This window comes from Anoplopoma fimbria, chromosome 1, assembly GCF_027596085.1.
Source record: "Anoplopoma fimbria isolate UVic2021 breed Golden Eagle Sablefish chromosome 1, Afim_UVic_2022, whole genome shotgun sequence".
Taxonomy (NCBI): domain Eukaryota; kingdom Metazoa; phylum Chordata; class Actinopteri; order Perciformes; family Anoplopomatidae; genus Anoplopoma; species Anoplopoma fimbria.
Window position 1 is genome coordinate 28,096,668 of NC_072449.1, and position 72,089 is coordinate 28,168,756.

Below are 72,089 nucleotides of genomic sequence, written 5' to 3' on the forward strand. Positions count from 1 at the left end.
CAGATGTTGTTTAGAGGAAGGCAGGTCGCTCCACGCAGGAGACACGCTGGAGTGTGGCGCCATCTGTCTGTCACAGCTGCTTATCTCCCTTTATTGAAAGGATTTTCTGCTGGCGACAGATACGATGAGATTTATGGATTTTCTATCAACCTAAAGAGCTTTGAATGCCAATGTTCTGTACAGACTCGCATTATTATTCAAATAGTACTTTTAGCATGCCAACAGATTATAGCCACCAATAGTTTCCTACATAGTTATAGAGTAGTTGTGGCAAAGCTGAAAAGCCACTGAACAGATCATAAAGTTCATCATGAAACTCAGTGCTGGACCTATTTAATGGAAGGCATTCACAGTACTTCAGTGAAGTACTGTGAATTTGCAAATAAAAGCACAATTTCAGCAGATTCTCAAACATTTTCTTCTGCTGAGTTCAGGGAGAAAGGCAGTTATTTATTAAAAGGACAAATTTGTATCAAAGCATTAATCTGAACCTATTATCAGCAACTTCCTTTCACAATCAAGTCTATTGCCAAATATACTCATCACTTTACATTCAGAAAATATGTATAATATCTGTCCACAGAACCGATTTTTTTGAGTTTAATGAGTGCAAACTCCCATCAAAATCTTTAAATCAGTAGAAAATAACAGATCGGGAAATTGTACACTTTCCTATTGTTGCACAATTCAGAAGCTGCAGTCGGGAGTTTACAACACCGAGTTCTAGTTCCATTCCTTCTGGATGAAATCACTGCTCCATCAAGGCACGGGCAGAAAACGCTGGAAGCTTTGCAGGACAAAAACACAAACAGGTTTCTTTATTTTTTTGGAGTTTATTTTGAAACATGTGTTCTCCAATATATGTGACTCAGATCCTTTAAAAAAAAAAAAAAAAAAAAAACTAAAACATGACATTACACTCTGTCTTTAGATCTCTGGTTTTCTGAACATGCTGCCCAAACCAGGGACGCTGCGGGCCTTGGTGTGTCTGATTCTGCACACGGACACAGTGTGTGAGCATGATCCCATCAAACCTTTACCCCGACCTGACAAGACACTGGCAGAGAACGCAGAAGTTCCCCCTCATAGGGGCTCAGAGGCTGCGGCTGCGTACGTTCTGTGTGTTTAAAACCGTCACTCTCCATGTTGAAACAAGAGGAACGTTGGCCCTAAAAGATGTTGGGATGAATCAACCGCACAATTGATTCAGAATGTGTTCTTTTTTTTTTTGACTGCAATGTCCTCGCCACAGCCATCCCTGCATTATGCCATCGATCAACGCGCTGGAGTAAGCTAGTGGTATAATGGCTCCCATGAGGCCAAAAATAACGTAACTAAACGACAAAGCGAATATGGGGCTAGTCATCCTCAGTTTTGCTTTTCTTCTTCTTTTTCTTCTTCCTCCCCGAGCCCTCCCCGACGTCGCTGTACGAAGGGTCTACCGGTTCACATTTCACCTCCATCTTTTCCACCTTCACGCTCACGCTGGGCTCCACGCCCTCCTCCACCTCCTCTCTCTCCCTGTCCTTCTTCTTCTTCTTCTTTTTCCTCCTCTCCTCCGAAGCATCGCCCTCCTGAAAGGGGAGCTCCATCGTCACTTCCTCTTGAATTTCCGCCACAGGTTCCTTTTTCACCTTCACCTCCGCCTCCTCTACTCGCTCCATCTTTATCCGCTTCTCTTTCTTCTTCTTCTTCCTTTTTGTGCCTTCCTCCTCCTGCCACGTTTCCTCCACGAACCGCTTGACGACCAGCGGGCGGAGGGTCGCCGACGAGGGCCCCAAGGCGGCCCCGTCCACCTCGCTTTCTGCCACACAGGTCAACGTAGGGGTCTTGCTGCCGAACGGGTGGAACCGCTGCTTCAGCCCCGGCGGTATGGAGGGCGGCAGGGCTGCGGGGATGACCTGCGGGGCCTGGTTGGCGCCGCTGTCCCCGTAGCTCTCACACACGTTCAGCAGGCCCGAAAAAGCAGGGCCGAAAACCACGCCGCCCGAGGACCGCTTGTCGCTGGTGAGCAGGTGGAGCTCGGAGGTGCCATGGGGGGACGCCAGGATACTGTAGATCTGATGGCCGCTCCCAGTCTTGGATCCGCCTGGAGTCGTGGGAACTTTCAGGGTCTGGAGACCCGAGAGGGGCACCTTGATGCTGCTGAAGCTGGGTGGAGGGAGGGAGGGAGGGAGGGAGGGAGACAAGGTCAGGCGTCATACAAGGTTCACACCAAACTACTTCATTTTCTTAAAAGGGAGCTATCAGAAGCTTCAGAAAACTAAACACAGTGAATTTACCTTTAGCATACATTTTGCTTGAATGTGGAACAAATTGCCAGAGACGACATGACTACTTTCAAGTCCAAACTACCCATTTACTATTGTTTTTAATTCATTTTCCTTTTAATCAATTGCATTTGTTAGTTTGTTTTATTGTTTTTATTTGGTGTGCTTTTTCTTGCTTCCTTTTATTGTTTTTCATTTCAGTTGTATCTTGTGTAATCTGTAATGCACTTTGGGTATGAAATGTGCAACATAAATAAAATTGCCTTTCCGTTAGCATGGAGCCCATCTCCAGCTCCACCTGGTGGCACCAGCAGACACAAGCTGCCCCCACTGTGAGGTACTACATGCTGAGTCTGACTTACCTCTAATGCTGCCACGTGAATTGCTAAAGAGATCATTTAAAATGAATCATAGGCATTTATTTGCTTCTTCAGTGGAGTGTCTGTCCTGTTGCACATGGATCGTGGTTATATCTGGACTGTGGCCCTGCCTGACATCCACTGCTGCTACTATTGTTATCACTATTAGTCACATTTCTATAACTGCTACTACAACTGCTTTTATTATTATGATTATTCTAATTTGATCCACTGCTGCTGTTATTATATCAGTCATTTCTATTGTTATTTTTGCCATTATTGGTGCTTCTACTGCTATAACTCCTCTCATATGTATCATTTCTATCATATGAATTGACTATGTTCTTTTATTATGTCGTTCATTCTGGACACATTACATCTGTTGTACATCTGGCCATCCCAGAAGATGGATCTTTCCTCTGCTGCTTTTCCATGGTTTCTTCCTTTTTCCCGCGTTAGAGGTTTTTTGGGGGGTGGGGAGTTTTGGCAATACAAATGAATCAAATTTAAAATAAAATGCTATTACAGCCGTACTTGGTCTGGTATGACCAGCCCCTTATGATGGCTAACGTTAGTCAACAATCAACAAACTTTAAAGGTGACTTGTGCCAATACTAGGCTTTGTTTTAGCAGTTACAATTGTTTTGTCCTCTCAACTTTTTAATGAATTTGTCGCAGCCTCAACACTGGGAGAACAAAAGCAGTGATCCACATGTGATTTCTTTGATTTGAATCTTTGCTATGACACCAGAACAGGTTTATCATTCTGCAGAGAGACTCTTTGGAAGCAGTGAAGTGTGTGAGGTTGTACCCACCATTCTGGGTTAAAGCTGGCAGGAGCTTTAATGAGCCACAACTCATTGCTGTTGCTCTTCAGACTCTCTGTGAGAGTGCTGCTGCAGGGCTTATGGCTGAAAGGCACAAATTCAGCAGGACACTGGTACGTGGTGGTCTTCTTAGCTGTGGGTCCAAACAGCACACATTCATCATGTCATGAAGTTTGAATATTACACGGAGAGACATCTATCGTTGGCTTGAATATTAGAAGACAGACCATTTCAGAGCATTACTTTGAGTCTGAGCTACTGCTGTACTTAAATAGATCTAGACTTTAAATACACGACTTTTAGAGTAAATATAGATGCATCAAAACCAGCATGCCACAGTTGTTTACATTGTATATCTGGGTAAAACTGCCAACCAACACCACCCATTCACCCAAGATTTAGGTCATCTTTTTCCAGAGCAACATGATTGGGATGTTGGAAATTCCAGGTTTCAGATGTTCCCAGTGGCAACAAAGTTAAAGCTAAAATAAGCAACGTTACTAATATCCCACATGTGGATCACCACCCAAATCTGGCCTCCTAATCTATTATATTCACTTATTATATTCGTATTAGTCTGTTGCAATTATTGTTTTCGTAGTAATCTGCCTCTGCACTATACTTTTGCTCTGGTTTATGCTTTAAGATGCTTGTTTAAGAAAGGAGATGCACTGATGACTTCTGGTGACTAGTAGTTCTCTTGAATACCTATGTTGAATACACTTCCTGTAAGTCGCTTTGGATAAAAGCGTCTAAATGCTAATGTATGTAATGTAATGTACTGTAATGTAATGTAATGTAATGTAATGTAATCTTTGTGCAAAAAGAAAAATGCGTGAGAACTTACCTGTTTCTTTTTGCTTTACAGGTGATTCTGTTGCATGGACGTCCTCTTCATCCTCGCTTGATGAAGAGGATATCTGCCCAGGCATTGTTATGTTGACAAATAACCACAACCCGCTGGGATTAGACGTGTTCTAGCTCTAACGCATGGCTCTCCGGACGCACATGTGTTGACACCGAATGAACTCTGACCTCAGCTTCCTTCACTTCCGGGTCAATTGTAGTTGTAGTTCCAACACCAGGCACCAAACACTGAGCCTTCCTCCTAGCATTTACTGCATTCATATTAGTTTATTGCATTTATTGCATTTATTGCATTCGTATTAGTTTATTGCATTTATTGCATTCATATTAGTTTGTTGCATTTATTGCATTCGTATTAGTTTATTGCACTTATTGCATTCGTATTAGTTTGTTGCATTTATTGTATTCGTATTAGTTTATTGCATTTATTGCATTCATATTAGTTTATTGCATTTATTGCATTCATATTAGTTTGTTGCATTTATTGTATTCATATTAGTTTGTTGCACTTATTGAATTCGTATTAGTTTGCACTTATTGCATTCATATTAGTTTATTGCATTTATTGCATTCGTATTAGTTTGTTGCATTTATTGCATTCGTATTAGTTTGTTGCATTTATTGCATTCATATTAGTTTATTGCATTTATTGTATTCATTTATTGTATTCATTTATTGCACTTATTGTATTCATATTAGTTTATTGCATTTATTGCATTCATATTAGTTTGTTGCATTTATTGCATTCGTATTAGTTTGTTGCATTTATTGCATTCATATTAGTTTGTTGCATTTATTGCATTCGTATTAGTTTATTGCATTTATTGTATTCATATTAGTTTATTGCATTTATTGTATTCATATTAGTTTGTTGCATTTATTGCATTCGTATTAGTTTATTGCATTTATTGTATTCGTATTAGTTTGTTGCATTTATTGCATTCGTATTAGTTTATTGCATTTATTGCATTCATATTAGTTTGTTGCACTTATTGCATTCGTATTAGTTTATTGCATTTATTGCATTCATATTAGTTTATTGCATTTATTGCATTCGTATTAGTTTATTGCACTTATTGCATTCATATTAGTTTGTTGCATTTATTGCATTCGTATTAGTTTATTGCATTTTGTATTCATATTAGTTTGTTGCATTTATTGCATTCATATTAGTTTGTTGCATTTATTGTATTCATATTAGTTTGTTGCATTTATTGCATTCGTATTAGTTTATTGCACTTATTGCATTCGTATTAGTTTACTGCACTTATTGCATTCGTATTAGTTTGTTGCAATTATTGCAATTGCATTCGTAGTAATTTGCCTCTGCACTATACTTTTGCTCTGGTTTTTGTTGCATGCTTTAAGATGCTTGTTTAAGAAATAGGAGATGCAATGATTCTATGACTAGTAGTTAATGTAATGTAATATATGTATGAATAATAGTAATGTAATATAATGTAATATAATATAATATAATGCTAATGAATGTAATGTAATGTAATGTAATGTAATGTAATGTAATGTAATATAATGTAATGTAATGTAATATAATATAATATAATAATGTAATGTAATGTAATGTAATATAATGTAATGTAATGTAATGTAATGTAATGTAATGTAATATAATATAATATAATGTAATGTAATGTAATGTAATATAATATAATGTAATGTAATGTAATATAATGTAATGTAGTGTAATGTAATATAATATAATGTAATGTAATATAATATAATGTAATGAATATAATGTAAACAATGTAATATAATAGTAATGTAATATAATTGTAATGTAATGTAATATAATGTAATGTAATATAATATAATATAATATAATATAATGTAATGTAATATAATTAATATAATATAATATAATATAATTTTAATTAATGTAATATAATATAATGTAATGTAATGTAATATAATATAATGTAATGTAATATAATATAATATAATATAATTAATGTAATATAATATAATATAATGTAATGTAATGTAATATAATATAATATAATATAATGTAATGTAATGTAATGTAATATAATGTAATGTAATGTAATGTAATATAATATAATATAATATAATGTAATGTAATATAATATAATATAATATAATATAATGTAATGTAATATAATATAATGTAATATAATATAATATAATATAATATAATGTAATGTAATGTAATGTAATATAATGTAATGTAATGTAATGTAATATAATATAATATAATATAATATAATATAATGTAATGTAATGTAATGTAATATAATATAATATAATAATGTAATGTAATGTAATATAATATAATGTAATGTAATGTAATATAATATAATATAATATAATATAATGTAATATAATATAATATAATGTAATATAATATAATATAATATAATATAATGTAATGTAATATAATGTAATGTAATATAATATAATATAATATAATGTAATGTAATATAATATAATATAATATAATGTAATGTAATGTAATATAATATAATATAATATAATATAATATAATATAATATAATGTAATATAATATAATATAATATAATATAATATAATATAATATAATATAATATAATATAATATAATATAATATAATGTGAGTCTGGTTGCGTGGACTCAAACCCCCACAATGCACCTCGCATGATTACGTAACGTCCCACCGCCTCGTCTGGAGAGCGGTTGACAGCAGTCCGGAGGAGGCCGGAGTGGGTAAACAACACAAACATATGGAGAAAAAGCAGCTTAAAGAACCTGAATGTACTCTACGATGTGTGATATTACTCTAACGCGGGTTGGAGGCCGTTGAATCGGACACTTTAGAGCAACGACCAGGAGTGCACCTGTCCTAGCTTAGCCTAGCTAACGTGTGCTAGCTAGCTAGCTGGCCGGCCATGTCGTCCTCCCCCTCCTCTTCCTCCTCCTCCTCCTCCTCCTCCAGGCGCCAGTGGTGCTACCTGTGCGACCTGCCGAAGATGCCGTGGACTGTGGTGTGGGACTTCAGCGAGGTGGTCTGTCGTGGCTGTGTGAACTACGAGGGAGCCAATCAGATCGAGTTCCTGATCTCCAACGCCAGGCAGCTCAAACGAACCCACGGGATGCAGGACGGCACCGTGAGGTCACCTGGTCCTTCTCCCAATAAAGACGTCCCCAGGTTCGAAAGAGGGAGAGGGGAAAGCACCGTGTCGGCCATCCGAGTGCCACCCAATGGGCTGCAGCCTCAGGAGGTGAACCGTCAGAGTCCCAGTGGCAGCAGAAGACCCATGCTGGGAGCTGCCATCCCTCCCAGTTTGGTGACTCAAAGCATTGCAGGGATTCCTCATGGGCTACTTGCGAGCATGCCTGCGGGTTTGACTGCCAGGACAGCCCCCATGAGCAGCTCCATGATCTTCCCTGCTCCAGTGCTGGCCGAGATGAGCCGCAGACAGCAGCTGGGGATGGGGATAGGGATGATGGGGATGGGGATCGCCCCTTTCATCACTCCGGAGCTGGAACGAGAGCTCAGCTCGTCCCAGAACCAGGCCAAGATCCAGTCCCAGATCCACACAGCTGTGGCTGGCAGCAGCAACAGCAAGAGTGCAGGTCTGCCTTCTTCGTCCTCGAGCCTGGCTGGAGGTGTGAGCCAGACCAGTCCCAAGCCCGCCTCGTCTCCGGCCAGGCAGCCGCGGCCCCTTGCATCCAGGTCCGGAGGGGAGCCACTGGGATCCAGCATCTCGGCAGAGGCGGCCACCACAGCTGCGGCGTTGCCCCACAGTGGTGCCTCTGAGCTGGGATCAGCATCTGCCAGCAACGCCCATTCAACTGGCAACACTCTGTCCTGCACCTTGTGCCACGAGAGGCTGGAAGACACACACTTTGTTCAGTGTCCATCAGTGCCAGGGCATAGGTTAGTTTTGTTTAGCTATAGTTGTATCTTGTTATGGCAGCGCAGAAGGCTCATTTATGTTTCTTTGTTTTTGAGCAGACAAAATAAGAAATTTAAGACCTCATCGTATACCCAGGTCGTTTCTTAATTTTGATATTGTAAATACTGCAAAACATGATTAGTTACTTGAACAAATAGTTGATTATTACTGCAGTAATCATTAGTCGTTGGTATTCTTATAGTTTTGTTGTAGTAACCTCTTGTCCTCTCAACCTTCCCCAAACTTAGGTTCTGCTTCCCCTGCACCAGAGTGTACATTCAGGGCCGGCGGGGCGATGGGGAGGTGTACTGCCCCAGCGGAGAGCGCTGTCCGTTGGACATCTCTCCTAACAGTCCCCCCTGGGCCTTCATGCAGGGAGAGGTCTCCACCATTCTTGGCACCGCTGGAGCAGGAGCCGCATCAGCTGCCGCACCCGGAGCAGGGAACGGGAACGGGCCCGGAGCTGGTGCTGGTGCTGGTGCTGGTGCTGCGTCGGCGGCCGGGAGCGGAGCCGCCAGTGGGGACGTCACCGTCAAGAAAGAGAGAGAGACGTGATGATGGTTTACATGGAAACCAAACCAGGAACCAATACAGTACCAGGCAGGTTCTTTGGCTTTTACATAAGAGAACCTTAGTTTATGCCATTTGCATTTGCCATATTTTTGTCCGTCCTCTCTGACAACTGCCTCAGGCTCTAACTGTAGATGTTGGTGAATAGTTATGTGTTGAATATATATATATATATATCATTTTTATTTCAATTGAACTGGCATTTCCAATATTATTTTATCAATAAAAAAGTCCTGATTTATAGATTCCTCAAATTTAGCATAGTTTTTATTCATCATCCACTAGATTTGCCCAATCTAGGTCACACAGCTTTTGATATGGGGTTAGTTTGTGTTTTATATTTTGTGTTTGCTTTTTTTGTCACTCCAGAGTCGTATCGCGAACCAAAAGGAGACGTCTGCAAAGGAGCTCAGCGAGACCCAGAAGAGAAGCGACACGGTGACCCACAGTTCAGAAAACTTCCTTTGCAAAGGTCTCGACTCCAACAACTCACACCGTCAAATAATGTTAACATTTATCAGACCTAAAAAAGCCTTTTATGATGCACTGTGTGAGTCAGATAATCAGGGCCAATCAACAGCTGAGTGGCTACTTTTTGTAGCCAACTTTTTGAGTCGGGTAGGATCCTGCTCACATTAGCACTGCCAGCTAGCTACTGTTAGCAGCTGGAAATAATCAGACTCAAGCTAAAGTCTCACTTTTCTACAAAGAAAAACGTACCCCACCATTGCAATCATATGAAAGATGCCGTCATCACATATAAAAAAATATTCTCACCCCAACTTGAATATGCACCTTAATCAACAAACCGTGCCAACAGTACTACTGAAATGTCTCTTTTTCTCTAAAGGCCACCAGTGTATTAATATATCGTTGTCACTGGTTTTATTTGCTAAAGGTAGCTAGCATTGCTGCTTGTTAGCAGACCTCATTTAGTCGTGTTCATTGTTCCAAATGACCCTTCTCAAACTCACAGAAAGTAGCCACGGTTCAGTGTTTATTGTAGCAGTAAACTCAACATTGTTAAAGCACAAAAGCTTGTTTGGACACAAATGTCAAAATACTTCAGACGGTGGCAGTGGTTGTTTCATTTCTTCCTTGTTGATGAACAAACTGTTGCATGCAGAAGGAGGTCAGAAATCAGACTGTTATCAGACTAAATGCAGGCTGTTCTGAATCACAACAAGTTGCAGTGCCATTTCTTGGTCTAAATGAAATATTTAAGCCTTTGCTAATGCAATTTACATTCAAAACTGACAGTTATCATGACAAAGTGTACCTTAAATTTGAAATGCAAATGTATTTTTTAATTGTTTCATGACTGAATCTGTCTTTCGGTGCACAATCGAAAAAAATCTCCTTTTTAAAACTAAACATGCAAACCAACATGAAATATGGACATAATGCCAGTCATGACATTTCTATGTGTGTCCCTGCATTTGTTTTTTAATCAGCTTTAAATAAAGCTGACTCAGATTGTGTAGAAACGACCTTCTAAGCATTGACCAGATTGTGTTTAAGTGTATTTAAATGTTGCTTTCATACGAGATCCAGCCCAGCCTACGCTTTACCCCGAATGTATATGAAAATAAATCTATTGATAGGCCTAGGACTATATTTTATACTAGAATGTTAAATGGTATATACTGTATAGATCTATGATAGTATGTGCAATCCCTAGACATATCATATGCAACTGTTTTGAATATGTGATTTCAAACGTTTGTGTATCATTTTATAAACCTTTAGTTTTTGTAAAGTGAGAATCCACCTAAAATCAGAATGTTGTTTATTAATTACTGTCTCCCAAAAGTAGACACAAGACACCTTTATGGAATGGAAAGTATATGTAAAAGTATATTTTCTGTTCTGAAATCATCAGCGTTGCAGATGGTGAAATGAATCTCATAGATTCTAAACAAAACAACCTCACAGTCTGTTGAATTTGCTTTCCATTCATATCCATCGTTCCATTCATGTCAGTGGAACAAATGTGGATGAACATAAACTCTGTTCTTCTGATCAGATTTGTTTTGTCGCTTACAAAAGAGATTGCAAGGATTTAATGTTCCTAAATTGAACAATCCAACATTACAACCAATTAGTTTTTTTGGAGGATTCTCTCTTTATGTGCAGCAGGTAGGGCTGGGCGATAATTCAACATCTTGATTCATCATCTTTCAAAGGAATCATATCGTGATACGCCATCACTCCATCTTAATTCATAATAACAAGCACAAACTATCTCAAACTGCCAAGAAAATCTGATTATTTTTGCACTAAAGTTTTTCTTTAAATGAGAAAAATACTCCGTATTCAAGTATTTAATTCACACAGGAGTATCCAAATCTATGTGCTTAGTTCATATTGTTTATTTATTGAACCATCAGAAAACATGCTACATCGTGATATATATGTATATGTATATATAAGACTGATAGATTTTGATCGTGCCGCCCAGCCCTAGCAGCATGTACTCGTGAGTACAGAAGCACAGACAAACCAAAGGTAACTCTAAGCCCAAATTGATGTTCCTGGATGCAAATGTTTTATGGGAAAAATACATATATATATATATAATCTGGTTTTAACTGACTTTCTCCATCAAGCCGTTGCAGTTTACAGGCCCATGTGGTCTGCTGTACTGGGGGGATTTTATATAATTTATATAGTAGAAGTCTATAGTATGCAGCAAATACTTACATAGGCCTTCTATATTGAGAAAATATCCCACAGACCAGGTCTGTTGTAGAGAAATGTCTTTGAAGAAGTGGAATTTGGGTTTAAAATGCACTGACACATCATTCATCCCCCTCGTTAAGTGCCTTTTTAAAACGTCCGTCTGTGTGTCTGGTAACCTCAGGTCCAAGTAGGAGCGCAATGGCTTTTTTATTTTTTTTATTATTGCCCAGTCAATGATTCACCTGACTCCGTTCCCCCTCAGTCGCCAGCAGACGGCTCGTGCTTTCATCTGAAGCCTTTGTAAAGTCGGCCAGCCCGCTCATTGTCCTCCTCGCGTCGCCTCTTCTTTTCATCCAAGTGTTACCTTTTAGATCCGTCGGGTTTTTATTGCCGTGTTATGCACAAAATAGAAACCAGGAATAAATGGGTTGTAAGCATGTGCTTGTTCTTTTTCTGCTTCTTGAGTTTAACCAGTGAGATTAAATCTTGTTAAATACCTTTGTTTGTGAGCAAAACCATCAAATGTAACCAATCAGGACCTTTTGTCAGAATTGAAAAATGTGTCATGCCTCTCTGATTTCAGGTATTATAATGATGATTATATAATGTTTTTCTAGACCTCCATTCTGTGAATATTGCTTAATATATCCAGGGTAACATCTTGATATTTCTCATGCAGCTACATAAGGAGGATTGATTGTCTCATCTTTTTTTTTTGCCTGATATAACACATTGGTTGGCATCATGGCTACATGGACAGTTATCCCACATGGAGAGTTATCCCACAGGGCCAAAGCACAGATCCATTAAGGATATTTTAGTTCACACACAGAAATGATATTATTTGGCTGAGTCAGTTATTTTTAGAGAATAAATATATGGCATAAAATAATTCTGCACACTGTTAGGCTCTAAATGAATAGTTTATTTCTTTTTTTTTCTCCCATTAAAGCAGCGTTTAAATCTGTGAGAAAGATTAAAAAACAGGAATGTCTTGTAGAGGCATTAATCAACTCTATTCATAATCACCTGCTGGTCAGCAGACAGGAGGGACATTACATTACATTACAGTCATGTAGCAGACGCTTTTCTCCAAAGCGACTTACAGTCAGTAGTATGTTACATATCATTCACCCATTCACACACTGATGACAGGCTACCATCAAGGTGCCACCATCAGACTCTAACTAACATTCATCATCCAGTCCACACCGATGGCCTTCGGGAGCAACTTGGGGTTAAGTGTCTTGCCCAAGGACACATCGACTGCCGAAGCCGGGTATCGAACCACCGACCCTCTGATTGGAGAACTACCTTGCTCTCCACTACGCCAAAGCCGTTGTTTCTTCTTTGTAGGGACAAAGAAGAAACAAAAATTACATTAAATACCACAGAACCTGAAAAACACATGGTGGTGATTTGATTAGAAAGGAAAGTAAGCAAAACATTTGTGGTGGTGTGATATAGATGCAATCCCTCTGAATTCAAGGTCACTTATGTGGTGTGTATTCTCTCCCACACAGATTTGTATAGAAGTCTGTGCAGAATCAGTCTGTGAATGTAAAAGACACATCACATGACCTCCCTGTGCTGGTTTGCTGACCAGCAGGTGATTACAACTTCAGCTGATCTCCGCCTCTACAGGAAGTGTGTTCTCAGAGAGGATTCGGTGCCTCCCGTTTCTCTCCATCATCTCTGAGATGTTTCTGCGCCTTGATTGGAGTGCACCTGCGGTCAATTCAAATGATTGGACATGATTTGTAAAAGGCACAACTGTCTAAATAAGGAGCATGTACCTTCTAGTGTGTGGGATCTGTGATAATGATAATTATAATGATGCAAGAACATTTCATATCTTGCCAGCTTATCTGGTTCCATGATGTAACAAACAGTTAGATTTGACTTTTATCATATTTGGGTACTAAACGTATTGTGGAATAAAAAACGTTCATCATTCATTCAACATCATTTTTATGTTCAAACACTACTAGTGAAGGGACTAGTTTTGGACTCAGTTTAGCACAGTGTCACTAACAGAAAAGAACACAAACAAAAACCTGCCAGACTATGAAGAATGTGGGCGGCTGTGGCACATGAGGTAGAGCGCTTGTCCCGTAACCACAAGGTTGGTGGTTCAAACCCCTCTACCGGCAACATGCCGAGGTGTCCTTGAGCAAGACACCTAACCCCAAGTTGCTCCCCGGGCGCTTCATTGCAGCCCACTGCTCCTCCGGGATGGGTTAAATGCAGAGAAATAATTTCCCCATTGTGGGACTAATAAAGGATTGATTATTATTTGGGTACTAAACGTATTGTGGAATAAAAAACATTCATCATTCATTCAACATCATTTTTATGTTCAAACACTACTAGTGAAGGGACTTGCATTTGATTTAGTTTGCTTTATAGTTTTGGACAGTGTCACTAACAGAAAAGAACAAACAAAAACCTGCCAGACTATGAAGAACCAAACATTACATTACATTACATTACATTACATTACAGTCATTTAGCAGACGCTTTTATCCAAAGCGACTTACAGGAAGTGTATTCAACATAGGTATTCAAGAGAACTACTAGTCACCAGAAGTCATAAGTGCATCTCCTTTCTTAAACAAGCATCTTAAAGCATAAACCAGAGCAAAAGTATAGTGCAGAGGCAAATTACTACGAAAACAATAATTGCAACAGACTAATACGAATATAATAAGTGCTACAAACTACTACGAATAGGATAAGTGCAGTAAACAAATACAAATTCAATAAGTGCAGCGAACTGATACAAATACAGTAAGGGCAACAACTAATAAACAACAAACAAACCTGTTTACCTCTCTAGTGGCCACCAGGTGGCGCTGTTATGCTTTTGACCTCAGTCTGCCTGATATGCAGCTGGAAGGAAAGCGAGAAAGTGCTATCAAGCTGCTCATTTTCAATATGAAGAAGAAGGGTGGGGGGTTGATTATTCACTGTGCTCCTGGCCGGCTGATCTGCTGTTTCCTCCATTAGTGTGGGCTATTGTTGAATCAATTATAGAGGTGTTAATGGACGACGGAGGCCCATTGGGATGAGAGACAGCCTGCAGAGAGAGGAGATGGCCAAGTGTGTGTTTAGGGGCCTTCAAGGAGCATTAAAGCCATCCAGAGACGGGGTTGAAATACATAAACCTGGTTCAAACGAAATATCCTATTACCTATGGATTCAGTGGAAAAACGTGCAGTTGACATCCAAAATTCACCCATTCACCCAAGATTTAGGTCATCTTTTTCCAGAGCAACATGATTGGGATGTTGGAAATTCCAGGTTTCAGATGTTCCCAGTGGCAACAAAGTTAAAGCTAAAATAAGCAACGTTTCTAATATAAAAGCGTCTGCTAAATGACTGTAATGTAATGTAAATGTAATGTATCCCACATGTGGATCACCACCCAAATCTGGCCTCCTAATCTATTATATTCACTTATTATATTCGTATTAGTCTGTTGCAATTATTGTTTTCGTAGTAACTTGCCTCTGCACTATACTTTTGCTCTGGTTTATGCTTTAAGATGCTTGTTTAAGAAAGGAGATGCACTTATGACTTCTGGTGACTAGTAGTTCTCTTGAATACCTATGTTGAATACACTTCCTGTAAGTCGCTAAATGACTGTAATGTAATGTACTGTAGTTTATATATCCTTTATAGATATAGTGCAAACAAGAGACATAGTAGAAAAAATGTATTTTAAACAAGTAAGTAAGAAAAAAAATGTAACTAAGAGAAAAATCTTATAAATACAGAGAGAATAATTATAGTTATGGTATTGCACCCTGAGCCTTCCGCTTAGCACTTATTGTATTCCTATTAGTTTGTTTCTGTAATGGTAATGTATTATGTTGTTTAAGAATGTAATGCACTGATGACTTCTGTACTAGTAATGTAATGTAATGTAATACACTAATGTAATGTTTGGATGTAATGTATGTACTATAATGTAATGTAATGTAATGTAATGTAATGTAATGTAATGTAATGTAATGTAATGTAATGTAATGTAATGTATAATGTAATGTAATGTAATGTAATGTAATGTAATGTAATGTAATGTAATGTAATATAATGTAATGTAATGTAATGTAATGTAATGTAATGTAATGTAATGTAATGTAATGTAATATAATGTAATGTAATGTAATATAATATAATGTAATGTAATGTAATGTAATGTAATGTAATGTAATGTAATGTAATGTAATGTAATGTAATGTAATGTTATGTAATGTAATATTATGTAATAATAATGTAATGTAATGTAATGTAATGTAATGTAATGTAATGTAATGTAATGTAATATAATGTAATGTAATGTAATATAATGTAATGTAATATAATGTAATGTAATGTAATGTAATGTAATGTAATGTAATATAATGTAATGTAATGTAATGTAATATAATGTAATGTTATGTAATATTATGTAATGTAATGTAATGTAATGTAATCTGATTGTATTAAATTGAACCTGCACAGATTTAATAAAGCCCTCTGAGGCAAATTTGTAATTTGTGATTCTGGGCTCTACAAAATAAACTGAATTGAATTGAATTTTAATTATCATGATCACAAGTTGGAGGTCACAGTTTTAGTTGTGTTTTTTCCTCTATATATCTATAACTACAGTAGATATCACCTCTGCAGAGCTTAATTGCATCATTACAGACATTGAGGTGTTAAACTCTCTCCGCCTGTTAATCGACCCGACAGCGTTTTGCAAACAGGCGATAATCGAGTCTTAACAGGTGATGAGAGTCTGACTGCAACATGAGTTTATTATATATATATGTTTCTGATAAACATTAAGAAAAATCATCACTGTGATTGATTATTAAAGCAATATTATCATCAGTGGAAGGGTCAGTGAAGGCAACACAAACCATTCTATCACACCTTTACAGATATGAAATGGAAGCTGGATCTTTGTAGCTACTAAAACACTTGTATGCATCCTTTTCCTGTTATTCCTTATTTCCTCGGACTCTTTTCTCTCAGTCTTAATCCCTCCGACCTCCCGTGTGCGCATCGATTACATCTCCATTGACCCATTAGGGTGAAGCATTCACATCCACAGGCCTCCGTCTGCAGCGAGGAAGATGTGTATTCACCCCCAGACCAGAAACACAGACAATAAATACACATACTATACAACTACACAGACAATAAATACACATACTATACAACTACACAGACAATAAATACACATACTATACAACTACACAGACAATAAATACACATACTATACAACTACACAGACAATAAATACACATACTATACAACTACACAGACAATAAATACACATACTATACAACTACACAGACAATAAATACACATACTATACAACTACACAGACAATAAATACACATACTATACAACTACACAGACAATAAATACACATACTATACAACTACACAGACAATAAATACACATACTATACAACTACACAGACAATAAATACACATACTATACAACTACACAGACAATAAATACACATACTATACAACTACACAGACAATAAATACACATACTATACAACTACACAGACAATAAATACACATACTATACAACTACACAGACAATAAATACACATACTATACAACTACACAGACAATAAATACACATACTATACAACTACACAGACAATAAATACACATACTATACAACTACACAGACAATAAATACACATACTATACAACTACACAGACAATAAATACACATACTATACAACTACACAGACAATAAATACACATACTATACAATAAAATAAAAATAGAATAAAATACCTTTTATTGTGTTTCTCCCTGGCGTCGGACAGTGAATGCCTCTTTTGGAGCAGAATAAATCCTCTTCATTTAGGATTGAAACACCTGGTGTTGCAGTAAATGAGTTTAAAAAGAGTTTAACTGGTTGAATCAGTGAGGTGTGGTGGGACTGTAGTTTAGTTGGGAAGGGGGGCTTCTGATTAGGATCTCTGATGGTCTGATATTCTTCTTTTGATATTCAAATATTTAGTCAAATACTGTCGTGATTTTCATGACTATCAGAAAATAATATTTGACTACCAACAACACATCTGGATATGCTGGAGGCAGCTACAATAACTAAGCCGCAAAAGAATGTGTTAAAAGGTTCATATAGCTCCAGAGAAGTGATAGCCGAGGGAAGTAACGACTTTCACGCCTCTGGACACACACACACACACACACACACACACACACACACACACACACACACACACACACACACACACACACACACACACACACACACACACACACACACACACACACACACACACAGAGACAGACACACACACACACACACACACACACAGAGACACACACACACACACACACACACACACACACACACACACACACACACACACACACACACACACACACACACACACACACACACACACAGAGACACACACACACACACACACACACACACACACACACACACACACACACACACACACACACACACACAGAGACACACACACACACACACACACACACACACACACACACACACACACACACACACACACACACACACACACACAGAGACAGACACACACACACACACACACACACACACACACACACACACACACACACACACACACACACACACACACACACACACACACACACACTCATTCCCAACTCTAATAAACCATTTCGACATTTTTGTTGTTGTTTTTGTGTAAAAATGAAACATTCTGTTGATCAAGTGGTAAAGTTAAAACAATGTCGAATTACATTTTTACCCCAAAACGCTGCAGAATAAAATGTAAATTATTCAAAAACAAATGAATTTGTGTTTCAGTTCTATGACTCATTTATTCAAACATTTAACATTTAACATTCTACCATATTACCTCCAGCAGGACCTCTCATCACTGCTCAACCTTTATCATTCATAAAACATACATGAATCCACTCATCTGAAGGATCATGGACAGTGGTTGGTCCGGGAGGCCTCTGTGGGAGCCGCCGGCCAACATACAGCACACCAGGGGGCCACATCGGCCTCTTCTGCAGAGGGGCCCTTCCTGGTATTCAAATGTGAGGAGCTGGGCGGGACCCACCTCCACCTTATAAGAGGAGGACGTCCAGGTTCCCCGACTGTATCTCCACCTCCACCTCCACCTCCACCTCCACCTACCACAGGGCCAGAAGAGAACATCTGCTGAGCCAGAACAAGAATAAGGTTATGAAACAATGGATGACTGACAAATAAGATTTACTTTACTATTCCCTGGAGCAGCATCTTGTTTGCTTTTTGACTCTTCATATTTTCTTGACAAAAAAGGGAGACAACTTTCTGTTTTTTTTTTTCCCACAACAACAAAAAAACTGCAAAGGATTGTATATTTATTTTTGATCTTTTTTTTTTCAAACAATCTGCTCATAGATAAGTGTTTCTCCTCAAAAGACTTGTGTTGGGGATGTTGAGCTCCGTGAAGATGGAAGCACATGATCTACCAGAGTGGAATACTTTCTACAGCGAGAACAGCGAGGTAAAGACACACATAACACATAATAACACATAATAACACAATCAAAATGCATTTAAAAAAAAAAACCTATGTTGTAATCAGAGTTATAAGTTAAAAGGTTTTCTTGGCAGTGAAATATTGAAAAGGCAATTTTATTTGCGTCCGAAAAACCAGCTGTAATCCTGCTTTGATGATAAATTATAAAAGAATATTATATTTTAGATCCACTTATTTAGAAAAAAAAATGTAGGAGTAGCATTATAATTTAAATAACGTTCAGTATAATAAAGTAACATTGAGAATCAAAACGCACAATTAACAATTAACCATCAGGTGAAATATACCTTAAATAATACGAAAAAGTACCAAAACAATCCTGTAAAAATCCCAACAGTAACTTTAAATAACATGTAAAATAGTAATAATAATAATAATAATAATACACCGTGATTTAAGTCATTTATTGATATATAAATAGCATCCTACATATTCAGGTTAAAGTGATTTGCTCATCAATAGACTTTCTTCTTTTGTCCGCAGCCGGAGAAGTGTTGCAACGATTCAGGTGTAAATGAAACGAGACTTTTCTTTTTCTTTTTCTTTTTCTTTTTCTTTTCTCCCCCATCACTAATTCAATTAGAGGTAATTCCATCAGCAGCTTCAGTTCTCACCTCGGGCTGATGACATTAAAGAGTCTGATAATATTTAACCAGAGATCAGGCCTCCAACTACTTTAAACCTCTTGTGAAAATTTTTTTTTTTAGATTTAACCAAGAAAAAACAAATAACACGGAATTATTCCTCTTTAACAAAAAAAAAAAATAAAGAAAATAATGTAATTTAAAAAAAAAAAAAGTTGAGCTTAAATAGTGAAGATTTAGTTGACTTGTGTTTTCTCGTCTGGTCTGAACCGAGAGGCTCCATGACGCGCTTTAAACGCATTTTTCAGGTTGACATCGTCGTGTGAAATCCATGTCCTCTCACTGAGAGCCTCATTGTGCATTGATAAGGAGTCTCTTCTAGAGTCAAACCGCTTTACTTTCCCGTTCAGACATTCACTTTAAGCACCAAAATCACCACCAGTTTAGTACAAGAGAAGTTTATTTTATTTGTTTTCTAAATGTTAATATGTATTTATTATTGTTGCATGAAAGCCAACTGTGTGTTTGGTGAATAACCAGATGTTGTTCCTCTTTTCCTCCAGATGTATTCCTCCCCCAGCACCATGAACTCTGGTCTGGGCTCCATGGGCTCCATGGGCACCATCAACAGCTACATCAACCTGAACCCGGCCACCGCCTCCCTCGCGGGCATGAACATGGCGTACCCAAGCTCAAGCCTCAGCGGCTCCCCGCTGGCCTCCATGGGCTCCGGACCAGGCCACATGTCCCTCTCCCCGGTGACCTCGTCCCTCAGCTCGGGCCCCCTGACCCAGCTGGGCCCGGGCGCTCCGGGCTCCCTGGGCTCCCTGACTCACTACCAGAACATGGGCCAGTCCATGAGCCAGCTGGGGTACTCCTCCGCCGCGCCCCTGAGCCGCGCCGGGCCCAAGGAGATGCCCCCGAAGCCCTACCGGCGCTCCCTGACCCACGCCAAGCCGCCGTACTCCTACATCTCCCTCATCACCATGGCGATCCAGCAGAGCGGCAGCAAGATGCTCACCCTTAACGAGATCTACCAGTGGATCATGGAGCTGTTCCCTTACTACCGTGAGAACCAGCAGCGCTGGCAGAACTCCATCCGCCACTCGCTCTCCTTCAACGACTGCTTCGTGAAGGTGGCTCGCTCGCCGGACAAGCCGGGCAAAGGCTCCTACTGGACCCTGCACCCGCAGTCGGGCAACATGTTTGAGAATGGCTGCTACCTGAGGCGCCAGAAGCGCTTCAAGATCGAGGAGAAGCTTGCCAAGAAGGCGGGCAAGGGCCAGGAGGGGGCTCGGGGAAAGGGGGCCATGGTGGGGATCACCTGGTGGAGGACCACAGCCCACAGGGATCGGAGGGAGCAGACTCCGCCCACTCGGACAACTCCCACCCGGGCTCCTCTGACGACCAACCGCATCCCAGAAACTCCCTAGTTCCGCTGGACTGCCCTCCGCTGTCCTCCTCACACCTGCACAGCCCACCTGTCTCCCTGGCTCCGTCCTCCTCCGCCTCGTCCTCCCTGTCCCTCTCGGCCACCACCTCCTCCAGCCCGCTCCTCCACTCCCAGTCTTTAGGCGCCCACCTCCTGCCAAGCGCCATGCAGCAGCACATGGACCTACAGAGCGACGCCCTCAAGTCCCTGGACCCCCACTACAACTTCAACCACCCCTTCTCCATCACCAACCTCATGTCCAACGAGCAGAAGATGGACCTGAAGTCCTACCAGGACCAGGTGATGGCCTACAACAGCTACGCCAGCGGCTCTCCCGTGGGGGCCAAGCAGATCTACGACACTCAGGGGCCGGCCGTCATGGACTCAGGCGCTTACTACCAAACTCTGTACAGCCGCTCGGTGCTCAACGCCTCCTAATGTGGACACTCAACCCCCCCCACACACACACACACACTCACCTGTCTCTAGAGGCGAGCCAAGCTGGAGACTTCTTTTCCTCTTGCCCTTTTCTAAAATGGACACCCCAGCTCTCTTTATCTTCCTCTTTCTCTCTCTCTGGCTCAAGTCCAGGAGACCTTGGTAGAGACTCGCATCTAAAATGGCTGCCATGTTTGAGGGACCAAAGGACAGTTTTTTAGTTTTTGTTTTACACAAGGACGGAAAAAGTCTGGACGAAGACATCCGACTGGTGTGTGTGTGTGTCAATACAGGAGTCAGATTCTGTCTTGTTGAAATTGGCTTTGTACAAAATGTAAATAGACATAATGCGGGGAGGAAAAAAAAAAAGAATATTTGCATTTATTTATGAAGGGAATACATTTTAATATATCTTGTATAGCGCTCTGTTGACCAGTTACAACCCAAATGTGAGAGGGTTTTTTTCTGCTTGAAGCAGGTGTTACTGCAGTGGGAGACCTTTAATATTATCTTTTTGCGTTACAACATTTCACACCACGTCCATCGTTTCCATCAGATCAGGCATTCGTTGATGTACATGTAGCTGATGAAGTCTGTATTTGTTATTTTTGGTTGATATGAAGAAGAAAAGAAAAAAAGAAGCCATTTTGTCCTCGCTGGAGCTCAGAGGAAACTAAAGCAATCTTCTGTAGCCAAAAGGAACGGGGCAAAGCAACTGTGGTAAAAACTATATATATAAAAATTAAAAAACATGTTGTGTTTATGTTTTTGTTACAGGAGCATTAAAACCAGATGCTTTCTCGACAGACTGTCACATTTAGAATCAGAGATAGCCGGTGCGGCATGTGGGGGAGCTCAGTCAGTTACTAAACCAGGAGGAGGGGGAGGAGATGCACTACGGGAGGATTTACATACAGTACTTTGCACTATGGAGCTCCCGATGGCCAGGTGGGCTGATAGTGTGTGTGTTACAACAATACTTGGGAGCGCCCCCCCCAAACACCCCCTCGCAATGTCAATGCGTCGGCTCAATGGGATCAGTGTAACAATGTCACTGGGTGTCAAATGACCCACGCAGTGCCGAAAAAGTGCCTTTTTCTTTAAATGACTACTGATCTGATAGGAGATCAATGTATCGACGATCTATTGAAGGATTATTCAGAGGAGGACACAGAGGGTTCAGGTCACACGGTGTCCTTTTGTGGAGCATATTTTTAAGAGATATGTCTTTTATTTAAGTTGCTTTTTAAACTTTCAAAGTGTGCTGATATAATATATTGTTGTTGTTTTTTTGTCATTGTTGTTGTTTTCTGTTGGTTGTAAATTTGATTTAAATGATTCATGTTTCATTTTTCTTATTAAAAAGGCAAAAAATGAGGGGAGAAATGGCGCGTTTGTTTTTTCTTGTTTCGTCAGTGATAACGCAGGAAGTGTTTGTTGCCGGCGAGGACGATGCGGAAAGCTTCTTCGCCGATACACCCAGTAGTAACATCTGTGTTTTTTTCACAGGCTTAGTTTGTTTTTAAGTAGTACTATAGTAAGTCTTTACAAATACTGTAAAAAAAAAAAAAAAAAAAAAAAAAAAAAAAAAAAAATCCAACTGAAATCAAGGTTTTGACATTTCCTGTATTAAAATCTGATTATATTTTTTTTAATTATATTTTTTAAATTCTGACTTAATGCAAGGTTTCCTCATTTTCCAAACATATTTTGCAGCACATTTTTCTTTTTAAAGTAAAACAAATTCAGGTTCCTGGATCACATATAGCTTAATGCTGACGGGACCTTGATGACTCGTCGATCAATCAATCGCAACTCCCTTTTCTTCACCCGCGTGGCGAGGCGCTGCTTCAGGAATAGCAGCGTCTTGTTGAAACAGCTCCTGACCAAATGACTGTGGTGTGTGACATGTCGGACTGGTAGACTAAACACGGCCGGATCACACTGAGAGCCTCAAAGCAGACCTCTGCACATGCAGGGACCATAGGCTCCCGGGGGCGGCACACACACACACACACACAGCGAGACTGGACCCCTCCAAAAACGACTGACCTGCCTCTGAACCCTGGTTTAGAAAAACTATCAGAACATCAAAAGAACGAAAACAGAGTAGAAGCAGAATATCTTATTTCATTCTGCCTGATCGGACCAATCGGATCCTTTTCTGTCCATCCCAAACTGTAAACATACAAACATCCTGTACGTATCAGAGCAGTGTTTGTATGGAAACCTGCTGAAAAATGTCAAGAGATTAAGTCATTTTGATGCATATGAAAATATGTTGTGCACTTCTACAGTGGCATGCTAATGGCTCCGTCCCTTTCCAGCTGCAGGAAAAATAACAAGTTACTTTATTGATCTTGGTTCCTGCAGCTGCCGGTCCCTGGCCTCCCGCCCTGTCGCCATGCCTCGCATCTACCTGTCTGCCTGTCTGTCTGCCTGTCTGTCTGCCTGTCTGTCTCTCCACTGGCTTTCTCCGCTGTTTGTCAGTTGTCACGTATTCACCGCGGCCCATTCTTCTCTGTCACGCCAAGCTCAGCAACCGTGAGATTAAAGAATATAGGCTGCAGCGACACGCACACACATATGCTAAAGAAGTAAGTCTCACAGTTTGACTTCAATTTCGATCGGTCTTTCATGATGCTGAAGAGCACATTACATTACATTACATTACATTACAGTCATTTAGCAGACGCTTTTATCCAAAGCGACTTACAGGAAGTGTATTCAACATAGGTATTCAAGAGAACTACTAGTCACCAGAAGTCATAAGTGCATCTCCTTTACCGGCACATAACGGTACCGGCTGCTTAAGAAAAATCCAGCATTTTCCACCCTTTTTGTTGCAATACAACATCAGAATTTAGGTCTTTCAATTAGCCCCACACACATTCACACAACCACACACACAACTTAAAGAAATGGCCACTGGTCTATAGTCTGAGGGGGAATCTAAAGGGAGTTCGTCACCTTGCAAACACAATAGTCCCTTTAGAGCAGTTGGCTTGATAAGATAGGCGTGCGCCCGCCTGATACGGTCTCCACAGCTACAACGCACACGCACACGCACACACACTCACACACACACACACACACACACACACACACACACACACACAGTTGGCCGCCCCAGGTATGACTAACCTGGCCGACTCTGAAATGTCACTCAGATACGTCCCCCTTTGCAGTAATCAGGTGACCGTGCTGATAGTGGTCGCATTCAGTCCGGGTTTCTCATGAAGGAAAAACAGATTAGAGTTTATCCACAGATAACATACTTGAGGTTTCGAGGGAGTAACAATGCAGCAGTTAAGAGTGGAACAATTTCGGCAACAAAAGGGAGAAAGAAAAAAAACCGTGTGACCCTTACATTTGTAACCTCTCGGTTGTAATCTGTAACCCTCAGCTGACCCAGATTCCAAACGGGAGACTCTTAGAAAATAGATAGGGGCTGCTGATAAGAGTCTGGATGTCACAAACGGCCACAATAGCCTTAGCTGAAATTTTTTGTTGAAATTTTCGGTGGTTTGCGTGATATCCACAAAATTGTTGTGAATGTTTTGTGCAGGAATCACTTAAAAAATCTAAAGTCCTAAAAAGTCAAATCAACATGTCGTAGCAGGTGTAACACAGTCTTTGCTAGTATGGGAAGTATGTGAAGTTGGTCTAAAGTTACCCTAAAGGTGTAAACTGCTTTAGGAAAATGGAAACAATGGCAACTGCTAGTTGTGGTTAGCATAGCTGCAAAAGCATAAGTTCTATCAGAACTGGGGAATATTTCTTAATTGAAAGAAGAACAAAGGGCGCCACTGAAGACAGTAAGAGGTTTTTGCTCTTCTCCTGATGGCTTCAGTAAGAGTTTGATTGACAGATGGTTCATCCAATCACATGCCTAGTATTTTTGGAAAAGCACCTGTGCAACTTTTTAACTAGATGTTTATCAATTGAAGGGTTTTCACAGAATCAACAGAATATTGTATTGTGATGAAACTTGCGGATTGCATCCCTGTTGAAATACTAAAACACGGCGAAAAAAGCGTGAATAACTCCACCATGCATGTAGATAGCCTCATTATCGCCCCAAATGTGTCTATTGTGTGGCCGTGTACTGCGGTGTACTTCACTGTGTACATTGCACAAGGACTCCAAATTAAGTGACAAAACACATTGTTGGTCCATGTCCTCCATAACAACATGTATAGTCTTTTCTATTGACAGGGCAAAACTAGAACGTTTCCAACAGCACTTTGATTAAGGTTTGGTGCTGTCTAGCCCATAGACTGTTTATAAGAAGTGGACGTAGTCATGGTGACCTCACCCATTGGTTTGTCGACTGCCGTTATGAAGCCTTGAGTTTGCCGATTACACCGTCGACATCTTGGAATACGTCCTTCACCATTTTTGTTTTTTACACAACAATGAACAGAAGTTTCCATATTCTGAATGCAGCAGAGTGACGTAGAGACACCGTATACAGTACTAGCACTGGTTCTCTCAGCTGTTTTGAATTGAAGCATAACTGACCAGTAAACAACGTTGATATGTTTCACTTGGCTTAAGTTCCATCTCCGGTTCAATATTCTGTATTTAATGATTAATGTCATCCCCATGATTAAAAAAAACAACCTTACATTGATTTTTACTTTCATAAAGAACACGGATGTCTAATTTAGAAATAACCTAAAACATGCACTCTTTTTTACAGAGATCTATTTTTTTCCTGGCTGGTTCATTAGACGAGAGAGGAAGGTGAGACACAGTGGTAGAGTCTTCCCATAGATAAGATCTTGTCAAAGACAGTTCGTGTCGCGTTTTGCATAATTAGCGACGGAGGTCTGACAGAGCTTTTAAAGAGAGTCGTCGAGGCCTTCAGATCTGAGCGAGGGAGAGGCTGCTGTCATTGTCAGTAAGATAGATATCTGTTACCTGAGGTGCAACAGTCTCTCAGCTCACCCTGTTAAACACTTGATGACAGCCACCCTCGGGGCTTTAGTGCTGGTGACAGCAGAAGCAAGCGTGGAGCCTGCACAAAGAGAGTCTGTGCTCAAATGAAAGTTTGAGTTTCACGCAAAAAAATAAGGGGTATTTTCTGCTGCTGCTTCTGCAGTTTACAACATTTAATCATATTTTAGCTTCTCTGCGTACTTTAAAATGCTGTCACCAACATATCCCAGATATTCCAGAAAATGATCGTGCACTGAAGTAGACTAAAAAAATAACAAGAAAGTATCTTTAAACAAAGTGGCATTTGTGTTTTTCCCTGTGCAGCAATGTTCCATTTAAAAGGTGTTTGATTAAACAGCTTATACAAGCACACACTGAAAGAAAGAAAGAATGAAAGAATGAGAGAAAGAAAGAAAGAGTGAAAGAAAGAAAGAAAGAAAGAAAGGAGACAAGAGCAGAGGAAAAGGGTGTTACGTGTTTTTAAGATGTGCCATGCAAACGACGCTGTGCATCCTGGATCCTGTTAGGTGGATGAACTGTTTACACTTGTTATTGCCTGAGGAGAGGGTGGGAATGAAGGGAGAGAGAGAGAGAGAGAGAAGGGAGAACTTACAGTTCAGTCCTCAGGCTATACTCTCCCTTTTTTGACAGGTCAGATATTTATGGAGAAAGGCTGTCTGATCTCACAGCAAATTTGCATTTATAAGGAAAGTCAGTTATTCACATAGGAAGTTTACAAGGACACTGAGTTAATTAGGTATTTGGTTGTAATGGCTCATGTTTATATTATTAAAACAAATTAAAAAAGTGACAGATTCAAATTCAGAGTCAGAATGAGCAGGGGAGGCAATTTGGTGGTTAACCAGGCAGACAGACAGTCAGAAAGACAAAAAGCTGTAAAGGGGCAGTCAGACAGACACTCAGTGGCTACAGCTTATAAAGAAGAAGACGAAGAAGAAGAAGAAGAGACAGTTAAAAAGTCCGCCAGGCAGTCAGATGGCGGGATCTCACAACAAATATACTTCTTTGTTCCAAAGTGGTGTTGAAGTTTAAAAAAAAATGCTCAACTTAAATGGGACGACTCGACGATTTGAAATCATTTGTGAGCTAGAAAATGAATTGTTGCAAAGACATGATGCGCCCAAATCCGAACATTTTGATGGGGTCTTTTTCATATTTCTTTTTTCATTCTCTCAATAGAATGAAGAAATTAACATTGAACTTATAATCATAATGATGAGTTATTGGTATGGAGCCTATAATGGGCAAAACACTGCTCAATAATTGACTATTACACTAATTATTATTCTTTGTAGAAAAAACAAATACAGTCAGATTTAAATAGAATAAAATGCTAAATGCAGCTATTCGGTGAGTGAGACAGTCAGATCAAATTGTAGAGGAGCTAATAAAGTTGGCGACAGACTGAATTGCTGTAAAGTTACAGTGGATTTACAACAGTATTTTACAGTCTTTCATTATATTTGTAACATACAGTTAAATGTTTATCCTCTCATGTTAATTAACAGTTAATGTTGCTGTTAACCATAGCAGCAGATCATTTATCTGCATAATCCAGTATTTTCTGTGAAGTGGCTGAAATACTCGACCCTATACAAATTCAGTGAGTCACTATCCATCTACATCGTACTGCTGATTGAAGGCTAATGTTTCTGCTATGATCATAGCACATATTTATTAATCAAACTGCTCATAGTCCACTTATTCATTTTTAGTGACAAGACGTGACCGGCTGCTCCTGAACATTTTGTATTGTCTTCATGATTATTAACCTGTAAACATCTCCGTTCATTTTTCATCTGGTCTGTTTGATTACATCAGTTTGCTACAATTGGTTAAGCAAGATCTTTAACGTTAGCTAGCATGAGCTCAAGTAGCTGTAGTAACGATAGCTGGCTAACAGCATAGCCAGCAAAGATAACATAAGATAAGATAATAAATAGTCAATTACAGTGTGAAGACGTAATGTTAGCTACCTATCTTTTGTTAATGTTTTGCTCTTATATGTAGAAACGAAAACCAGATGGAACGGAGACCTGGTATTGCCAAAGTTTGTCATTAAGACAAGAAAAAGTGATGCAGTCAAATCCTCTTTTTCCTCCTCTTCTTTTTCTCCTTTCCATTGTCATGTAGTTCATGCAGTACACATTTACATGCGTAAAATGAGTGCGTTATTATTTATTTTTCTTCTAAGTATTCAGTGCCATTTCAGTTTTGGAATACAAATATTGTATATGTAATATTGAATTGAATGTAAATTATTGTGTTTTTAAGTTTTTTTGTTGATGTGGGAATTGAAATGCAAAAGTAGCAGATTTTATTAACCTTCGTAAATTAACAGTTCCATACTGGCATATACTTTAAAACAACCATAAAACCCAGTTTTATTTCTATTGAATACTCTTATCCAATATACAAAAAGGTACTGTTAAAATAAATGACACTAGCTGCACTGTAAAAAAACAGTAAAATACTCTGCAGACAGTATTTTACTGTTATTTTAATGTGAAATTGTGAGGTGCGGACAGAAAGTCCCATGGACAAAAAGCTGTGGATAGATCTAAAAGAGCAGCAGCTAGTAAAGAAAGCAGGGAGACAGTCAGTCCACGAGACAGTCAGTTAGTATGTCATTCAGAAAGACAGACTGAGCGCCACTGGCCAGTGGAGACAAAGATAAGCTGTTGGACTTTGCACTGTCGGCCGTGGGTGTTGCAAAGAGGCCCGAGATAAAAAACTCTTGCCTGAATGCCGAACACAGAGTAGGCGGCTGATTGCATTTAACCTGATGTGGGGGAGACAATATTGATCAAAACAGGTCCAGGGACTCAGGAGCGATCATGGCAGGAAAAATAGACAGTCAAAAAAGCTAAAAGTCAGAAGAGCACGTTTCTCAAAAAGGTGTCTGGTCCTAATCCCTGTCTCGCTGGCTGAGAAGATGCTTTTTCCTTTTTTTTATTGATAAAGCGCAAATAACTAAGTAAACTGTACGATCCCTTCATTTGCTAAGTTCTTGATGTATTTAGTTTTAGTTTTCATAATCACTTTGCATTTGTCTTCACTGCATCCCGCGTCTGTTTGCACTGACCTAGTTCCTCTTCAAGTGTCAATAAAGTTTTCCCCTTATCTTATCTTAATTTGTGCGAGTAACATTGTCTCTGTTATGATTACACACTAGAGCACCTGGCGGTTTGTCAGATCCGTGGATTTCAAAATAAAAGTGTATTACATTGTTTCAGTGCAGTGTCTGGTCACAGGGTTAGCCTCGGGTGTTAAGAATCTGTCACCTCATAGGATAAAACACTGGCTGTGTTTCGGGACAGCCTCCTGTTTCTCCTCTATGGTTCCAGGATGTTTGGATATGCAGTGGAAGGGGGCGTGAAGAAAAATATCCTCAGGACTCTGCACGGCTCCCTCCTACTCGTGTGTCTTGCAGGGAGCCTCTGGTTGGATTTGATCATGTCGGGCGCTGTGCTCGGCGAGCACGGACACAGGGGGAAACCCCTGCATGGCGCGTTTGTATCACTCAAATAAACATTGATCCGTAATAACCGCCCTCACTTCCCAGATCCATGATATCACATGGCCCATCTAAATGATAAGTCCACTCCAACGTTGTTAATTAACTCAGGCGAAGCTAATATTGCTCGAAGCACATTGGGACTGGCAGACTGCCCGTAACATCCGTTACAAGGGCACTCAACAATTACACTGCCGAGGCACCCTAAGGCACTTCAACCCAAGTTGCTCTGTAATCATGTCAATAGGAAGCAGGACTAAAATGTGTTTGATTGACTTGTTGAGTGACCACAGTAATAATGAAGGTTTGTTTGTTGCTAGCTATCTCACAGCTAAAGTCTCTTAGTAGTTGGTTTGTCCGGTGTCAAATTTTGTGGCAGTGACACAAGGTCAAAATTCGCTTCAGAGCGCCACATTGATTTTCCTTTTATACGGCCCAAAGAAAACAAGCACTACACATCCTCCACATTAACTGTTGGAGTTTTGAAGGAGCTATAAAGTTCATCTTTAAGAAACAAGCATTGCATCTTCTCAGAAGGCCATCAGCGGCTTCTAGTTAGACAGTAACATTTGTCCGACGCTAGTTCAAAACAGTTATCCACGATCTCAGTTCATCATTAGGAACATTTTGCATTAGCTGCTGAATAACTCTCAGTTCACACCTGGCATTAGCTTGTGTCCATGTGACCACTTGTGATCGAACTTCCCTTGCCTGTTTCCCAATTGGTTGTTGTTGGGTTTTTTTATCTTTTGGGTTTGGAATGATTTAATTTACTCTCTTGTGCTGACCAAATTAAGCGGTTAGTCAGCTATAGACTCAAAACAAATTATTTTATTTTACCCTGCCACTTAAAGGCTAGCAACAGCTACCCGCAACTTTTGGTGAAATGTTTTCAGAATTCAATATGTAATGAGTTTATGCTGTGAATCAATTAACACACCTTAAACGACCTTAACTGGGAATATTCTCACTTGGAGAAAAAAGTGGTTGAACATCATCAGCGCGACACCTATGCACACCCACACACACACTTACACGTCAGTTGAGTGGGCGATCCTTTAATGTGGACACACGTCCAAAACTGTCCAAACTGCTAAAAGAATGCGGCCACATGAGGCCCAGTCCAACTCCGAATGTGGTCTGAGAAATCGGATTTCAGTGCGTCCTGGGTGCGTTCACACCTGAGCTGTCCACTTGTGATTGGATCACCCAAAAAGCATGTTGATGCCGTACCGGGACAGCGCCATAGCGGTCCTTTGTGACAGCTGGCGGCAGTGTTGGAGCGTTTGATTAACCCCCAGATGTTACAGCCGGCCACAAATGTCATGCTTTTAGACAAGGAACAGAAGTGTTACTGGACGATGTATCGGTGGACGCCCCTCCTCTTCATTTCAATTTGAACAAACTAAGAACTGAACTGTGACAGTGTCAGGATGATACGAGGAGACATAAAATGTCCACAAGTGTGATGAGACCTCCAGGAATGTTCGCCAACATCTGGAGAGCATGTGTCGGGTCAAACGCACCGTGAAAGTGTGTGTGCGTGTGTGTGTGTGTGTGTGTGTGTGTGTGAGAGAGCTACTGGCTAGACTTTAAGACAACACTTGTTGAATTGACATGACAGCCACTACTATCCGCTGCCTTGTAAATCACAGCCATTGAGACACACGCACACACACACATAAGAGGCATAAAGACACACTGAGCTTGTCGGAGGCTGTGTTTGTCTCCATCTCAGAGATGGATGAAGACGTGTTGTCCACCCTTTGCCAAATGGACAGGATGTGATGGAGCAATGTGTCAGACTGCTCTGTTGAGTCTGGCTCCACTCCGACATCCAAACCGGACTTTACAGTGGAGGTTCGGTGCAGACCGGCTGAGAATTCTCAGCTTGAAACAAGTCGAATTTCTCCTTCAAGTCAGGTGTCACTTTATTTGTTCAGTTTTTTTATGTTTGTTGGCCTAATCCACGTGTCAGAGTAAACGTTGTGTAAAACATTGTCCCCCAAGATTTTCCTGAGAAATTAAGGTAAAAACATTGAAAATGAAGAGAAGAAGAAACAAGCATCAGGAGGGAAAGTCAAAGATTTTGACCAAATTCAAAAGCTTTTTATTTGGCTTAATTAAAAAATGTAATTTAAAATTAAATGGTTCAAATAAAGGGAGACACGTAGAGAGATAAAGTCATAAAGACAGACATTAGCAAACCTTAGTGATTTTTCTCCATGGCAATATGTAATATATAGCATATATCATCAATATGTGATAATAGGCTAATTCATTCATTTATTCTTTTGGTTGACATTGCATATAATGTTTTTTTTTTTTAATTTAGCTCTGTTATCTGCTTTTTATATGATATAAAACAAAGAGCGTTTTGTCTTGATATGTCTTTTGAAATTATTTGGCATCATTGCTGAATTTGGCCACAAAAGGTTAGTAAAATACACAAATTAAGAAAACTCCAAATCTGACAAATCTCTGATTAAAATAATAGTGCACAGAACATAGAACAAAGGGTCTTTTATAAATCAATAAAATAACAAAGCAAAATACATTTTGGGTCCATAAGCATCTCAGGTGCTCTTTTTGATGATGCTTTATAATAATAATAATAATAATAATTAAGCCTTTATTAGTCCCACAATGGGGAAATTATTTCTCTGCATTTGACCCACCCGTTAGGTGTCTTGCTCAAGGACACCTCGGCATGTTGCCAGTAGAGGGGTTTGAACCACCAACCTTGTGGTTACGGGACAAGCGCTCTACCTCATGTGCCACAGCCGCCCCCACCCACCTTTGGGGGTACATTTAATGATTCCCAAAATTGAAACACAGAATTCACAGAGGCTTATAAACTTAAAATATAAATAAAACTTGGCTCGACTTGATCTGCAAGGAAACGGCAGTGTTGCGAGGAAGACGGCCATGACTTGGCAAATATCCTCATGACACTGATTATTTGCTGCAAATATTTGCCCCGAATCAGAGGAATAATCTTTGTTTACAGCACAGACAATCTCTGATTGTTTAGTATTCTACCAGCTGAAAACCATATTTGCTTTGAGTGACTTTTTATCTGTGTATCATACAGTCGAGGAACGATGGAACTGATGGCCCTGAGGCTGGCAGCGTCGTTTGCCTTCAACAGACGAGAGCAACTACAGATACAATTAACACACTCATACACACGCATATGTGTTTTCATGACTTGTGGGGACATTACATTAATTTAGCCCTAACCCAAACCATAACCGCTACCTGCCTAACCTAACCTAACCTAAACTTTATCTTTACCTAACTTTGAAACTAGTCTTAAAAACACACATACACATCAGTAAAACACATTCACTTACATATCGTACAGTATACAGGTGCATGACAGTGTACAAAAAAACACATATGACCACTCACACACACTCATCATGAGTCATTACAGGTGTGCGTGTTAATGGGACCCACCCATTACCGGTTTCCTGCTAGGAATGGCTGCTTACATGCATGACATCACTGTAGGGCAGAAACCTTTTTCGAAAACTGTTACTTCTCAAGAAATGAAAAAAAAACATATATATATATTTTTTATTAAATACTTAGTTGGTGTTGTGTCTTTATATATGGTCAGATACTCGCGCATATGGAGATAAGTGGTTTTTTCCATCATTGATGGGACACCCATAAATACTTGTAATAACACTCTGCTAATATTGGCTCCACAGGTTTCTTTTACATAGAAACTTTGCATTCTAGAAACGTATAAACTCCTAACGAGTATCCCTAATACACAGCGTTTAACAATGACTAGCTCCAAATCCCCAAAACCAGCCTGAAAGTGAGGAAAATCTGAAAACCTTGCATGATAGTCTATGGCGCATAGCCTGATAGTTGAAGGACAATGCTACATCATGATTGGCCAGTCTGCATTGAAAGGGTGATACTTGCCTAAGGGGTCAAGTAGCTGCAGCGGATAAAATCTGCAGCCGCCGACATTTTAATTTCAACCAGCAAAAGTGATAAATGAGAAGCCTGCTCTTAAAAACTGAAACAAGATTTTAAAAAACATTTTTCTTTTACAATTTCTAAATCTTCTTCTGGGGGTAAGGGTGAACTCAAATCAAGCTGTTTGAGGGCAGTGACTAAAGGCCCTGAGACGGTCGCACCACCGTGACAACTGCAGCCAGGCACTTAGAGTTCATTAGCTGTGTGTGTGTACAGCTGGACACACACACACACACACACATGTAAGTGGGGACAATATAACAGCTGTGGCCGCGGGCGTAGTGCTGTGAAGGCAAAAAGTAGCCGAGAAGTCAGAAGAGCACGTTTGAATCCAGACACAACGCGGGAAAATGTGGGCTCGAAAAGTGGAGGAATACTTTGCTGTTGACTTTCTTCAACCACAAACAAGTTGTAGAGAATAAGCACCTTGAGATGTGGATGAAGAAAATGACACTGATATCAACATTAATATCTGCGCTTATCCAGTCTGCGGGGGAACTTAAAACGTGCAAGCAACAATGTAAAGTGCATCCACACAGGTTTGAAGGGCCTTTGCACCTGTCCATGGGAGGACACAGATGTGCAGGTGATTCTGCTTGATTAGCAGCTGATACTTTCACCTGGAGGGGCGGAGCAACTCACACCTTTGTGACTCTTTCAGAGCCAACGCAGTTGGATGTCATGAGGAAATTTACAGCGCGGCTTTGTCAACATCGAACTGAGAGTGAGCCAAGACAAACAGAGATCCGTCTGTGGTTGGATCATAAAGTGGGCGGAGACTTTAACCACATACTATGTTTCTTTTTAAAGAATTTATTCAAATATGTCAGTGGTATAAATATTTGTGTAAATGTCACTTCTGTACGGTATGCACATGGTTTTCTAAATGAAAACAGACCTTTTAAAAAAATAAGACAGTTTTTTTGGTTCTCACGTCATAAGAAAAAAGGTTAGCTTCGTTTTATGGTTCCGTTATCGCTAAACAATACATTTTCCTGGAAAAAACTATGTGAATTGGTACAGATTATAGGGATTTTTTATTTTTTATATAGTTCATAAGCAGTTTTATAATTTTTGGAAAAGGCCCCGTTCCATTAAAACCCAAGTCTTTTTTTTTTCTTTATAACTTGAATTGTATGATTGCCAGTGGACAATTTTCACATTTTAGCTTGAAGACATTTTTAAAAGGCTCTCAGCCTTCATGGTCAGTATCAACAGATGAGGGATGGCTGACAGCCCCCCACCGCACTAACTTTCACCGACATGTTACTGTAGCTCATTTGCTAATTTCCACTGCCTCCAATCAGAAACCCCCTGGCCAGGACCAATTAACAGCAACACACACACACATACACACGCACACACACATCAACTGAGAGTGTAGAGCGGCACCCAGCTGGGCCCCGTTAGTGGCCCTCCTGCCACCTTATTGTGCTGCCTCGGTGATAAGAGGGGGTTTAAAGTTAACACACACACGAGAGACAGGAGAAGAATCACCTACTTCACTGTCTTTCTGTTGTCCCTGTAGGAGAGCCCACGTGTTACCTGAACCGGCTCCTGAGCTGGTTTTGACACAAAGCTGCCACTGGGAACATAGTGTAGTAACCAAACTTCATATGGGTTTCCTACACACCTGGACTTGACTCTAGGAGCATTGAAGTGATTGCTTTCAATGCAATGTGGACGAGCAGTCACACATGGACTGATATATAACGGTTGGTTTAGCAAAGATCCTGAAGTCCAGCTGAAGACCACAAAATATCTGTCTAAGTGTCAGATTGTGTCATGTTTCAATAACTGTTCGAAATCACAAACCAACCTACTATTGATTCTATGAGTATGAAGTAAAATTGATTAAATAGTGCGTGAACACTGCATAGTGGGTTTTGTGTACACGGCAAATATACTACATAAGCAAGAATATCGTTGTATAAGACTTGAGCTCACTGCACATACTCAACTGCCCCACAATCAGTGTGCGACATACGGTCCAAGACCCCTTGATTGACACTTCAGGCACCCTGAAAGCCTCAAATGCTCTAAAATCATAATACAATAATTTGTCACTTGTTTTGTGCTAAAGTGTCATTTAAAAGTGTAATAATGCCCAGCAGTTTTCATAATTCAAACTGCAAATAATTTATTCATAAACATGAATAGTGAGTGTGTGTTTTTCTTCCGTTAAAGAAAATAGCCGGCCAGAGCCGCAACTAAACAGACCCCCTTTGGACAAATTTGATCCAGGGCCTTTCGTGAGAACCAGCACATTGTCTCTCCTCTTCTTGGATACCAGGAAGGCAAGTTAAGGACAGGACCCCCAATTGCCTCCTGGGTTATTCGCACACTGCCCACAATGCATTGCCCCTGGGTGCCTTGAGTGTCTTTTCAGTTTTTTAGCCAGGATAAAAGCTATTAATACGTTTGAATATGTTTGAATATGTTTTCATGCGAGAAGTAAGCGTTTAGATTCCCAACAGGTGGTCAGTCTATTTAGGAATTTGTTGTGATCATTTTTGGGGATGTGACGTAGCTGCTGGTTGGGTGCCATGGTACCGGACTGGCCGCTGCTCGGGAATACATGAGTGTGAACATTCAGTGGGTAATATGCAGTACTTTGTGACTGAGTTTGTAGTATGCAGTGCGATTTCAGAAGCAGTAAATCTATGGGCGGATGTTCTCATTTTCATTTTCTAATCCTCCTCAGGGAGCTGAACCACTACTGGAGCTGGAAGTGTCTTGGTGAAGGTTGCGTCGATATCCAGAGAGAGATGATTCCCCGAATATTCACTACAAAACACAAATCCCGTCTTCAGCACTGTTGTGTGTCCTTTCTACTGAAACCCCGAGAAAAACAAGGCAGGACTGTTGAGACAGATCGCCGGCGGACGACGGCTAACACGGTTTTGGCGCACGGCCTTAAATGGGGCAGAGTTGTGTTATGGACGTATCCATCCCGTCTGTCATCCTTCAGACTGTTTTCCTACCTTCCCAAAACCCAAAATGGACGTGGTCTGAGGAGGGGGATGCTGAAGAGGAGGAGGAGTTGGGTGCCAGGACGAAAAAAGCACTGGGGGAGAGGATTGAAGGCCAGTGGTGGGGGGTAGGAGGGAGGGAGGGGGTGGGGGAGGCAGCTACTGCCAGAGGATGAATGAGAGCTACTATGTCTGCCGGCTCCGGACTCGTGTGCCTGTGTGCATATGTGTGTGTGTGTGTGTGTGTGTTGAGTGTGTGTGTGCGGCTAAACGGAGCTCCTTGAGGAGAACCCGACAGCCTCTCACGCTCAGGTAGACAGGCTCCACTTATTTCCACAGCACAGGCTGAAAACACGCGGCGGCTGTGGACCGGGTAAAAATGAATCAGGCCTATGATGATTCTTTAATAATCACCAACAACTATAAGTTTTCAGCTCGGTAGTTAGGGTAATTAAGAGAAAGCAATCTTTGGTCAAGTGCAGCCTAAAAAATGGAACTTGTTGGCGTGTGAGTGGACACAAAAACTTGATATTGATGATATTTTACATGCAAATGAATCATCATCGTTTTCCGTAATTACTGACGTGTAAGTGTGGCAAACATGGTGAAATAATGGCATTTTCATATTTCACAGCTGAACCACTGCACTGTGGTATATTAAACCAAACGTAGTCTCTCCTTAAAGGCCCTGAAAACCTATTTTCTCATTAGTTTGTTAGTATCACAGATGGATTCTTATATGAGACACTGTTTTCTATTTATAACACTTTTGGTTGTTCAATCCCAGACATTTCTCTATTTGTGTTTTTAAAAAAAAGATGTCAAGCAGTTTGGGGCACCAATCACGATTTAACAACTATTGATTTTGAATGGGATGACAGTTGTCGGGTTGTTTGCCAATTTTACCAGCACTGTCAATTTAAATCTGTTCCGACCCTACAGTTCAGATGAGTAGGTTAGGTGAGTTTTAGGGAGTTTAACTTTTACTAAGTGAGGTTTGTGCTTTTCAAATTTTTAATTTGATTGTTGCTTATCCAGTCCTGGATAATAAATGTTATCGAAAAAAAGTTGGAATTTAAGTCCAAATTTTAGTCATCAGTGTTAGAATTTGAATTACTATCTGACATTAAATGTCAGATAGGAAATAAAGGGAGACGCTTGGACAACAAACAAGAAAAAAGGGGACAGAAGACGCAAACATGCAATGGTTCCACCATGAAAAAGTCACACACCTCCGTTGTAATGGTGAGTTGAGGCTGCTTGCCATTGATGCCTATTGCTACACTTTAAGCTATCACTATTCATAAGAGATGCATAAAGCTGCACAGGAGTAGAGGTGAAATATGGATGGTCAGAGTGGCTGCCATTTTTTTGTGAACCGTTGCTATTGACCATTCTAGCAGGCTTACTTCCGTATAAACCAGCAAGACTTAAGGCAAGTCGCAGATTTACTGAGGTGAGGTTTTGCATTAACTAAATCAAGCAGGGAAGTATTTACATTGCAAAGCGTAGAGTAAATGAATAAAATGTAACATCTTGATGCTTCATCCACACTCTTGTCACGCCACTGTTGTCGTAGGAAAGCACACTGCAGACACCAGGTAACTTACAGCTTTGTTTGGCTCATTTTCTGTAACCGGTGTAACATTTAGACTAGCTAGCAAACTAGTTGACAGGTGGCTAGTAAGCTACCTTGCCAATTCCACCATGCTTAAATGCTACACTGGTTACAGAAAATGAGGCCAACAGCAGCGGCGACAGCGCTGGATCAAACGGTCCCTGCCTCACTCCCCGACGCTCTGGAGAAGGACATGTTACAAGTCGAGATAAGAGCGTCAGAACTGTCTACGTCTTAAATCAAGAAAATGCCCTGAAGTGATGATACATGCACTAAATACCTGAAAATCCACCTTTTTATTTATTTAAATGTAAAGACTGCTAATTTGTAAAGCGCCAGTAGGCCCATGTAGTCACGCATCAGCATCCTTGACATCAGAGGAGGTTCAGTTAGCCCTTAGGCCATCTTGCACTGTATTTGAATAGTTACTGTGGCCTGGAGCCGTCCTTATTGTCCCGTCTTTTCGCCACCACACCCATAAGCCACCTTAGTTAATAAGCGAGATGCAGAGTAAACAGTAGGACTCAGACTTCATGTTCCTCATCGCTCCGAGTCAAGATATTTGTGTATTTGCATTGAGATCCCCCCCCTAAAGAAAAAAAAAAAGTATCTGTAAAACATGGCTTGTGCTTTCTTTTCAAACTCTACTGAAACTTTGTTTTTGGAATTGAAGAAGGAATGTCGGAGCCTGAAACTTCTTACTTCTTACTCTCTGTCTCTTTCTCTCATCTCCCCTATTCTGTCTCCCTCTGCGTCTCCTCCCTCCCCCCCTTCCACTTTCGCTCCCTCCTGTCAAAATAAACACATTGAGAGCTGCCCTTCTTTTCATTCAGACGCTCCGCGCCGACAGCCACATTCAGGGCCCCGCTGTCCTCCTGTGTGTGTGTGTCCTGTGTCCCCTGAATGTCCGTGTGTGTTTCTCTAAAGTATTTATAGCACGCATTGAAAAGAAGCTTTTTTTTTTCACAACCCATCCCTCGCCCTCCCCCCGCCGCGGTATCTGACATAACCAGCACTGGGTTTCTCTCCGTGGCCCTGCGTTCCTGGCAGATAGAGGGGCCGCCGACCGCCGCCGGGGGAACTTTCCTGGCTCGGGGAAGCCGTGGGACAATCACACCTTTCATGGGCCGGAGAGAACGCCGCCCCGTCCAGCGGCTCTTAGGCCACGGCACGGGGGAATTTCTCTCCCTCCCCGGACCTTCTCTCCTTTTTCTGTTACTGTCTCCTGTGTGCCACTTGTTCATTACTGCCACCAGCATGCTCTGCTATCCAAACTGACTGTTTTAGCTAGAACTTTGTCGCTGTATGTTGTTGCTCTTTGGTGCTGCAACGGTGTAATTTCTCCTTGAGGGTGATAAGGCATTTTAATTTTATTCGGAAAATTAAGGTAGTGGTGTTATCACTGTTGTAATAGACAGAAGCAAAACATCCAGATTGAAATTACATAAATTGGTACTATAGGTTGTAAAGCAATGTAGTTGCACTATTGTACACTATTTACTCAGTATAGTCAATAAAATGTAAGGCATAAATCACTTCATCATAAACTTCATTCTTCAAAACTGCTAATAGCTAATTGTCATAATTTTAACAAACGTATGCTTAAATAAAGAACACGGTGCTCCTAAAATATACCAGCTGACATTGGCTCCCAAATCTGTTACTGTTAGCATGTTTCAATATATCAGATTGGAAAAAAACACCTCTGAATTCCTCCATTTTCGCACCAAAGTGAAATTTTGCACTGAAATTATTTACAAATACGGTAGAACCATTTTAAAATACAAAGATTTAAATTAAATGGAGCAGCAAATTACTCAAAACAGTAAGCTAGGTTATTAGGGCTGTAATCATCAAAGCCTTTTTTCACTAACACTAACCCTAACCCACTCAATCACCACACCTCCCCAAGAAATATAAATCCAGTCTGAATGGGGCTTAAGTCAAGTTCATGTGAAGATGGTGGAACATTCAGAGTGGTTTACAAAACTTTAGTGATATCCCTCTCTCTGACAAGTTCCCCCTTTTTGTCATTCATAAAGTCGGAGGGGTCATTTAGAGTGTTATCACTACATAACTAAATAATGATACTGTACATGAGGCAAGCTGTTTTTGCATGATCGTGAAGTGATCTCAAGAAAAATGTCAAAATCATGACACAATCATATTATACCGGTCTATATGTCATGTCCTCTTCAGCCTGCTGTACCTTCTCACAATCCTTCTCCACCCTGTTTTTCTTCCTCAATCTTTCCCTGCAACTTCTCTCCCCCCTCTTCTCCTTCTCTTCCTCTCTCCCCTCTGAAACCACCATGGGGTTTACAAAGCTACCTTTTTGCACGTTTAAATTTAGAATCACCTTCTTTTGGGCCACAACTGCTACTGGAGGTTGTAGGGGGGAGTTTAAGAGGAGGATGGTGAGAGAAAGAGAGGGGAAGGGGTAGTTGTAGGAGATAGAGAGAGAGAGAGAGAGATTTTTCTAAACTCGCCCCTATAAAATTGGCAGGTTTCATGAAAACTAATTTGGAAAGGCTCAGTTTGGAAGCGCGAGAGGGGGGCCGGTTGTGATGTTGCGCTGTGCGCTTCCCGTAAACGCGCTGAGTAGCTTTATTCAAAGATCTGCGGCGAAAAGGCCAAATAAAGATCAAATCAACACGGAGGAAGCTTGCCGAGAGGCTAGGGTTTCTGTGCAGCGGTGGGAGCAACCTGGGACATGGAACATAACCATAAAAACATAAAAACGAGTGGCAAATCAGTGAAAAGTTCCTGGTTTTAATGAATGCATTGATAAATGCAGTGAAATATTCATCATTGCAGCTCAGCCATCTTATCTAAAGCACGTATCCGTACGTGACACAGCGGTCTGATCTTATAGAAATAAGTGATTACCTACCCTAACTTAGATGGATACGAATAATTTTAGTTCGGCCTTTTCTTAGGTGGCTGAATAGTATTTTTCTGCTTCTAACGTCCAAAGCCGCTTTACTTTGCATCCGGACAGATGTTTCAAGACTCCTTTGAGAAAAACTGTAATTTTACCTCACAGAACAGGGGGGTATATACATACAACCCCACTTCAAATTCTCCAAACAAACCCAAACCCTTTAATTTACAAACTTAGCATAGCTAATGTTGACTCAGCTTGTGCTGTCATTCACATTTTTCATAACCTCATTGATCAGCTTACTTTGGTCCTTTTTCCTAACGGCTGAGTGGGTGTTTCCATCTGAAAAACCCGGAAAAGGAAAAGGACCTTTAAAGGTTTTGAGTAATTCTTTCACCTGTGCTGAAAATGTGCTAGCTTTGTCTCAGGTGGAGCTGGCCATGACAAAGTTTTACCGGGCCACAGGATGAAAACACACAGACACACACACACACACACACACACACACACACACACACACACACACACACACACACACACACACACACACACACACACACACACACCCTGACATGGATCAGCAAAGGGGTGGGACCAGCCCTGCAGAGCAGTCTTGCATCCTGGTGTCACGTCAGCCTTTTTAATTCCTTCCAGGAACCTGTGAGGATTTTCACCGTGCTAACAATGTGTACTCATGCATGACTCACACACACGCACACTAACACGCACACACACACACACACACACACACACACACACACACACACACACACACACTCGCAGCAAACCACTCTTTCTACCCATTCCCCTCTTTCCCCTTGCGTGGTTGTGTGCTTGCTTTCGTGTGGAAGTGCGTGCCCCAGAAACGTCTCAATCTAGCACCCACATCTCTTCAACGTGGTCGGTTGCTTTTTCAGTTCCCTATCCTGTCATCTCCTCACACACTTCTCCACACTGAGCTGCAGTGACTCCGCTCTCTGTCCAGACTCCATCATCTAAGGCAAATCGAGAGCAGTCAATGTTTCTTTCATAAAAGGCTGCATTGCGCCTCATCGTAATTTCTCCTAAACCTCAGTTTGGCCAGAAGCCCCCCCTGTATCTATAGGCTCATTCAGGGCAGGGCACGCAGTCGCCGAGCGTATCGCTGTCGCCACGCTTAAAAACCAGGCGTCTGCTTTTTCAGGGATGAAGAAAAGAATGCTGTTCCACTCATGGATACAGATGTATTTTTCTTTTAAATCTGAATGAAATACCATAGCAATTCTCTGCATTTATCATTATAGTTTTTGCAGGTAAAGAAATCAACTTGTGTTTCAGACTAACAGGAAATGACACACTATATGCACTGATGTTTGTTAATACAACTTAGAGAAAGTTGAATCTTTCGTTTTTATTTTTGTTTTCTGAGGTGTTCCTGGAGCTGATTCACCACCATCAATAACTCACACTTCTTAGAGTGCATCCAGATGTTTTTCAATATACTGACTTTTGTCACTTCTGCAGTGTGAACTCAAATTCATTAGTATGTATTTTAGTTTTTAGAAAAAGCTTGGCTTGAATACATGAACAACAGCGTAACAATTAACCAAAGATTAATTTAAAAATTTAAAAAAATTCTATGAACAAACCAAGACCTTAGCTTTCATTACTAGTTTTTTGTTTGTTTGTTTTTTTCCAAATTTCCCTAAAAACTGAACCAGAACCACATCTCGTAGCATCAGACAGTGGTCCCCGCTTCACATTTTAGAAAATGATTGCTCAAAGGTTGAATGGAAGCGAGCGAGATGCTGTTCAGAGCAAACAGAGCAGCACTGGGATAGAACTGGTCGGACTGGTTTTCTTATAGACTCTAGAGATGGTTACGGAAAGGTTCAGGGGTTTGTTTATGAGCCCTTCCCATTGATCCCAAAATTTCCATACAAGTGTTTTTTTCCTTCTATTTCCTCTGGTTTCATCATAAATTATGGAGGTGCACGCAGGTGGCATATTTATCAAAATCAACACTCGTGTTTGGTCATCAACACATTTACACACTTAGCCTTATGGAGGTGAACTATGTAATCATCGTCCTCGTGAAAACACTGCTGATGCAAAAAAAAAGATGAACAGCAGTCTGTAAATTACCTTTTGAAAATGAGCCGTTTATCAGCGGACAAGCACCTGCCTTCCTTTTTCCTCCATCTGGGCTTTGTTTGAAGTTGAATGAGACCGGCAGAAACCAAATAAAACGCCTCAGGGCTTGTTTGCTTGTAAAGACATTTAATTAAAAACTTGTCGTCCATTTAAAAGAATTACATGACTTATGGGGAGGCGGAGAGACGGACTCTATGAAACACCAGTGAGGTTAAAATGGCAGTAGGAGTTTTTAAAAATGGTGACATGGCAGTTGGATATTTTAGGAAGTAACGGGTATAAGAATTTTTCAGAATCAGATTTTGGGTGTAATACGAAGAACTGTGAGCAACAATTGGGTCAGTTTTGAAAAAGAAACATTCTTATAAAATATGATATTTGGCTCTTTAAGCGACTGTTTACACTGTGACATTGGAATGTGGTCAGCGTTTCTGCTAGCCAGTAATCAAATGGCACAAAGATGTTTGCAGCTAGCTGTGTTGAATTTGGATTTTTTTGCACAGCCTGTTCCACGGTAACAAGTGATGCGTTGAGTTATATTACTCTCATGTTGCTATGCTACGTTAAGCGGCCAATCGTCATCGTGACAGCATCCATTGGTTTAGGGACAAACGTTTTGAAGCCTCGAGTTCGGCCATTTTGCTGACGCCATACGGCCGTCGCCATGTTGTTGTTTTTTTGCAACGGAGGAACGGAAGTTACCATATTTGGAACGGCGCTATGACTTAGAGACACCGTATACGGCTCTGGTAGCGGCCTGTCTATCACAGTAAGACCGCACTAAAGCATACTCTGCTTTATGGTCTGTTTGACTCTAAATGGAGCATCATTTACTAAATGAACATCATGCTGTATTGAAGAAGACTTGAAACTAGAGATTGAGACCATAAACTCATGTTTACAATGTTTACTGAGGGAATAAATCAAGAGAGAAGTAGAGTCATTTTCTCATAGACTTCTAGACAATTTACTTATTTTTGCAACAAGAGGAGTCGCCCCCTGCTGGTCATTAGAGAGAATGTAAGTTTTAAGACACTTCCTCATTGGCTTCACTCGACTGGTCGGGAGGTTGCCGCTTGGCCAACATGCAAAATTACATAGAATGATAAAAAAAACGTGCAATCATATTTTAGCATTAAACTATTCACACCGGTGATGCTAATTTGCAACAACACTTTTTCAATAAAAGGTTCGAATGGATTGGTGTAGGTAGAGGATCAACTGGAACAGCAGTCATTTTGACATGTCATTGCCGGTGTCATTAACACCATGAATTATGGTGCCATTAGTGTGACGCAGTCATTCCAGTGAGCCAGCATGCACAATACCAGGGCCCCGGCCCACCTAAATGGAACAGGGCCATAATTGGTGTTATTAATTACGCCTGTGTTTACCCTGCGATGACTTGACAGAGCGGCTGTTGTGACATTGACCCAGAGCAACGTCTGTCAGTCTGTCTGAGGTGATTTGTTGCACAGCCTACTGTAAGATATTTTAGTAAGTTCTTTTTTAACTAAAGGTTTTGAGTGATTCTGAGTTCCCTCTGGTAAGCAGTTTCTACAGTGTGTAGGGCTTTTATTGTGAAAGGTAAGAAAGGAAGGAGTGGATTTGGTATGTGCTGTATTTTATTAATGTTGAAAGAAGTGATAAAGGTTTGCTGTCTGGTTCAGACCATCGGTTTGTAAGAATGGTTCGGACTCTGTTCCGCAAGACGTTATTTGGTTGATGCCTCTATTTGCGATGCAATAGCTTTTTTGTTCAGAAAAAAAACATATTTACGTTCCGCGTGAAAGTGATCATGACAATAACAATGGTTTAAAAAAAGAAATTGATGTGGTAATTAATCAAATAAAAGATAACAGCCCTGTTGTGTTAAGGCCTTAAAGGTTCTTTTGACTAAGACTTTAACAACTGAATAACTTTAGTAAATCTAATTCAACAGAAATGCTACCAGGATTTAGAGAAACACTGTAGTTTACCTACGTAACTTTTTCTCTTTCTTAATATAGCAATCTAAATCTATATAACTGCTACAAGTAACAGCAGCTGGGACTCTTTGCCACTGTGCATTTTAGGATCGTATTTAAATAACAGTTACATAACTGAATACAGAAAAATAATCCAACACCAGCAATCTTTATGCAGCTCCGCTGACCTCTGAGCCAATCAAAAGGTTAAAGTTAAAGGGAGAATTGACTCTTCTGATTTCTGTCAATCAAAAACGGAGACATGAGAGCTACAGGATCTGAAATTCTGCTTCCCACACACACATGCAGTCACACAACCTCTGTCCCAGACAAAACCATAAACAGATAATACACACATAAACACACTCACTGACAAACAACGACTGGACAGGACCGAATTAGTGATATGGTGGGTTAATCTTCACCCACAAAGGTGCAGTCCGCCAAAAACTGAATAAATAACACCACCATTCATTCACTTTTCCCTTTCACGGCCGCTTCCCCTTTTCCCCTCTGCTGGTTTTTCGCAGAGAAAACACAAACACGCACACAAACGAGTTAAGATGAAAACGCTCAAAAACAGCGGCGTACACCGACGACAGAGAGGCACGCGGACCAGTGCACCATAGAGACTGAACATAGATGTACATGTGTAGACAAACATGGACTGCACACGCAGACTGAGAGATGCACACATGGGCTAAACATACAAGTGTGAAACACAGTTTCTTTCCCCACATTTGGACATAAATAGCTGGATAAATAGAAAGGCGAGAGTCCGTTTTTAAAAGGACCCGGTTGAAGTGGAAAGAGGGTCAGGCCAGTTCTCGGACGCCTGAGAGGAAACACACACCTCAACTGACCCAAAGTAGACTGGACGTTCTCATGCAGTTGGCCCTCTATTTCTTTTTTTATGACTTTTTTTTTTATTGGCCCTCTATTTCTTTTTTATGACTTAAAAACACGTACTGCTTCACAATGACCCATATTTGGTGTGCTCAGGCCATGCGTCATTGAATCGAGCCAGTTTGCAGTATCAGGCCCAACCCAGGCATTTTTTGCTGAATACATACAGAATAGCTAAATAAAGCTTGATCAATTTATGATGTTTTCTTTGATACATCTGCTGTTAAAATGCTCAGTTTAAATGTTTCCCAATGTACAGCGATGTAACGTAGTGGCCTCATCCCTTTATTCATTAAATACGTAGACATAAATGGAGTAGAAGGAAAGCTTCAGGTGAGACCAGCAGAGAATACTGGCGACTTTAACGCTCCAAAAAAATTACTTCTCGGCGTTCTCCACGACGGAATGTTACATAGCTCGCTCATGCTACGAGAAAAGCTGTTTGCGTTTGTAATAGAATATAAGAGAAAGCTGCATTTTATAGCTACATGCAATACTAGAATAATTACATAAAATAGTAGGCATGAAATAATTTCATTTATTACCATAGTAACACATTGACATGCATGTAAGTATTTTTGCTACATTCAAATGCAGCATCTGTATAAAGGCAGAGATGTAATCTTGGAACCCACCGCTCATCGTCTGCATTTTATTGTTTAAGAATTTAAACGAAAGAAATCTTCTGTTGGCTAGACTTGAAAAGCAAATGAGAGACAACTATGTATGTGAATGGATGGGAGAAAACAGGAATTAGAGTAAACATAGAGAATGTAAAGCTTCTTCTATTGGTGACGTGAGTTGTTTTGACATCTGTGTCTTTTTCTATATTACCGGCTCCTTTTGGTAACATGAAACTTATTCTGCACTGTATTTATGATCAATCCTGTTACTGATATGTTGTTTTTAAATGTTAAAAAATGACCAAAGGGACTTGTGAGGGAAGGCTCCTCATCAGGACACACTGGATTTAAAGAGTCTTAATTGGCTCACACCTTGTTTGGCGTTTAGTTTGACAAACAGATCCAGGTGGTGACGGACAGAAAGGAGAGCTGGCCCCGGCTCAGGGTCTGGAGTAACAAGTGGGACATTTTGGAAGTTCGACTCGCTTGTTACTCTGCCAGCGAGGTCGGTTTTCGGAGACAGAGGGAAGCGAACTGTATCAATGGAGAATGTGTCCCGCTCCAGGTACAAGGTGAGGTTCCAGTGGAAGCTACACAGAACAGGTCCAGTTGGTTTCCACAGTAAAAACAGAGAGGGAGAGAGAGGGTACAGTTAGTGCAGCTACATCCTCGATCTGTTTCCTTCAAAACATCCGCTCCATGAATTAGACATCTTATTTACCGAGTGCACCCCCCTCCTCCCTCCATTCGCCCCGAACCTCCATCCCACTCCCTCTGCTCCTCCCCTCATCCTCCTCCTCCTCCTCTGGCCGAACAGCATCGCCCCGCCCATCTCACCCCTCTCCTCCGTGTCCCCTTCCCCTGTCTCCTCTCATTGGCCCAGAAAAAGGAAGGTTCTTTAAAGGTCTTTGGTTACCACGGCGGTTTTGCTATAAAAACCGCGATGACTCAAAGGGCCCTCTGAATTCTCAACAGGAAAAAAGAAAAACCCTACACATCAGAATAAATAAGCAACTGTGGTTCTAACATTTATTTTTGGTGCAATAACTCTTTCTTCTTAAACAACATACATGTATCACTTTAAAATAAATAAGCACTTAATATATTGGTACCACCACTATTATTATATTTACTGTGAACTACAAACATTACTTCTCAACTTTAAAAAGAGAATAAGAAGTGAAAAATATTGGCAAACTGAAACTAAATAAAAACAAAATCCTTTTTTAACAAATTAGAACTAACTTGAAACATTAAAATCTGGTTAAGAAAAGAACAAATATACAAATAAAACTGAGGTAAATTAATTTCAGTTTTTTTAAATCTATAATATATAGCGCTGCAGTAATTTGTCCTAAAACCAGGAAATGAGTTTGCAGTTTTGCACTTCCTGTTCCCTCGTCTCAAAGTCAGTGTTTTTTTTTTTTAAACAACTGAAATACGGTCTAAATACACAAGAGCAGGAGAATTTAACGTTTTGTTGTACAATTAAAAAATATGTTAATAGATACCCTTATGATGAAGCTTTAACATGTCTACTAACAAGTAACTAAATGAGAATACAAAACGTCATCACGATGACTAGTCCGCCATCAGCCTTGTTGTGTATACTCACGTTTATGGAACTGTTTTGTTGTTCATTTTAGACTAACGTTAGCTTTTACTTACTGGTTCACTTCCTTTGTTCTCTGCCAGCTGGTCTTTGAGCCCTGTGCCATAGCATTCAAGCCTTCTGTTAGTTCACTGTCTACAGCCCATTTTTGTACTTTTGTAGCCCGCCTGGATTGTCTATCATTGTATTTTTTCAGTTAAGACTCTTACATCTTGCATGTTACATCTTTGCCTCCTGAGTCGAGCATTGGGTTCGTTTGTGCTTTCTGAGATAACACTAGTGGTGTGATTTATTCTCAAAAGTTTGCAGTTAATTCTCAACATTTCGACTTTATTCTCAAAATGAAGGAAAAAAAGACCTAATGTTTTTCCCCTAATACCTGGCCCTAACATTCCTCAGTCATTTTCCATTGTGCCAGTTCACTGGAAATATTTACTTTATGTCAGAAAAAGAGATAATTCTGTCTTAAAGATAAAAGCGTCGCTAAATCGCCGCCTAAAAATATCGTTTCCTCTCCGTAAATCCTCCTCACCTCTCTCACATACTGGGGCACAAGCTGCAATTAAAGTGCATTTAATTTTAGTCTCATCTGGCATGTTGGCCGTACAAAGGTGCTAGTGTTACTTAGAGGCCAGAGAGAGAGAGGGAACACACGGAGGTATTTATAGGGAAGAAAATAGAGAGCAAAGATGGAGGGAGGAGTCTGCATCTGAGAGAGAAATAAAAGTGACAAAGAGGTTAAGTTGAGGGAGAATATTTGTTGTTTTCATTATTCCAACTGCCATAAAATGAGAGAAGCTACACATGTATATGCCACTGATGGTTTACAGAGTGAAGAGAGAGAGGACGAAGGGAGATTAGAGTCTTCAGACGAACAAAAACAGAAAAAAGTATTAAAGTAATATTCATGTGTTTTAGATAGTCAAGAAGAGAAAATCTTTTTGGGTATATGTACTTGTTTACAACATATTCAAATGGTTTAACTGGTTCTTTTTAATTTTTCTGGAACAGGAAAAAATCAGTCAGTTGAAGGTGTAAACAGGCAACATCTTGTGGCTCAACAATATACTTTTGAAATGAAAAATATTTGCATAATAATTATAGATTCAGTTTTTTTTATGAGGGAGTTAAAGGTATACAGATGTAATTTTAACGATTTAAATAAGTAATCAAAGTTTTTGTGGAATAAAACATATCAGACACACATTTAAAGCAGAGTCTTAAGGGGACCTTTAAAACTGCAATAACAGACTTTTGAGGGCAGAGGAAGCAAGTTTTGAACACAACATTGCTATTTCACCTTCTAAGTGGATGTGGTGAACTTTTTAGCAAAAACCTGCTTATTTACACATCCAGCAGAAACATTATCTTTCATTTGGAGTCATGTTTCTAGCAACCAAAATTAAAAATATGTCTTTTAGCTCCATTTTTGGTCTCCACCAGCTCCCGAGGGAAATATCCGTCTCTTTAGCCCCTAAAGGTCACACTATGTTCATCAGCTATTCACTAACTGTGGCTATTTGCTGCTGAGCAGGAAGTGTACAGGGCCTTTTTGGAGATTTGACTACAAGAAGGCTAGAACGCCACTCGTAAACTCAAACCTCGTAAACCATCGACGTGGTGCCATCCTTGTTGTCTGACGAGAGTTGATAGCAGCAGAGATAGAAATACTAAAATTGAAACAAACAATTCAAAACAATAATCTACCAAAAACTTGTACAGTGTCTGTTTTTTCTGTCATATATGACCAAAAAACAATAATAATTGACCATTTCTAAGCAAAAATGTCACATCATATCAGAAAATAGTGGCTTACTTATTATTATTATTATTATTATAAGTTTTGCATGAAATTATCCTGCTACAGTACAGCAAAAATACATGTGGGTAAAAAGTCTGAATCTCAAGTAGTCAGGATGGGACACGTAATGTATTTTACGATCAAACTTTTGAGTACTGAAATATGAAAATATTTCCTGATCCACAGTTTCGTTCTCTCCCCTAATGCAGCCTGCACCTTCTCTACCTTTCCCTTCCCTCTTTCTGTTCATTGTTTCAGCTTCAGGTGCCGTGCCGGCTGGTTAATGGTTAACCTTCGGGGCCGTGGCGCAGTGCAATGGGGAGGAGGCGGCGGCTGCAGAGAAAACGGTGACATTTCACTGCCATTATTCATCCGTGCTTTGTTCCCACTGCGCCAAGGAGTGTTTGCACTGGGATGGAGTGCAGAGGGCGGAGGGATGCTGAGATGGAGGGATGAATGGGGCAAGGTGTGGAGAGAGAGAGAGGGAGAAGAGGAGAAGGGAGGGGTGACTGGGGGTTTGAGAGGTGAAGAAGTCACGGGGTTAAAGTGTGAGACACCTATGTGGAGAGGATAAGAGAGACAAAGGCCTCTGTGTTTCTGATGCACTATCTCCGACTTTTAATCTCCTCCATTTTATTTTTTGTGTCTTAGTATTTTACTTTTTTTAATGTTCTTTCTCGCAGTCATCTTTTCTCCCTATCCTCAACACACACACACACATATATATATATATATTTTTTTTTTGGGCCCACACACAAACTCAAACACACACACATGCTCTTCCCAGCTGTTTACATGGTGTGTTTGCACAATATGGTGGCTGGGAGGAGGACGACGGCTAAGGAGGGGCTGGGATGTAAACCTCCGTCAGGGATGTTCTGTCCTCTGTCCAAACTGCCACAGATAACCTCCTCAGCTGCTCTACTTTGTATTGTTTCAGGATTGTTACAGTCACAGTTACAGCTGATGAACCTCTGAGTCAAAAGATTAGTCGAAACTTTTTTATTTCTCATACAATTGAAAGTTGTGCTGTGATCTTTATTTATTATTATTCTTTGGCTGATATAATTCATGAACAATAGAAACTTCTGTTGACAAATTTACAAAACTTTGTGGACAGTAAAATAAACTACGACCACCTTTCTTCAAACTTTTTAAGGAGGTCATTTATCCTATCATTAGAGTCATTAGTCAGTCTCTAAAGGCTTCACTCAACCATAGACTGAAGACTATCTCCCTTATTCCGTTCCTTAAACTGGGTGGTAACAATTTGAGAGTTAAAAAAACCCAAAAACTGCAGAGCAGAACTTTTGTCTGGCCTTCATGTTGGGGCGATGACATGCAGTAGCCGTGTGTCATAGCAGAAGCCTAAATACAGAACTGTTTTTGCTGCAGCTGCTAGCGTGCTAACAGACACACGCGGACGTTTACTCGCTGTTGCTGCTGTTCAAAGTTTAATAAACAAAAATAATTAAATTAAATTGAAATATTAAAGCTCTTCTCCCGCTAGTAAACAGCTCCAGAAAGTGACTTCTGGTTACAGGTTTAATTCCTCCAGAATCTTCAGCTTCCTCCCAGCTCATTCCCCTGGCCTCAACATTTTGGACCAATAGCACGTTATCCCCGCATAGAACCGCCCACTCATCCCAAGGCACGTACATATATGGTCGTGATTGGCCTGTCAGAATCAGGAACAGGTAAGAGGCGTAGGTTTGTTAGCGCCAGATATCGCAGTTGCTCTAACAACAACTTTACATTTAGAAAATCCCCAGAGGTGGTGATCTCAGATTGACTGGTATAGCGAGACTAACCAACACAACTTCATATTAAATAATCAAAAAATACTTTATCATAAAGGATAAACTAGTTACCATAAAAATGATCTATGAATCCACAAATTCCCGTACAACTCATTGAAGTGAAGGGATTTTAAACCAAAAAATATTTTTACCTAATAATTTACAAAATCCTCATAGTTTTGCTTTTCATGGTTGAGAAAAATTACCACATCATAGTCATGCAGACTATCAGAAAAGTAATTCAACAGGATATGAAAATGTGTTTTTCTGAACTGATATTATTTTTGAAATATGTCAATGTGGATATGATTACTAGAATCTATTGGGGTATTTGTTAGCACCCTTATCCCAAATAAAACCTAACCACATAAAGGCACACTATGGAGTTTTGACCAATAACGGTGCTGTGGAACATTGTTTTTATGTGTGGGTCGTGCATTTTAATGTTGCAGCATAAAATGAACATATAATGTTGCAACATATTCTCAACCCCTTGTGAAACACACAAGGGGTTGTTTTTGTCTTGTTTTGTCATGTTTTTCTGCTGAAGCAAAAGGGCTACAGCAGCATTGTATTGTGTAACCCCATGTTGCATAATGACAATGAATTTTAAGCAAAAAAAATCTAAATGAAGCCTGTTTCTATTGTTTACCTCTCTATTTTCATGACAACAGATATATGTATATATATATATATACAGTGATATGTTTTCCAGTCTTACAGTATTATTAACCGTGTGGTGTTTTGTCATCTGATAAGCCCCTTAAAAGATAAATCTGTTACTCAAAAACTGGACTTTCTGGTTCGTATTTCATTGTCTCTACGGTGCCTTAAACAACCCCCCTCCACAAGTGCGGCCCTGTTTAAATGCAGGGCAGTCTTACCAAGGAAGCGTGAATGGAAACAATTCCCTATCCAAATGTTTGTATGAGGGAGGAAAACTGAATTCTGCAAAATGTGCTTCGATGAAATACTTTTACTACTTTTCTTTTACAGGAGTTTAAAACACCTGCGTGATGTTTAAGACGAGGGAACAATTTAAATTCATCATCAGGTTCTTGTGCAAGTATATGTACAATATGGTTCATCTCAAGTGCTTTATCTTCCATACAATACAGTTAGACCAACTGTATTTCAATAAGAACTTTAAGCCAAGAAATGAATCATCTACTGCAGAATGTTTGAGAAAATGCACCCCTTCAAGGTGTTACTGTTCTTCCAATATATGACTAAAGTGAACCATTTCTCCTTTAAAACCAAAAGTGTTTTTGTCTTTTTGCTCAAAAGTGAATTCATTCTTTTGAATTTTGAACATGTAACTTCCATCTCCTGCATCTGGTATCCAGCTTAGCCTTACTGACGGACTAATGCTCAAACATACAAAGCACATGTCTGCATTTGAGTCCATTGCATGTATTGTGCATGTCGGCGTGTATGTGCGTACGCGTGTGTGTGTCTGTATCTGTATACAGTGGGGTATATTCTTACTTAGATCACACACACACACACACACACACACACACACACACACACACACACACACACACACACACACACACACACACACACACACACACACACACACACAGGCCGTGCAGAACAATGGCTGGCTTTGACAGAGCCAGGCTGACAGGAGGAGATGGGCTGGATCTATTGTCTGCTCTGTTTACTCACAGACTCACCTGGCACTGAGCTAATAGCACCGGCTCTATCTGTCAGTGCAGGGGATGGGGGTCCCGGCACACACACACACACACACACACACACACACACACACACACACACACACACACACACACACACACACACACACACACACACACACACAGTCACATATACAGTGAGACACCATGAGTGGGTAACAGTTTAACTTTTTTCTGCATAAAACGAACATGAACCTAAAATAAGGCCTAATGAGACAGTGGTCTGTGTGGTATTTTTTAAATCCTATTTCATGAGTGTGTTTGTGTATGTGCGTGTGTCTGGTCACACCTGGGTGTCCTGGGAGGTTCTGGCTAAAGGGGAAGGGTTTATGGAGGAGAAAGAGGAGGAGGAGGAGGGGGCTCTTTCAGGTTTTTACCACTGTGCAAACACACACACACTACACACAGTTGATGGGTTTTGATGGGATCAGTTGGAAGCCTCAGCGTGACCCTGCCCCAACCCCACCCTTATTTGATCGACAAGGGTGAGAGGAGAGGAGTGTGTGTGTGTGTGTGTGTGTGTGTGTGTGTGTGTGTGTGTGTGTGTGTGTGTGTGTGTGTGTGTGTGTGTGTGTGTGTGTGTGTGTGTGTGAGTGTGAGGACAAAACTTGGAAGAACACTTCGGAAGAAACCAACAGTTCACATATCCATGACCTCACACACTCACAGCTGTGGCAAAAACATTTAATACAAAAAGGTGGCATTCTGTTTATGTCTTATTGGTAACAAATGCTTAAAAAGACCCAAACCAACCATAGTTTAAATTCTCACTTTAGTTTCTACTTGAGATGGAATTGTTTTTAAAAATTCACAAATCATGTTGTTTAAAAAAAACCTTTAACAGCTGAGAACTGTAGTTTTGTAATCGTTGGGGACTATTTTCAGCAGCGGATTAATACATATGTTTCTCTAGCGCCACGGTTCCCAACGGTTTGAAACTCAAGGTCCACTTCTGATTAAAAAAGAAAAAGATTCTGAGGACCACCTTCCTAAGTGAATCTAAAAAAGACATGACATGACAAAGATAAAAAGACAAAATAAACTGCTGTACTTTTGTGTTATGCCTCTGTCAGCTGCAACGACCAAAATTAATATTCTCCTCACCCATCACCGCCTCCCCTTCTGAAACCAAATTTAATATCCAGGGTCATATTTCCTCACCAGACGCTTTAGAGCTTTTGTCTTGTGCCGCTTTGTTTCTGACATCACTTTATAGATCTATTTTGTGCCAATGCATCTGAGGGAACGTTAGCTAGCCAACAGTGGCAAAACATGTTTGTCTCTACCTGATGATGTGTCAGGATTTTTATTTACGTGAATTATTGAGCATGTTCAGAAATAAAAAGAAACAGCTTGGAAAATAACCCCAAAATATTCTGCAGTACCTCCTTGCCCCACTGTGTTAAAATAAACTCTAAACACTGTATGTGTTTGTAATAGCTTTTTGAGAGAATAAATGAGCGCTATGGCACTGAGGAATAGGTTACATCAGGCTCTGATATACTGACAGTTTTTGTTATAAGGATTAATTTGTTGTTGGTTCAGGAGATACACACACATTCTGATGCACATTTACAACCTTCTAAAATAAGGCATCATTTGTTGTGTCTGGGGCTCAGCGTTAATGTAACTGCTCAAACATAACATGATAATAATGAGATATACTATTTTGTAAAAACAACATTTTAAAATAATGATTGAACTAATGAACTTTGGGTATCAGCTTCCTCAGGGAGGTTTCATTAGAGGATATCTTAAAAGAGGGAATGAGTGAAGATGTTTTTCGTGCGGATCTGAATTCTGGTGCAGATGAAAACAGAACCATCCTAATAGTGAAATAGAAATTTTGCCTTTTGATTTAATGTGATTACTGTGAGTGGACTGTATTCATCTTAGAGGTCTTAGTAGATCAGGCCAGCGGTACTGGAGGCAACATGTCCTCTCATTACAGCGGGTCAAACCCATGTCAGAGTTTCCCTGGTTCACTCTCAGGTCTCAAGGCCTGAGCAGTCAGGAGCAGGGCCGACCTCGACCGATAAAAGTGTGTGTGTTGTTTTTCAGCTTGGGGCTTGGCCCTCTGCCAGCTGATAACGACACGGGGCATACCTGCCGCATTAATGATTGGTCAGCCCTGCCTCCTGCCCTCGCCCAGGTTCTTTATTTTAACATAATTCATTATCGTTCAGGCATTGAGAAGAATCTAAATCTTATCAAGTGAATGCATGAGATCTATGCGTGCTGTTTACAGCTGAGGTTCTCACTTTTTCAGTAGAATACGCTGAAGGAACACATGGAATTCCTTGTCCTCCCTTTATTTAAACTGTTTAAAAAACTTCTACCCTATATTGCCAAATGCAACGACAGAGCTTCAAACGTGCAGCAGTACCTGGTCAACTCACGCCAATCCTCGTAAACAGTCTCAGTGACAGGCGGTAGGGAGCTCTTTATCCACAGTGGCATCTGGTCACGGCGTGATGCACACCACCGCACACCTAACTACCAGGTGTAATTGTGGGCTTTCATGTGACATAATGCATTCTGTTCCGGACACAGTGGCTCCAGTAATTGTATTTCCGGTGGTGGCTTCATGTTTACCACAAAAATCCGATACGTTTTTCACCAAAATATTTGGATGCTAATTGAAATGAGTATCGGTTGCTTTGTCGGATTAGTTAGTTAGCTTTTGTTACCTGTTACTGTCCTCAGCTGTGCTCCCATGACAGAATCATCAGAGGTTTTCTTCTGTATCAAAGTAATCCAGCTGTCTGTACATCCATGGGTGAAAACACTGTATTGTTGCTGTAAATATGACTTAGGTGCGGGTGGTTTGTCTGTACACTCTGAACGGAATTGAAGTCACTGACCTGTGTAGGTGATGTTGGAATCACTCCACCTCCTCCATAGCCCAGGTGGCAAACACCAGGGCTGCAAAGTGAAGCCAATGCAGAAGTGGTGTAAATTTGCATTTTCTCTACTGACCATCAGGGGGCGACTCCTCTGGACGCAAAAATAAGTCTGATTGTATAGAAGTCTATGAGAAAATGACTCTACTTCTCACTTGATTTGTTACCTCAGTAAACATTGTAAACATGAGTTTATGGTCTCAATCTCTACTTTCAAGTCTTCTTCAATACAGCATGATGTTCATTTAGTAAATCATGGTCCCACTTAGAGTGAAATAGACCATAAATGGGAGTATGATTTAGGGCGGGGCTACCTTGTGATTGACATATGACTACCACATGTTGTCCGATCTTGGAGCGGTCCGTGGTTTCGTCTCACAACTTTAACTCTTGCACACTGCATTTTCAGTTCATGAAAGATAATTGTAACTGGTCGACAGACAAAATGCCAATCTCATGGCTTTAAAACAGAAGTCCATAAACCGCTGCTACATCCACTGTGTCTATATAGTGTAATGTTCTTGTTATTTTATTATAACAAGTCACTGCTGCAAAAATGTCACTATTTTATGATATAACACATCTATATAAAAGGTTTGGTTTGGTTTAGGCACAGACACGTCTTTAAAATTACAACTTCGTTAAGGTTACAATAATAACCACGCTGTTAAGGTTCAGAAACGGTCGTGATCATAGTTAAAAGAAATGGATAATGACTGTCAGTAAGGTAAACGAACAATGAGTCTGTCGCTTTGTTGAACCGTGGCATGAATCCACCCAGACTACTATAATAACGCCACCCACAACCTCTGCTCCCAACAGACAAGAGTGATAATTCCTCCAGCTGTAGAGAGCTTTTGCTGACATAATTGGTACCGTACAAAAACCCAGAATGAATAAACAGCTCTGCCACAAAAAACTTCTCTTCTCTACGTACTCTGCTCCCATAATAGAAAAATGAACTGAGACGACACACTTTCTAAGCCATCAGCCAGATCCATGAGTGTTGTGCTGCTGTTGTGACGGTGTGGTGAAAGCAAGAACTACAATTCATTGTGGGTCGGTATGAATCGGCAGGACAGGAGGCAGATTAAAGCAATGGCACTGTATAAAAGAAAATACAATTTCCACACATTTTCTAATGGGACGTTACAATGTCCTCATTCTGTGTTTTTTGTTTGACTGTCGATTCTGTCTTTGGGTCCAACTGGAGCGTGATATCAGTAGCGCAGTGTACGAGTGGCATCTGAAAAGAGCAGCGCTGTGGGTCGGGCAGTGACCTGGGGGTTGTCTGGGCTGGATAAAAGGAAGTCCTGGTTAATGAGTAACGGGCGGCAATGTGGCCCCGGCGCTACAGGTGGGGTGGGTGGGGGTTGGCCAGGATACACACTGATAAGAGGGCAAGGCAGAGCGAGTTTTAGGGGCCAGCGACAGACAGACAAAGAGAGAGAGAGACTGGAGCTTTTGTTGTCTACACTCAAATATATTAGTAAAATTGTTTATTGTCAATAGTCGTGTCAGCGAACTGAAGGAAGAAAACCAGCATGAAGTCTGAAAAAGAGAAAAGAAACTCTTCACAGTCCCACACACTTGTTTTAAACAAAATGGCATATGTAGCAGACAGGCAGTAGAAGTACTAGAGGTACCAGTAAAAGTGTATTGTAGAAGCTGGAGAGGAATGGTCGTCACAGTAGAAGTATTAGCAGTAGCTCTGGTATCAGTAGCAGCAGTAGTGGTAGTTGAGGAAATGAAGAAATATCAGTATGGGCGTTGGCTGTAGTGCTGATAGTTTTGGTGTACAGAGGTAGTAATCAAAGTGATGTAAGCAGCAGAAGCTGTACTGGGAATAGTAGCAGCAGTATTTGTTATAGAAAACCTACAGTATTGATACCAGTTTAGCTGTAGTGGTAACAGTAGTATTATCAATAATAACAATTAAGTAGTAGCATGGCTAACAGCAGTAGTAGTAGTACCATTAGCAGCAGCTGAAGCAGCATCAGCAGAAGTAGTATCACAGTGGTCGAAAGTGAGTACTTTGTTTTATTAAGTAAAATTCTTACTACTACTTAGTACTTTAATTGAGTGGTTTCCATTTTTTGCGACTCTTTACCTGCTTATATTTTTTTTCTCCTTGAGGATGACATTTTTACAGGGAATATTAATAAAGTAATAAAGTAATTAAATATGATGCACTACTATAAACCCAACTACCCGATAAAGAAGCTTCATTAGTTTAATGTCAGGCCTGCTCACAGGCTCATGCATAAATAATTAGCAAAATAAGCCTCTTTTCATAGTACTTTGTGATTTCAGTTACTAAGATCAGTTACTTCTTTTGGTGAGTAGTAGCAGCATGACTACAAGTAGTAATCTGTAGTAATGGCAGTAGCAGCACTGGTGTAGCTTTTGGTTTATTGATCTCAAAGTGGGAAATTCCTTCTGCCGCTGAAATAAAAGTGATGCAACACCAATCAGAGCGCAGATTCCTGCAGCTGAAATCACTGTTCATTGTAGAAAAATGAGTTTCAACCCTCCAAATATCCAAACTAATTTAATCAATAGTATTTCTTCACTTCCATAAAAAAAAGAACATTCATTGCATTTTCACATTATTTGATGGATTATTTTCGACTCCTCAAATCAAGTGAGCGGGAATGCAAAGGTGGTTCCTATTGATCCACGTGCTGTCAGGCAGAGAAGTTTAGAGAGCACTGATAAGACCTCTGATACTGACCTAAAACCGGTCGCCATGACAACCGATCTCACCTTTAACCTCAGCACTTTAGCTCGACTTCCTCATTCTAGACAGCAAGGCAGGGATGGCCGATGAGAGAAAATAGCATCTTGGGTTTAAGTGTTTCCCCTTCGTGCCTCTCTATTTTAAAACGCTGTATGGATCATTGTGAGTCTCGTTGGTTTTCATGTCTCTAACAGATTTCAATGAAAGAAATTCCTCGTTTCCATTTCAAACCAAACCGCTGCTTGTCATCCGAAACCCTTGGATGCCAAATCTTGTTTGTCCAAACCGTAGAATCTTCAGCCCTCTTAAATAGCTTGGCCCGCCGCGGTCTGTTTTTCTTGTGTCTTAGGCGGACAAAAGCGCGCTTTTAAACAAAACAATGCAGAGGAAATCCTTGGCATTCATGGTCAGGGTGTAAAGTTTAGGGTCGAAGACTTTAAGGGTTAAACTAATGAGGATATAAAGGTATACCTCAGGATGCACCACCTCCCTCCTCTTCCCGCACACAGACCTGGTTCGACCGGACTGGGTAATCAATTACCTGCTTTATCTGACCTGTGCTGCCCACGTATTCTGCTAGTACACACACACACACACACACACACACACACACACACACACACACAGCCCCCAAAGTCCACTTAAAAACTCAGGCCACGTCCACACTAATGTGGAGAAAAGGCTTTTTAGGTCTCATTGCTTCTGCACTGTTTCGCTGTTTGTTATTTGAAGACCAACTGTGGAGAGTGGAGGGTGCCAGCATGTAAAAAAAATGTATCTGTAGAATGGTGACAGGTGACATTAGTTGCAGACATTTGTGGCTCAAATGCAGAACAAACTGCAAGTCAAAGTGTTAGACCAACACTGAAATTCACTGGATTTTCAAAAACGACAGACAAAAGAAATCGGCAAAACTGTGCAGCAAGTGTTTTTTAAATTAAACGTCAAATATTGACTTGCAAAACTAAACTGTGACTTTCTAAACCTTTGCTCTCCTACAGTATCAACCCCCAACATTCCCTCATTGCCTGTACCTTAACTGCCTCCCAAATGCCTAATCGACCAGGGGTTGCTTTACACAACAGGAGATATTTTGCAACGAAGAGTAGCACGAAATGTCCAAAAGCAAGCCGTCATGGTTTTTGAGAGCGAAGCGACCTCCCCGTCAGCTCGCCTTTGACCCCCCACACCGATATCTGGGCTATCTGTCAGCCTTCACCTGTGACCGGACGGCCTGTTCTCTGACTCAGCGCTGCCGTCTCAACGCCTTCGCCCACATTCCTCCCCCAAGCTGGTCACCAAGTCCAGCTCAGAGATGGGTGAAAGGGTGAGCAGAGCAAACTGGCTCCGAGTCAAAATCAATTTCTTTTCATTCTATTTATTCACTAATATTGTTTTAGGCCAGGGACTAACAGTGTTCACATGAATCAACAACAATAATTTACGAAATAAAAAAAGTTATTTTTGTTTCGAGGTTGAACTGTCGGAGGTGGAGGCAAAATTATATCTATATAGGAGGCAATATTTGTACATATATACAGCATGTATTCCTGAAGACTTAGCAGAGGCCTTGTTGTCCCTCAGCTCATAAAAAAAGTTATCACAAGTCAGGAGTTGAGCAACTCTGACATGAGGGAATGTTTTGTTGTGGCACGCTGCACTGGAAGAGCTTTAGGTGTGGTCCAGGTAGTGTGTGTGTATGTGTGTGTGTTTTGGGGACCAATTTAGACCTAGGGTGAGGACAGTTTTGGAAATTGAGCACGTTTGTCCTGATCCTAAGAGCTGTTTGAGGGGTTTGGACTTGGTTTTAGTTTTTTTTGGTTAGAATTAGAGTGAAGTTCAGGGTTTGGGTCGGTGCAGTAATGCACAGTAGTTGTGATCAGTGAGGTCACAGTTCTTGTTTCTCAACCAAGCCTGTTAACAAGTCAAACAGCCAGCAAGCCAGTCAGTTAGTTGGGTGGTGACTGGTGAGCCGTCTTTCCACTTCCTTCTCTACATCCTTTAACTGTACAGATCCTGGAAGCTGTGTGTGTGTGTGTGTGTGTGTGTGTGTGTGTGTGTGTGTGTGTGTGTGTGTGTGTGTGTGTGTGTGTGTGTGTGTGTGTGTGTGTGTGTGTGTGTGTGACAGAGAAAGAGAGAGAGAGAAAGAGAGAGAGAGTGAAATAGAGAGGGAGAGAGGGAGGGAGGGAGACTGAGTGGCGGAAAGAGAACATGCAAGAGAACCACAGATCAATAGCGGATGACTAATGAAGCACGGCACTAAGCAGGACGCTGTGAGTCAGTACGGTACATCGGGTACTGAACTGTGGGCGTGACTGTCTGTTACTCAACAGCACCACGGTGGCTCTTTGGTCCTTTGCATCATGGGACATAAAGAAGAAAGAAGTATTTTAATGAACCCAGGATCAGAAAGAGAGATGTACATGTTCCTTTAAATGAGGTGACAACACAGCAAGAAACAAAGGAAAGTTGCAGAAGCTCCACAAGGAAATATGAAAGGACTCATTGTTTTATTTTTGCAGGAGAGTAAGAGAAGTCAGGCTGTTTAATCGATTCATTTTTTGGCCTGTAAAAAGTCTGAAAATTGTGAAAATGAACTATTACATGAGAAAAAAACAAGAAGCAAATCCTTTCAAATGAGAAGCTGGACCTGGCAACAAAAACATACCGGAATGATAAATCCATTATTCAAATTGTTGTTGATTATTTATCTGCCGATGAACTGATTGATTAATCAACTAAAAGTTTCAGCTATAATTCAAGATTATAGATTTTTTCATTATCAATTAATCTGTTGATTATTTTTGGTCCCAATTGTCCGAAAGTTAACAAAATAAACAAGTGGAAAGCAAAAACTCCTTACATTTAGAACGGGATGATTAAATTATGGATTGATTCTCAACATTGTCAAAAAAAATTTGGGTTGGTCAACTAATAAATGATTTGTTTCAGCACTAGAAATGTGTAAACTTTAGAGGAACTGAGAACAACATTCTTGGTTTAAGATTGAGTTGTTTGTTTTTTAGTTTTACCAGATAGAAGAGCATGTAATGAGTTAAGTTTAACTATGGAAATCAACACAATAACAGTTTGGAGTAATGTAAAATATTTGAGTTGATTTTTAGTTTAAGCCAATGTGTGGCTGAAGAATTGTCTTTTATTAAATAACAGTCTAGCATGATGAATGGATTTAAAAAAAAGAAATTGGTGTTGTATGGCATCTGAATAACAGAGCTGCTATAAAACTGTTATGCCACCATCGGAACAGAGGTTTGCTTCGGTGACGTCACCATCTTTTTTTATGTCCCACGCAACCAAAAATAGTAAAATCAAACCTTGGAGAGACTCTTCACTTAATAAAACACAAACAAAAAAAATTATAAAACAGGCGGGTTGTTATTTGCATGATCTCACACATTTCCAGTAAACACATCTAGCATGGATTATTTGTTTTTATTTAGTTGTAGTATCTGCAGATATCTATTGTGTTGGTTATTTTAGTTTTTACATTTTAATGTCACATTCACAGAAGCCCCTTTTGGATTCTGACCAAATAAGAGCGAAATTGATTGTATTTTTAGCAGAATGTGTAGAGGATTAAACTGAATCCATCAAGGACCACACTGAGGATTACATAATTTCACAGCGGTGAAAAGGGGAATTCACACAGAAATGGAAATACTTAATCAATTATTAATTTGAGGACTTGGCAATAGAGATGACGACGAACAATCAGTTACCCAGAATGCAAAGGGGAAACCCATTTGGGCTAAAACAGCCACTCTAAGAGCAGAACTACACCGAGGTGGAAAACAGGAAGTGGTGTCGGCAACAAAAAGGTAGAGACTCAGTTAAGTTCAGGTAGCTGCTCGATGACTCATCGGGTTCAGCCCTGACGCACTGGGAGACAAACACACCCTCTCTGGGGAAAAAGGAGCTCCAAGGGGAAAATAAAGAACTTTATAGTACGTTGGTCCACTATCAGCAAGCTCTTGGTGATTCAGGAAGTAGATAAGTAGATTAAAAATAAGAGGGAAAAAAAGGAGTTATGGGGTTGTACATGATGCACTCTCAGCAGATTCAAACAAGTTGGAAAACTGACTCACTTTTACACCATTACTCACAGACACACATCACTGTACACTTTACACAACTATTAACTATAAGACAAATTAAAAATATAAAGAAATCAATTTGTTTTTAATTGTAGGTGACAGAAGAAATAAAAAAGCATCACTGACTAGGAGAGGACAGGAAGGGATCTCTGCTGCGGAAGTGAAGTACGTCAGCTTCGCCATAACTCGGCCTAAGCTGTTGTAAAAAAATAAAACTGTCTGGGATATTCTGGGATACAGTCTCCATGGTGACACACACACCTGCACAGACACACACGACACACACCTCGAAGTGGAAATAAACACACTTAAAAGCGAATGTTTATATTGCTCTAGAAACCTTTTAAAAAAGATATGCAGTGGGGAGAGAAAAGGTGTGTGTGTGTGTGCGTGTGCGTGTGTGTGTGTGTGTGTGTGTGTGTGTGTGTGTGTGTGTGTGTGTGTGTGTGTGTGTGTGTGTGTGTGTGTGGAATTCTTTCTCTCTTATCAAAAGGCAGCTTTCACCACTAACAAAAGGAAACCGTTCACCACACCTTTCATGGAGCCATATTTATGATCATATTTTTTAATGAATATTCCTGGTCCCTCTGTGTTGTGAGCTGTTGGAGGAAAATAACTGCCCTCTGTCTCTCTCTTCTCCCTTCTATGCATCATCTCCCTCTGCTGGCTCTATTTCCACCCATAGCTCATATCTGGAGATCTCAGAGATCCTGAAGTCTGTACCTGCACTGTGGCGCCCCCTGTTGAGTCATAACAATCACACCTGTGGCTCCGGTTAGGGCTCTCCTCATTTCTCAGTTTGTGCATCCTCGATTCCTCTCCTCTTCCTCCTCTCCTAGCGTCTTAGTCCCTCCAACCTGAGATGCGAGCGGAGCAGGGGGAAGAAGATATGCAAGGAGAGAGGAGGAAGAGGAGAAGGAAGATTTCAGGCCGTCGAAAAGGGAACCCCCAAATAAAAATACATATTTTCCCTCTCTTTCCTTTTGTTCTATTTATTAATCAATTGACCTGTTACCTGGAGATATTGGTTTAAGAGATGTCGGCCTTCTCACCAGTATAATGGAACTAGGTGGAAAACGGCTTGTGTTGCTCAAAGCACAAAAAAAAAATACATTTTGAAAAAATAACACAGAGATTTTTTCTTTACAGAAAATATTAGCCTGTTACTCAAGATAATCCACAGACCTTGTTGTGAGAAGTTTCATGTGGGAATTTAGCTCCTATAGTCCCATTATATTGAAGAAAAGGCAGACATCCCTACGGCCGATATCTACAAAACTTTAGACAACTCCCACCAAAACCACCTGAATTGATAAATAACACTACAGGTATGAGGAAAAATATGTATATACTTGATCTTGGGGTAAACTGTCCCTGTAACATGTGGTACAACGGCACCATCCGTCAATTCATTTTGTTAAAGCCCACCGCTGTATTTTTTCATCGGTCAGAAAAGCATACCAGCCTTCATTATAACTTATATATTTACTTTTGATTCAATTCACAATGTGGATAATGCCACAAGAATGTGTCACGCCTCTTTTATTCGTCATGGGTGCCAAAAGGACTTCTTCCAAAGGTAGAGAAATGAGAAGAGTGGCTACTGAACTGAAGCCTAGTTTCAACACTTCCAATCTAACAATGAAAAGATGTTCCCAATGGAATCAGTTTATATTTTAATGTCGGTGTGAACTGCATGTATATATCTCTTGTCCCTGTTCTTTATATGTTACAGTAAATAGAGTTAAATACTTGTTGCATATGATTTTTTAACACTTTGACAGGTTGAACAGAGTTCAAACTAGATTGAAACATATAAAAGTAGTAAATTAAATGCCACTTAAAGTGAAGCCTGATGACTCGTCTTGGTCTTGGTTTAATGGCCTTGTCCAGCTCCCAGTATTTAGAATAGCACATGGGTTATGTTTCAGTAGAAGTGAGAATCTGATATGTTGGGTTGTGCAGTTTCACGCATTCTTTTTTTATCTTAACTACATCCTTTCTAAACAAACAGACTGCACAGCAATATTTAATTCTGCCAACCCCAATAAAGAGGCACATATTTCCTCAGAAGAAAGGAAGGAACGTCCTGGTTACCTGCTGCAGCAATACAGTTATGCATAAAACTGGTGGGTCACAAGTTCATTACCCATTAAATCAAATGTTAAATTGAGATTACCACAGTGCAGCTAAAACACGGATATAAACAGATCAGCTGTAAATGCTTCTTAGTGAAATGTTAGATATTAAGACTGCATTAAGATGCTGTGGTGCTGCCCAGAAAGGTGCCAGAATATAAAATAGGACCTGCTTCTTTTTCATGAATACGTTAAATATAAAATGACTAATTTGATAAACCTGCATTTTTAGAAAAAACATGATGCCTACAAGTGTTGGCGGTAACGTCTTGTGTATTTTAACCTGACCCACTTTGAGGAAAAGAAGGTGATCTTCATCCGGGAAGTCAGGTCAGAGGTCAAGTAAGACCGGATAAAACCGCTGTCATGAACTTTTTTATGGCAAAACCCTGCAGCAAATGTATTGATGTAAGTAATCAACTGGGGAATGATCATGGTGTTGTCTATTAGTTAAACCCGACTTTAGTTTACCCTAAACGGGGCGGCTGTGGCTCAGTGGAGAGCAGGGTCGTCCTCCAATCAGAGGATCGGCGGTTCGATCCCTGGCTCCGGCAGTCCATGTCGATGTGTCCTTGGGCAAGACACTTAACCCTGAGTTGCTCCCGAAGGCTGTGCCATCGGTGTATGAATGGGTGTGAATGATTAGAGAGACCCTGATGGGCAGGTGGCACCTTGCATGGTAGCTCCTGTCATCAGTGTATGAATGGGTGTGAATGGGTGAATGATTAGTAAGGTAAAAGCGCTTTGAGTGGTCGGAAGACTAGAAAAGCGCAATACAAGTACAGTCCATTTACCATTTACACATTAAGCGTCTCACCTCAATTAATTGTGCTCCTGCTCCATTTTTGTATTTATTCAAAAGGTGGAGCCGTTCTGTCAGGTTACAGCTGTGGCTGTCATACAGGAGTCACTAGTTTAGGTGCAGGCTGAAAACTCACCTCTTCAAGAAGTACTACCCTGAGTCTTCCTCGTAGCACTTATTGCACTCGTATTAGTTGTTGCACTTACTGTATTCGTATCAGTTCGCTGCACTTATTGAATTCGTATTCCTTTACTGCACTTATCCTATTCGTAGTAGTTTGTAGCACTTATTATATTCATATTAGTCTGTTGCACTTATTGTTTTCGTAGTAATTTGCCTCTGCACTATACTTTTGCTCTGGTTTCTGCTTTAAGGAGATGCACTTATGACTTCTGGTGACTAGTAGTTCTCTTGAATACCTATGTTGAATACACTTCCTGTAAGTCGCTTTGGATAAAAGCGTCTGCTAAATGACTGTAATGTAATGTAATGTAATGTACTGTACTGTAATGTAATGTAATGTAATGTAATGTAATGTAATGTAATGTACTGTAATATAATGTAATGTAATGTAATGCTTTGTGTCACTCTCACGGCTAAACAGTGGCCTCTAGTGGGTCAAACGGGGAACTGCACTACTGTAACTGGCCTCTTCTACGTCACGACAGTAGCTCTCCTCTCATTGGTTGTCCGGCTCGGATCACATGACCGCTCTGCCCCGTCAGTAAACCTGTTATTGCAGCCTTCGTGTCTTTAACAATGAAGCAACAACCGTAAATGTGACTATATGTGTTATATGCGGGGTTTTAAATTGACCTGGACACATGATAACAGGTGAGTGACAGGTTTTAACGACCGAAAGTGACTTTGTTTGTGTTGTTGTTGTTGTTGTTGTTGTTGTTGTTGTTGCCTGGTTATCTACAGTCTTAGCTAGCTAACCCTGTGTTATTATGTCTCTCTGTCCTCTGCTGCCTGTGCTAATTACAGGCTTTGTTTACTTCCAATAGTTTATCATCTGTAGATTAAAGAGACCATCCTCTTTATAATCTATCTTTATAATCTATCTTTATAATTATATTTATATCTATCTTTTATTATTATTATTATTATTATTATATTCCTTTATTGATCCCCATGGGGACAATTCAAGTGTTACAGCAGCTCAACTACACAGACACAGACAATAAATACACATACTATACAACTACACAGACAATAAATACACATACTATACAACTACACAGACAATAAATACACATACTATACAACTACACAGACAATAAATACACATACTATACAACTACACAGACAATAAATACACACAGACAATAAATACACATACTATACAACAATAAATACACATAATAAACTAACAGACAATAAATACACATACTATACAACTATACAATAAATACACATAAAATAAATACACATACTATACAAATAAAGAAATAAATACAGTATATACAACTACATCTAATCTATAATCTATCTTTATCCAATTAATCTTTGTATGTATAATATTAGTATGTGTATTTATTGTCTGTATTAGTATTTTACTATTGTATAGTATGTGTATTTATTGTCTGTGTAGTTGTATAGTATGTGTATTTATTGTCTGTGTAGTTGTATAGTATGTGTATAGTTGTATTATTTTATTGTCTGTGTAGTTGTATAGTATGTGTATTTATTGTCTGTGTAGTTGTATAGTATGTGTATTTATTGTCTGTGTAGTTGTATAGTATGTGTATTTATTTCCCCCATGGGGATCAATAAAGGAATATAAATAAATATAAAGCTCAATGCAAGAGGAGCTAAATGCTTCTAGGTTTATGCATTGAATAAACCTTTTATCCCATAAGGCTTTGAAAATACCTGTATAATATCTTCATCCAACCAGAGTGCTGGTTTCAATTGTAGTAATGAAATATGTCAGAGTCATTATTCCAGACTCGATTCCAGTATAACTCTGCATTGTTTTGGTTTCCATTACCACAGCTAAAATCTCAAATGTGTTCTTGTTTGTCTTCCTCCTTCTAAAACAATCAGCATACACAAGAGCATCAAACTACATGTTTTGGCTTGAGCAGGAAATATTATTTCTTATTTGAAATTGGTTCAAGGAAAAGCCAGTCTCTTAAAAACAAAGTGTTTTGTTGATGAGCTTGTTTCCTCCATGTGCATGGCTTAAAAACTTCCAGACTCTCATGATTGATCCCAAACCAAAAATGTCTTCATTCATTAGTCCAATACATTGCATGTTCCTCATACACCATCAGCTGAGTCAGTCTCATGTTCAAGCTTCCATACTTCCTCTCTCTTTTGTGCAATCAATCAAACATCATAAATCACGAGACCTCAGATTCCAGTAAACAGTTTTTTGTTTTCTTTGTGAGCTCAGTTCCCAGCAGCCCTGGCTTGTCAGCAGCTGGAGCCATTTGTGGGTCTTTGTGCTAGAGATGAGCTGTGCGAGTCATTCTCTGTCCGTGGCGTTGAATACATCTAGAACTTTTGCTTTGTCGCGTCTGTAAAGGTTAGGTGTGTGTGTGTGTGTGTGTGTGTGTGTGTGTGTGTGTGTGTGTGTGTGTGTGTGTGTGTGTGTGTGTGTGTGTGTGTGTGTGTGTGTGTGTGTGTGTGTGTAGGGGAGAGACAATGGTGTTTGAGATCACTGTGTATCTTTTATTCACACAGATTTTGTAGAAACCCCCTTTTATCAAAATATTGTCAAATTTTCTATTTCTCAAAAAATGGATCAAATCAAATAAAAGTTTCTGTGTATTGTATTTCATCAAAGCTTCACTACAGAAACATGAAGACATGATGTGACATTGTGTGTTTTTTTTCAGGGTTTTTTAAGAATTGCGGATCATCATATGACCTGAAGCTGAAAGTTCTGATAAAGATCAAATCATTCTGTCTTTCACAATGAAGACAGACGTCGCTTACAACCAGGTAAGGTGCCTTTTTTATTGATTTTGAATGATTTCCATTGTGGGATTATTTGTTTAAATTGATAGTTATGTAAAAAATACCAGGCATTTACTGGGTAAAGCTTCTCTAACCTAAGGATTCATTAGTCCAAATTTAAAAAAATCTATTTTAATATATCCTTTTCGACTCTTGTAACTTGAGACTGGAATCTTTCATCTTGACATTGTCAAGATTTAATCTGTCATTTACCCAAAGAATGGATATATGTATTTTAAAATTAAGAAAATCATTTTTTGTTAAATTCAGCGAGCTTGTTTCTCCGATCAGAACTGGGGCGTTTCCCCATATCGTCTGTTGTAAGAAGACAGCTCATCCCATGTGACCCTGAATCACATCTCTGTTCATATAGTCACTCTTATTTATGTTTTGATCCCAGTGTCATTAACAGAGTTGATAATATTAACAAATTATACATATTTATGGCTGTAGTTGGTTTTACTCTCCATCAACTCAACTGTGGTGGAAATAACACTGGAGTCACGGACCAGGTCCTCCTCCTTCTCCTCCTCCTTCTTCTTTAAAGGTTCAGTCTAACCAAATCACAAAAAAACAGTGGTGAAGAGTGAAAGTGTCCATATCCACTTTAATTTTAGTATATATGGTAGTAGTTTGGGTTCCAAATACCGTGTTCCCAGTAAGAAAAGAATCTTGTGTTGCGATTCGCAGTTTGCATGTTGCATCTGGTGAGGTTGGGATTAAAATACTCAAAAATGTTGCATCCTCATCGTGTTCATGTTTTCTTCTGATGCCTGCAGCTGGTGGACGTGGAGAGGAGGAGACTAGAGGCCAACAGGAGAGCACAGATGGTACGTTACACACTCTCACACACACACACACACACACACACAAATCAAGTCATGGTCATTTACCTTATTGTCAATTGTCCAACACAGCCCTCACGTCTCTCAAAGAGGTAAACCACTTCAGATACAATTGTGATTTACCCCCTTCCCCTTCCAGAACTCCAGGTGCGTCATTGCTCTGGCCACTGTGGCCACTGTGCTGCTGGCCGCCACGGCCCTCTACATCCTCCTGACACCGAGGGTTTCCTCCCACCATCCGGCCCCGAGCAGCAGCCTCCGTCCGACCCGGGGGGAGTCCTGCTCAGACCCCTGCAAGTAAGCAGCAAACACACACACACGGACACGGACACACACGGACACACACACACACACACGGACACTCAAACTCTGTATCACATCAGCTCTTTTAATAGCCTATATTTAATGTAAGTGCTATTAAATAATGATCATCTGAGAGCAAACGCAAAAGACTTGTGTCTGTGTAGACTGATGTCAATTTAAAGTTCAGAGCTCATCGGATTCTGCAGGTTCCCACTATTCAAAGCACTTTAAGTTAAGCTTAGAGAGATTGTTCGATCCAGAAGCTCCATTACAAACAAACAAGCAGGCAAGCTGAACTTGAGTGGACATTGTTTTGTCAATCTTGACACATTTTGCAGTTGTAAAACAATCCAGACAAACAATGTAAATGTGACTCTGATTGTCAGCTCCAACATCTAATGCATCTTCGGCATTTCTGCAGTACAGAATTGCTATCAACAGCTGATGGCGAGAAGGTAATAGAGAGGCCAAGTCCCGCCCCATACTGGTGGACCACCATGGAACTTTAATTGGTTAAAATAAGAACAGTAGTCCTTTTTACTGCACGTTTCAAAATGATCTATTTTGAAACGTGCCATGAGTTAAACATATGATGTTTTTAAATTTGGAAGAAAAGTTGCACGTCAAGAAAGTTGCATGTTGTCAGAAAACTGTTAAAATATAAGGCTGCGTTTTAAAATGTGTTTTAAGAAAGACTTCACAACGATAGGTGACGTCTCTCACCCGATGCCTGTGTGTGTTCTCGTACCAGGATGAACTCTCATAAGCAACAGGTCGAACTCGTTTGTTTGCTCCCTAGCTGATTAAAAGAGTCACCTGAGTTTGTTGGTTAAGCTCTAGAAGCTGTAGCAGAACCAGTAGTGCAGATATTATGAGTCATCATCATCATGCCATCTTTCTCCTCCGCCCCTGTAAGGATCGTTGTGGTGGAGAGCATCCCTGAAGGTCTGGAGTTTAACTCCAGCACCACGCACCCCTCCATCTACCAGGCTTGGCTTAATCTGATGGGCGAGGCCCGCAGCAGCATCGACATCGCCTCCTTCTATTGGACGCTCACTAACAAAGACACTGGCACTCATGAGCCGACAGCCAATCAGGTCAGCCGGAGCTGTGATCGGGCCAAATGGCTCAGGATAGGTTTTACTTATCAAAAGTAAAAGTTGTACCAGCTGTGTAACCACTACAACGGAAGGATCACCTTTTTGCTGCGTTCACAGGGTGAGACCATTCTGA

The 72,089-nt window shown here is 40.3% G+C and overlaps 4 protein-coding genes across 6 annotated transcripts in view; 3 read left to right on the top strand and 1 right to left on the bottom strand.

The window, feature by feature from the left end:
• Positions 1-1,216: 1,216 nt before the first annotated feature.
• Positions 1,217-4,495, bottom strand: polr1g (RNA polymerase I subunit G). The gene is made up of 3 exons (XM_054602789.1): positions 4,304-4,495; positions 3,445-3,589; positions 1,217-2,151 (listed from the first exon to the last, which is right to left on the bottom strand). Exons 1-3 carry the CDS (start codon positions 4,386-4,388, stop codon positions 1,359-1,361), a joined length of 1,023 nt encoding a protein of 340 aa, XP_054458764.1. The 5' UTR covers positions 4,389-4,495; the 3' UTR covers positions 1,217-1,358.
• A 2,485-nt stretch (positions 4,496-6,980) lies between these two features.
• irf2bp1 (interferon regulatory factor 2 binding protein 1) lies at positions 6,981-13,168 on the top strand. Of its 2 annotated transcripts, XR_008531170.1 has the most exons (4): positions 6,981-8,219; positions 8,487-8,838; positions 9,178-9,280; positions 13,014-13,168. XR_008531170.1 is itself a non-coding variant. In XM_054597315.1 (3 exons), exons 1-2 carry the CDS (start codon positions 7,228-7,230, stop codon positions 8,791-8,793), a joined length of 1,299 nt encoding a protein of 432 aa, XP_054453290.1. In that variant the 5' UTR covers positions 6,981-7,227; the 3' UTR covers positions 8,794-8,838; positions 9,178-11,927. The 2 variants fall into 2 exon arrangements, 1 of the variants encoding a protein (XP_054453290.1); XM_054597315.1 differs by lacking the exon at positions 13,014-13,168 and having other exon boundaries at positions 9,178-11,927.
• Positions 13,169-18,674: 5,506 nt separating this feature from the next.
• foxa3 (forkhead box A3) lies at positions 18,675-22,930 on the top strand. Its single transcript, XM_054597970.1, is given in 3 exon segments — positions 18,675-19,054; positions 20,238-20,963; positions 20,966-22,930. Coding segments are annotated over 3 exon segments (1,377 nt in total). The 5' UTR covers positions 18,675-18,982; the 3' UTR covers positions 21,545-22,930.
• A 44,536-nt stretch (positions 22,931-67,466) lies between these two features.
• pld3 (phospholipase D family, member 3) overlaps positions 67,467-72,089 on the top strand; it is a 10,318-nt gene continuing 5,695 nt past the window's right edge. Inside the window, exons 1-7 of one of the 2 annotated variants that reach the window (XM_054627076.1) lie at positions 67,467-67,575; positions 69,143-69,274; positions 69,588-69,693; positions 70,488-70,538; positions 70,693-70,850; positions 71,773-71,953; positions 72,074-72,089. The exon at positions 72,074-72,089 is cut by the window's right edge and continues 102 nt beyond it. In XM_054627076.1, coding sequence (XP_054483051.1) covers positions 69,667-69,693; positions 70,488-70,538; positions 70,693-70,850; positions 71,773-71,953; positions 72,074-72,089 — 433 coding nt within the window. In that variant the 5' untranslated portion in view covers positions 67,467-67,575; positions 69,143-69,274; positions 69,588-69,666. The remainder of the gene's footprint in view (positions 67,576-69,142; positions 69,275-69,587; positions 69,694-70,487; positions 70,539-70,692; positions 70,851-71,772; positions 71,954-72,073) is intronic. The other variant, XM_054627032.1, reaches the window with a different exon arrangement.

Excerpts from the sequence above, each read along its gene's own strand:
- irf2bp1 (XM_054597315.1), top strand. The coding sequence starts at position 7,228 with ATGTCGTCCTCCCCCTCCTCTTCCTCCTCCTCCTCCTCCTCCTCCAGG. Across the intron at positions 8,220-8,486 it reads CCATCAGTGCCAGGGCATAG|GTTCTGCTTCCCCTGCACCA; the intron begins GTTAGTTTTGTT and ends CCCCAAACTTAG.
- polr1g (XM_054602789.1), bottom strand. The coding sequence starts at position 4,388 with ATGCCTGGGCAGATATCCTCTTCATCAAGCGAGGATGAAGAGGACGTC. Across the intron at positions 3,590-4,303 it reads TGTAAAGCAAAAAGAAACAG|CTAAGAAGACCACCACGTAC; the intron begins GTAAGTTCTCAC and ends TTGGACCCACAG. Across the intron at positions 2,152-3,444 it reads GCCAGCTTTAACCCAGAATG|CTTCAGCAGCATCAAGGTGC; the intron begins GTGGGTACAACC and ends CCCTCCACCCAG.